Source organism: Ruditapes philippinarum, unplaced genomic scaffold, assembly GCF_026571515.1.
Source record: "Ruditapes philippinarum isolate M1 unplaced genomic scaffold, ASM2657151v2 ctg2643_1_1_1_1, whole genome shotgun sequence".
Taxonomy (NCBI): Eukaryota; Metazoa; Mollusca; class Bivalvia; order Venerida; family Veneridae; genus Ruditapes; species Ruditapes philippinarum.
This window is the reverse complement of record NW_026859373.1, coordinates 303,852-356,167: the sequence shown is the minus strand read 5'-3', so window position 1 is coordinate 356,167 and position 52,316 is coordinate 303,852. Positions and strand designations below refer to the sequence as shown.

The following is a 52,316-nucleotide window of genomic DNA, read 5'->3' as shown; positions in this document are numbered from 1 at the left end:
AGCCAGACAGAGTAAACCTCCCCTGTCGAAAAAAGGGAAATCACTCTAACCTTAAAAAATTAATCCAGATAGAGTAACCTCCCCTGAAAACAAAGGGAAATCACTCTAACTTTTCATTTTTAGTCAGATAGAGTAACCTCCCCTGAAAACAAAGGGAAATCACTCTTACCTTAAATTATTAATCCCGATAGAGTAACCTCCCCTGAAAACAAAGGGAAATCACTCTAAATTTTCATTTTTTAGTCAGATAGAGTAACCTCCCCTGAAAAAACAAAGGGAAATCACTCTTACCTTAAATTATTAATCCCGATAGAGTAACCTCCCCTGAAAACAAAGGGAAATCACTCTAACCTTTCATTTTTAAGTCAGACAGAGTAACCTCCCCTGTCGAAAAAAGGGAAATCACTCTATACCTTAAATTATTAATCCCAATAGAGTTACCTCCCCTGAAAACAAAGGGAAATCACTCTTACCTTAAATTATTAATCCCGATGGAGTAACCTCCCCTGAAAACAAAGGGAAATCACTCTAACATTTCTTTTTTAAGTCAGCCAGTGTAACCTCCCCTGTCGAAAAAAGGGAAATCACTCTAACCTTAAATAATTTATCCCGATAGAGTAACCTCCCCTGAAAACAAAGGGAAATCACTCTAGCTTTTCATTTTTTAGTCAGATAGAGTAACCTCCCCTGAAAAAAGGGAAATCACTCTGACTTTTTTAATTTTTAAGTCAGATAGAGTAACCTCCCCTTAAGAAAACAAAGGGAAATCACTCTCACCTTAAATTATTAATCCCGAAAGAGTAACCTCCCCTGAAAACAAAGGGAAATCAATCTAGCTTTTCATTTTTTAGTCAGATAGAGTAACCTCCCCTGAAAAAAGGGAAATCACTCTGACTTTTTTAATTTTTAAGTTAGACAGAGTAACCTCCCCTTAAGAAAACAAAGGGAAATCACTCTTACCTTAAATTATTAATCCCGATAGAGTAACCTCCCCTGAAAACAAAAGGAAATCACTCTAACTTTTCATTTTTAAGTCAGACAGAGTAACCTCCCCTGTACAAAAAAGGAAATCACTCTAACCTTTCATTTTTTAGTCAAAAAGAGTAACCTCCCCTGAAGAAAACAAAGGAAAGTCACTCCTACCTACCAATAAGTCAGACAGAGTAATCTCCCCTGAAGAAAACAAAGGGAAATCATTCTAACCTTTCATTTTTATAGACTGGTCCCCTGCGAACTTCTTGGATGGGAACCATAATAGGACCCTGTACAAAAAAGGGAAATCATTTCATTATTAAGTCAGATAGAGTGACTACTATAAACAAGAATCATACGAGTTGAACGAATATTTGACGGCTATCTACCCTTTACTTTACTACTATTGTTTACTCAAACTGGATACAAAACCTATTCTAAATGAGTTGGATTTAAGATTATTAAAAACATATGCTTATAAAATTAATAAAATATGTTTTGCAGTATTTTCCACCATATTTCTACTGCGTTACTTACGCAATGGGGGTTATTTTTGCATATTTGACCTCTTTTATTTTGCGGATTTACATGGGTTGAAAGTGCTGCATCCAACGTGAAAATTATTTTCTTTGTTCATTCGATAATATATTACTTTTTTAAAAAAAAATCAAAATTTTCATGAAAATTTACATGCTGCTTTAAATTAAATGACATGAAAATGCTTTATCGTTTGTATTGGGATATCTATTAAAGATACAGTTGTATATTATCAATACGTTTCTTTTTTCTATTTTGTCGTTTAAGCTATCAAAACATTCTAGATCATTTGTGTGCGGTTAAAAAACGGACATCTTGCCTATAGTAATTAATAAATATATATCATTATAGCCAAACATGTACTTTTTAGTAAGTTGTTATAAGATGGAAATTTGGATATTGTCAGTAACGCGCGACGAAAAATAGAGATTTTCTTCAAACTGAATATTTCGTAAGTAATTTGTTAGTTTTCTACGTAAGTTAACGTTGAATCTCTAGAACCAACTAGTACTCTTCAACCTCGATATGCTTCTGTCACACAATGAATTGCTTCGTATTATAAGCAAGGCTATATAGTTTACATTAGGTAATTGAGGCAATGCAACAACGTTAGTGACGTGCGTATTGTTGCAAAAGCAAGTAGCCATTTATTACAGTTATATGTAAGACTGTGGGTGGCTATATTAAAACTTAACAGAACCGAAAATTAACACATCACTCAATGATGGCTATTCCCGGAATAGCCTTGTCCTTTAAAAACGACTTATTGAATCAGCAAAAGTATTCTAATTTTTATTTATTTTAGTGTTTATTTCTAAGATAAACAATATAAGATGAAAGCAAATTTCATCACACGTTCATTTATTCTTAATGGATCCATATATTTTGTTTATTTGAAATTTTTTTATTTCTCAGCAGTATTAATTATAATATTATTTTTATTTCCTAACAGACATATACATGCAACAATTCCATTTGGTACGAACTCTGAAAAGAAAAATTTCTCAAGAAATGCTATTCTCCCCATTAGGCATGCCGTTAATTACCAATGATCACCTTTAATGTAAAATTCAAAACCTTAACCTAAAGTCATTAACATTGAGACGACAAAACGGTTGAGCAATCGCATCCATACCATTGCAACATCATCGTTATTCTTCTTATTATTAATATTATAATTATTTTTATTGCTAATTTTCTTCTTCTTTTTTTTTCTTTTGCATTTAGTAAGAAAACTCAAAACTGATGCTTACACTAAAGACCATGAATTTGTGCAAATTATGCTGAGGAATTCGGATGGTTTAGTTTTCGGCATCGATTTCAATCACTTAATATGTAAATACTTAAACTTAACGTCACATGTTATAATGTAAGAACCTAATAACAGAAAGTCATAGGTTTAAACTACTGCGATTTGAACGATATCCATAAAATTTTTAGAAATTATTGTTTGACGTTGAAAATGAAAATTGTGCAACCCAATTCTTTAAAATAGCAAATGTTTATTTATTCATTAATTCAAGCAATTAATGTTCCTGCAAAGGATGAATGCAGATTTAATATCCAAATAGGCATATTCCGTAGGGATTCCGTAATATTCCCTAGATTTTGATCTTAACCTATTAAATGACTTGTCAGGAGGAGGAGCCAAATATATAGGTCATTGCAAAAATACTGTGACGTATAGCGTAAAAATAAAGAGCTAAAGCGCAAAATACTGCGTCGGTGTGCGTTGCCGTGTTTTTTTTAAATCGCTGTTACGTACAAGCTATTTGCGTTATCAAATTAGATATGGATTCATTGTGATATATAACAATAAGTGATAGTTTGAAAATTCTTCAATCGACAGCCCCAGTCCGGTTTATTTTTGTCTCATAATATTTAAAGAAACCTGATATTGCAATATCTTTGAAACTCCGGTATGAAATGCACTTACATGTATTTAAGAAGATTAATATCAAATAAGAATAAATTAATACTGATTAAATTGTTTATATCCACAGTTTAAAATGTTTTGTAGATGTAAAAGTATTGATTTTTATGCCTATTCCATATTGAATATTGCAAATTGTTTATATTCTCACAGGTCAATTACAGACAATTGCCATCTCAAATATTAAAATGCAACAGGATTCAACGAAGATAATATTTATAAGCAAAAGATGTTTCCTTGACAACCTTTTACCACGGTTTTATCTTTATTACTCGCTTTAAAAAAAAAGGGGGGGGGGGGGCTTTGTCATGTTTAGGCTTTTTTTTCACTCCATGTCTAGCTGTTGTGCTCTCTCTATTTTGTTCGTTGTCTTACTGAGTGCCTTTGCGGTAGTACATTCGATTGGTGACAATGAGTAATTATCGTATTATTTTGATTCAAAAACATGTATTTCATACCTGTTCCGTTTGGACAATCTTGATTTTTTATTTGTTTGGGTCGTCAAATGCTGTTAATTGCAAATGCCGAAAGTAGTCCGCTTTTTTGAAGCGGTTACTTCCCTTTATATGTACACGTGAATAGATACTCGTATAGACCACAGTTTCAGGAAAATTTCACTTTTTTGTCAATTTAAGAGAAAGAACAAATCGCCGATCCTTAAAACGACTATTCCGTGCAGACATTTCGCTTGGGTTAGAAATTTATTTGAACACGGATTTATATTACGTAATATAAATCCGTGATTTGAAAGACCATGCATGGGCTGATATTGCTGTCAAAAAAACCCTCCAAACTAATGGGCAAAACGTATTCGCAATCAGACAAATAGTCTTAAAAGAGAATCATGCCATCGACCATTTCTATCGATGCTTCGTAAAGCACGAGTTTTGATTGATACGAAGGATGACGGAAAGAGCCGAGAAGTTGCGATTGGTCCCAGACGGACAAATACTGAAATATATACAGATATTTCCACTATTACCAGATGACAAAACGTAATGTTAGTTTGGATGCTAATAATTATACAAAAAATGTTTGTTCTTGAATTTTAACCCCAGATAGATTCGTGGTTATCAAAGGAAATTTTATTTTTTCATAATTGTTATTAGATTTCGCGACCTATTTTGTCACTTAATTCAGTGCAGTATTTGACCCCCAAGCGTCTGTGTCAGTGATTATATATTTTCATCATGACACATTTTATAATATTCATCATTATGAAAGAGCTGTTTACAGGGTGTGTATCACATTGGGGTGACTGAACTTTTGATAGAGTGTTTAATAACTTTTTTAATACAGGGCATATCACTATCAGAGGTTCTGACCCCCCCCCCCATACATTTTTGATGATCAAGTGAGAGATTTTACTTCAAAAAGAGTGAGATTTTAGAATTTGCAATAAATTTGCAAAGAAGGAAGTTCTGACATCAAAAATAGGGAGATTTCTTTAATTTGTGAAAATACCCCTTATTTTAAGAAAAATCTTTGAAAATATGGCTGTTCCTAAAAAGAATCTCGTCAACTTAAGATTGTTTATATTTGATATCCATTTTGTTGACAAAGAGGGACATGTCTTTGACATTGTAGTTTGAAAAAAGTGTTACATTACAATTATGATATAAATTTACCACTTTTCATGGTCCCTGTCTTTATTCCCATAAAGTTATATAAAGCACTAAACAAGGGTGGCAGTGTCGTCAGATAAAATGTCAAAACTTTTGTTTCAGGCTGTGAGAAAAGTCTAGCTGTCTGTTTGGCACATGTTTGCTTATTTGCCAGTTTTTTGAATATTTGAATTTCCATAGACCAATTCACCATATATTTTTTATTAAAGTAGCTTCCTTTTAATGTAAAATGTTGCTTTCAGCGATAATGTAAAATGTTGCCAAAGTTTTCAAGTGTGCATAGTACTTCAGTGCCTTTTTACAATTTATGTAAATACCGGTTGCTACACAACTGCTGTAAAGTAAGGATAAATTCACAGCAATCATCGGTGATTCTTTGTTCATCAAAATCAGAACTAAACAGACTCTTTCACAGTAATATTTGTAAGCCAGTGTGGAGTTTAGGAAAATGGGATATGGCCCATATAGACACACACCTTGAAGATAGGCAAGCTAATTTTGGAGACCATAGTTTAAAGAGAAGAATACTAAATTGCTCAATATTGAAGCATAGTGATAATATCAAATCAAGAACCAAATTTGAAAATGACAATGTTACATGTAAGGTGCATACAGTATTATGCCAGCATGAAGATTATGAAAATATTACCGGCCTACCTAGAAAAAACTGCAATAGATTAAGGTCATCATTTTCTGATTCAAGTACAGTGACATCAAAATATTTATTGACTGTGTTTAAAAAGATGACAGAATTTCAGCTGGGCAAATTTTCATTTACTTCTAGAAGCTCATGTGGGCATAAATGTAGAAGAAATCACGCAGGAATAATTTTAACAAATAAAACACTTCTGAATGCAAAGAAAGGACAATGTCTGAGATTAAAGAGCCTATTCCATACATCAGCCAGGTTTAGTAATCAGCAAACTCAAGGAAAAAGTGTACGGGAACAACCACCGTGGAGAATTATGTTTTTTGGCACAGATGACATGGCTTTATACACCCTGAAGGAATTACACTTGAATATGTAAGTGAACGGCACTGAGGTTTGTATTTGTAAAATATGCGTACAAGAAAATGTCTGCAGCCAAGATGAAGTGGTTATTGGTAAAGGTCAGTTATGTGATTGAATTACTTTCCTAAGAGTCACTTTACATTTAGATACAAAAAACTGTCCAGTTAGCTCAATAGGTAGAGTGTTTGACTGTGAATCGGGCGACCCAGGTTTGATACCCTGTCAGTGCAGGTCACTTAATGTCATTGTATTTGATCATGGAATCTTTTCTACGGTCATGATGCACTGTGCCTCTGCTAAGCAAGTGGAATTTTCACACATGAAGCAGTCAGTGAGGTAACTTACAAGATGTTGGTGGTTCTACTGATGTGTCCAAAATCTTAGGTCATAGGTCATGACTAATTTGGAAATGTTGCTGAACGCTGATTTTAACCCTTGAAATAGAAGATATGACTGAATAATTTTGTTTTTGTACATTCTTTATTCTGGTTTACTACTATAAACTTAAGAACAAAGGTCACCCAAGGAATATATACATGGTCTTTATCGACAAGTGGTCTTTATTTGGAGGTTATTTTGTTCTTTTTAATTGAAGGAGGGTTGTCAAAGAGTTGTCTTTATGTACAGGGTGATCTTTATTGAGAGGTGGTCTTTAACACAGTTTTGACTGTATTTTTTCTGTACATTTTACTTGTAATATTGAAACAATAATTAGTAATTGGTCATGTAGTAAGTTTTTGAAATGATTAGCAGGACACCAAGAATAAAAAAATGGTTTTGAGAAATAAAATTAGAAACATTTCTGGGGCTTAACAGGCCTTTAAGTAGTCAGCTATATAAATTTTATGTAAAAAAATATGTTTGGGTGACAAATCTTTTATCATAGCAAAATTATTAACAGATATGTGACTGTTACTGTGAGATGCTGAGAACAAAATATAGTTTTGCTTTTATATACAATATATTAGTCATTAAATTTCCCAACAAATATTCATCTATTACTATACATACAAATGTATATACTTCAGGACTGATTCTGGAACTTTGGTAGAGTCTCTGGAGGTAGTCACAGGAAAAGATTATGTAAGTTGTACTCATAGGGAAATTCTTTTGTAAAATATTTGGCTGATTATAAGTCTGTCAAAATTATTTTTCTATAATAATCGAACTGAAGGCAGAGGAGGACTAAGAGAAACCACATATTTTATAATATTTATATAATATTATAACAGATAACTGATAATGCAGCTTTTTGCAGCCCTTAAGTTTTGCTACAAGTAGAGAGTCAGGTTAGCCTGTTTATCCCTTGCTGTCTGACATAGCTCTATACTGCTTGTATGTGAATTTTTTATATTTTGTATTGAAATCTCTTAAACTTTGGATAGACTGTTTCAATCCTTGGCAAATCAGTGACACAAATAACAGCTCTTTAGACATTTTTCACATCTATATTGTAATAATTGTTTAATAAAAATCTGTCTAGCAAATTATATTGCCTGTAGGGTTACTTTACTTAGACATTTAGTGTTTTTTACATGATTGGGATAACATGTATTCACTAAAATATTTAGCCAAAGATTGGAAACAGTGTTACCAATAATCTTGACCATTTATGATTGCTCCCCAATGTTAACATTTTGATATTGAAATTTCCTGTCCATAAAGTGGATTGATTCAAATTTAAAGTAGAAACCTTTTAGAAATGTGGTAGATACTGCAAAATTAATAAATTAGCACATATAACATGTAAGTTCTAACTTGAATTTTGAGTTCTTTTACTTTTCTTAAAATCATAAAACACATTTCTCAAGTTTTATTTTCTTGAAATGTTTTGGCTCATCTTGGGGTTATGCAGCTTTAACTGGAAAACTGAAATTCGGGCACATATCTGTAAAGTTTAGATGAAAACTGCCCCTAAATATGTATTCTTTGGATGCCCTGGTGAGTTTGAAAGTAATAAAACTTTATTTCAGCGTGAAGTTGCTGCTTTTGCGGAGAAAGAAAACTTGAAGATACATGATTGGCCGCTTGCTGTGGAGACGGGGAAGTACGATGTTGGAGTTCTTGCATCATTTGGTCATCTTATCCCCGATGATGTCATACACATGTTTCCATAGTAACTATGTCCATTTCTTATATTCTTTATTATAAAAAGTAGGTTACCTTGGGTTTTGTTTGACCTCAAGTCATGTATTGTGGTGGATGATATCCTGAAGGTCAAAATAAGTTTAGAACTAATTTACATTTCAAACTTTGACATAATCTTTGATCATTTTTATTGAAAATTTCAAAATAAGCACTTAATTTTAAATAATTCAAAATAAGCACTTAAAAGTGAACAGTGTAGACTCATAATGATCAGGCGGCATGGAAATCTAATCTTGGTCTAATCATGGGTGAGTTCAGCTGCGGCTTGAGGACTAAGAGGGAAAACCTTGATTTTGAAAAAAGCTTTTAGCTGATTTGATTCTCCCTTGAGTCTGTTTCAAGAATTTGACCATTACAAGTATAATTTGACAGGTATATGTACAGTAAGGTTTCCGCAAGGACATTATTATAAATTTTCTATTATTACTCTTCAAAATAACTCATATGTCTTGAATAGAATTTTATTTTGCATTAAATGTAAATGAATTATTTTTCAATTGTATTTCAGTGGAATTCTAAACATGCATCCAAGTTTGTTACCAAGGTGGCGAGGGGCCTCTCCGGTGGCCCATACAATTCTGAATAATGATGCAGTCACTGGTGTCTCGATCATGGATATACGTCCCAAACAGTAAATATACAGTTTATATGCAGTTCATAGCAGTTTTTATATATTTTAGGCAGATTTGTATTTATGCTTAGCACATTTTCCAATATCAACTGTTTGTCAATTGCCATTAAAGCAGTCAATCTTTTGAAATATAAAGTCAATTCAGCTCAACTTGACAATGAAAAAATGAGCATAATGTCACTTTAATGTCATGATATTGGGAAGTACATGGCACGGTCATTTTTGCTGGTACGAATATTTGTATAATATGTGTGGTATGAATGGTATCTTATATCTCATCAAAAACTTAAAAGATAAATATATAGATATTATAAAGACAGACTTAAATCTATTTTTAGAACAAGATTGTATATTAAGAAATGATTTGAATAATGTTCACGCTGGTTTATCATATACCTTAGAGACATGTTTCATATATAAACTGGGTAGTGCATACCCGAAACTAGTAGGTTATTACATACATGCTATAACGTCAGGGACTGTCCCAGAAATTAGGTTTCTGTCCCAGAAGTGTCCCGAAGATGATTTATGTCTCTGTAAAAATAAAAATCTTAAAAAATCTTATTTGCAGCCAGAAGTTTAAAATAAGTTTTCTTTTTACCATAAATCCTTTCAATGTAATAATTAAGTTCGCATAAACAATAGATAACACACAGATCCAAATGAAATTTCTGTAAAGATCCGTTAGGATTTACCTATAACGCTTAGTTTATAAAAAGAGTGGGGCAGTCTTTTTAAATTTAAGGCAGATTTATAATTTTATTCTAAACATTTTCCAATATCAACTGTTGGTCAAACACCATTTTGACAGTCAATCTTTTGAAAAATAAGTCAATTCAGCTCAACTTGACTATGAAAATATGAGCATAATGTCACTTTTATACAAATTTTGAACTTGTTCGGACGTTGTCGTGTGTTCCTCTCGTATTAGTTTCTGTACTTTAAATTGAAGATAAATGAATTCTATTTACAGTTTTGATATTGGACCTATTCTACTACAAAGAATGTGTAAAGTCCCTCAGAGGTGCACGACTCATGAATTGACAGAAGTTTTAGGAAATTTTGGAGCAAGTATGGTAAGTGAATAATGCCCCCCCCCCCCCCCCCCCCCCCCCCCCCCCCCCCCCCCCCCCCCCCCCCCCCCCCCCCCCCCCCCCCGTCTCCTCAAAAATAAGAAAGTTCATTTATAGACCAATATTTTCTATGTTTTGCACGTAGATAGATACCTTAGACTGTTGAAAAAAAGGATTTTACACTTTGAGTACTTAAGGCTTTTATTTTTTGACTGATGTCTTTTATATTTGATAGGCACATACAAGTGCATTGGGTGGTATCACAAAATTGTCCATTTGGTTGAAAGGTTGTCTGGAAAAATATTAAAATCAAATACTGGTACTGTAGTTTATAAACCTATAATGTATGAGTATACACATACATGTATATAATTCTATCTCTGCTTTCAGATGTTGGAGTGTTTAAAAGATTTACCAACTTTAGAAAGATTTGAGCATGAACAGGATGAAGCTGGTATAACATATGGTAAGAAAGCTTTGATTTGATTGGTTGAATGATATTTCTACATAAAAGAGGTTGCTTCTGATTGGTTAAATGATATAAGATAAAAGTGCTTGATTCTGGTTTGGTGGAGGTTATTTCATAAAAAAAGCTTGATGCTGATTGGTTAAATGGTATAAAATATAAATGCTTGATTCTAATTGGTTAAATGATATTAAATAAAAGAGCTTCATGATTCTAATTTGTTGAATGATACAAGAAAGAAAAAACCTCAATGCAGATTAGATGAATAATATTAGGTAAAAAACATGATTCTGATTTGTTTGATATAAGACAAAAAAGCTGGATGAAGATCAAACAAAGGATATAAGGTAAATAGAGGATATTGAATAAAAAACAAACAAAATATTATTTTCAAAAGGTTTGACACAAATATATTTTAAATATTTCAGCACATAAGATAAAGTACAAGAATGCTAATATAGACTGGGAGAACAATACAGCAGAACAGATCGACTGTCAATACAGAGCCCTAGCAGAATCGGTTGGTATATTCCATTTTCACATGAAAATATCACTATATCTTCAAAATTAATAATCATTTGTGATTTTTAGCTTGTCTGTTACAAAGAAAAGGTCAAGCCATCATGATTTCTGTGGCAGCAGATTTGTTGTCTCATGGTGCAAAAACTTTAATGTGGCTTATTATTCAAAGATCTTAAATGGTATGAGCATGAAACTTGAAAAAACTTGCATATTATAAAAAGGTGTAGTGTATGTGAAAGCTATATTTTTGGAGTTTCGTCACTTTTTAACTCAGAATTTTTGCCAAAATTGCTTATTAACTAGAAAAATATTAAAACTATGAAAGGTAACAACATGAAACTTGAAATACTTCATTATCATGACATGACACAGTTGATGGACAAGGGACATTATTCTGAAAGCTAAATGCTTGGAGTTATTTCCCTTTTTAACATAGATTTATAGAAAAAAATATTGTATATCCTTTTATTGATTTACAGATTCCTTTAAAAACAGAATATGATGGCCAAATAGTGAAACTGTTGAATGTAGTTGACCCAAGTTTATTTAAAGGTAAGTTACATCTCATGTGATAGTAATGAGTGGGTGGTTGGGGTCCTATTGGGATATGGCTGCTGTCTGGTATGCAGGTGCTAGGATTGCAATTATGAGGGGTGTTGTGTAAACACTAAATAATCAAAAGATTGCACTGGTTCTTCAATAACGTTGTTTTATTATCGATTACCGGAAGTCAACTCATATAATGACGTCAATACAATAACATATAAAAAGGCGCGTCACGCTAAACGTGACGCTAATATTGGCGCAATTAACTCAGTACATACATATGTACGTAACACTCCGGGGGCCACACTGCTTGTTCAAGATCATATTAATTGTACAAACTGAATTCAATGAAATGAAGTATTGTAACTTAGAAACTTTGACATCAGATATATCTAGTGAATTAAATTACAAGTTCGACCGATCAATTAAATTCATAAACTGTCTCTGATAGTAAACCACTATTGCAATTAGTTTCAAATCATTGTTATAATACTCTTATTGCAATTAACCGGTAAAGTTTCACTGATTATATATAACGCATTGCAAATGTCACTTTATGTTTTAAAGGCATGCGCAAAAAATTGGTGCCGGCAAATGCATGTGAATCACGTGTACAATGTTACTTATGTTCTAGTGGGTACAGCTTGGCAATAGGTCGTGTAGTAATTCCTCGTCTGGATGTAACACGGGCTGCTCAAATATGTCCATCACCTCCAGTTACTACATCTTCTATAATTCCTAATGACCAGCGATTCCTTGGTAAATATTCATCATGTATTTGAACCACGTCACCAACATTGATATTGTCACCATGGTTACCAGATTTTCTGTGAAACTCTAGCAACGATGTGAGGTATTCGTGTTTCCATCTTGACCAAAAATGATCAAGCGTTGCAGTCTTAAATCTGAACAATTTACCGGCCGATTCTTGGGTTAATTCCTTTGTTATGGGATCTCTGTTGTCTGGATAAATAGGGGAGGTAATCCTTCGTCCGTATGGTAGATGAGATGGGTCTTTGAGATCTGTGTACATGAATGTATAGATAAGTGTGCGGTCATTTATAACACATATTTTCTCCAACTCTTTTCTCACACGATGGTGGGGCATAGTTCTGGGTCTACTTATATGCTCGTTTCGTGATATAATGTTGTGGTCATCTTTCTGCGGTAAATTGTCAACATAATTTTCTTTACTGTACGTAATGCTATTTTTCTTTCCTGCTTACTGGAATCAGATTTTGTTAAAAAAGTTGCTGTAGGAATGAAGTCTTGAGGGCTATTCAGCAAATTTCCAGCGTCTAAAATATTGATTTCATTCAGTATACAGTGCATCAATTCACGCAAAGACCACGACTTTATCCCGTGCGCACGTGTAATGTTTGTTCTGACCTCTGGCGGTAGTTTTTGAAGGATAACAGGTGTAAGTAGTGAACCGTATGTAGTCTCATTCTGATTCAGTGAAGCTAATGCTCTGATATATGTCTCTGTTGTATCATAGAATTTTCTAACACTTTGTACAGTGTACATGGGTGCTGGAACTTCAAGTAATGCTTTCATGTAAGTTTGTATAATTCTGTCTTTTTGACCATATCTCTCATGTAAAAACGAAATAGCCTGTTCATAATTGACATTCGTTAAGGCAAATCAAGCTATTGTTTGCAAAGCTTCATTTTTAAGCAATTGAATTTCTGTACTCCGCTAAGTGAAAGATTTGTGTGTATAGCAGACTCGTAAGAATCCAAGAATGAACACCAATCAAGGACATTTCCGGCGAACTTCGGCAAATCTAACTTTGGTAATTTGTGATATACTGAGCTTTGAGATAAGGACGGTAAGAAATGTATCTGGGAAGTATTCTCGCTGATACCTGGCGCACAAATCTCGGATGTTTCGCTTGATATGGACGCTTGAAATGGCTGAGCATTAGGGTTTAGAGCTGGGGAATTGTAGTTAAAATTTGAAATTGATACTTTCCTAAAATCATGTTTCTTCTGTATCTTGGTCTTTAACATGTATATATACTCATCATGCTCAAGAATTTCTGTTTCTATTTGTTCTTCTTCGTCTTGAAAAGAATCAAGGATCTTTTCGTGAATCTCCGTGATCGTCTGCTGTTTCTGTTTGAGGGAATCAATGATCGTCACAAGTTCCTCGTAATCGGCTGCCTCCCGCTGAATTATCTCGAATTTGTTCAGGAGTCGTGTAACTGCGCCTTTGTGACCCTTCTGTATAGAACGTAATTTTGTTGCCATAGTGTTATCCAGTTCGCGGGACCAAAATGTTGTGTAAACACTAAATAATCAAAAGATTGCACTGGTTCTTCAATAACGTTGTTTTATTATCAATTACGGGAAGTCAACTCATATCATGACGTCAATACAATAACATATAAAAAGGCGCGTCACGCTAAACGTGACGCTAATATTGGCGCAATAACTCTGTACATACATATGTACGTAACAAGGGGCATTTAGATTTACCCGCAGCTGTCTGTGCATCCGTCCGTTCATTCTCTTGTTGCGTTGCATGTACCTCTAAAAGTGCTTGAGCGAGAGACAACAAACTTTACAGGAGTGTTGACCAGCATGTGAAGTTGTGCATCTTGAGTTTCACATGTAGGTTTATCTAGTTATTCAACATTTTTGTTTTTTTTTAACATGTCTTCCATGTTGAGATCTCAAAATGATCTTGCACAGATGGTTATTACAGTTATTTTGGTGGGTTGTGTGTTTTTTCCATATGATAGTGGTATTTTTATCCTAAGAATGTCTTGTATTTCAGATATAAGGAGTAAGGATGTTAAAGGTGTCAAAGGAGACATCATGGATGCTGAACCAGGCACTGTTGGGTATCATAAACCAATGAAATGTATTGTTGTCAAGTGCAAGGTTAGAATTTAAAATTAATTTAATTTTATTTACCAAAAGTTTAAAGTCAATTTCACAAAAGATTAAAGCATCCTTCAGCGTGCTTCTTGGATAAAAATTTCAGGGGAGCATATAATCAAAAGTGTGTCATGTTATCATTTTGTCCTGCATTAGCTTGACTACTTAAACAATAGGGAGAGCTATTGTTCGCACCCTGACATTGTTGTCACACTTCGGTTTAAGTTTTTGTGTGGAGGTTGGTGTCTTGAAAACTACTGAAGAGAATGGGCAGAAACTTCACACACTTTTTTGAGAGCATAATAGGAGGTCGCTGCCTAAGGCCAATAACTTAGATTTTGTCAGAATTTATTAAGGCCCTTTTTGAACATGCAAATTCTTACTATCAAGCACTGAGAATAGTGGAGCAAGATGTTCTTTCAACAGCTCTTGTTTTTTATTTTTCTCTTATCAATACTCTATACGTGTTTACTATTTTATGTCATTCTTTGTTTCTTTTTAGCGTGGACTCATCGGGTTTCAGAATATTGTACTAAAGAAAACCCTTAGAGCCACAGATTTCCGCAATGGTTACATTAATAAGAACGAGTTCACCAAGTACACAAAGTTCAGGAGTTTAGATAATGATCTTAATAAATATATTAAAGTGAAAAAACTTTCTTTGAAGGCTAAAGGTTGATAGGAAATAATAAGTCAGTTTTACATTGACCTATTTTTTGCCACTTACACATGTAGACCATATTGACATATGTTTAAGTATAATTTATTCTTCTCAGAAATGTATAATGTTAATTTATTGCATGTGAATGTTTTTTGAAGCAGTAAAACATAAGTCCACTTACCAGTATCTTGTACATTTTGTCCAACTAAAGACCAGTGTGTGGGTAATATGCCATTTTTTAGGTGTCTTGTTTCCACAAATCATTTGTGTTATTTTCAAAATTAATTTGTCTTACTTTCAAAATTAATATGTCTTATTTTCAAAATTAATATTTCTTATTTCCACAATTCAGGCACTTTGTTTTGCCTAATTTTATTTTGTTTTTGTTTGCCTGAGAATGAACTGGGGAAATTAGGAAAGGTTGAAAATTTAACACAAATCAGATTGTTTTTGTTTTTGACCTTTTAGCCCTTCAATAATTTATTATTTTGTGCATTGTTTTGTTTATTTAACTCATGTTGATATTATCCTGTGTTTAGATGATTTTGTATCAACTTCTATGCAATAACAAGAGCACCTCATGCAGTGTTAACACTTGTCATTTAATGGCAACCAATTTTGACAAAAATTCTAAGTTATAAAGGGTCATAACTCTTAAAAATAACGTTCAGAAGTATGCCCCTTGTATGCCAACTGCACTTTGTCATAAGCAAGTACTCATGTTGATAACTTTAAAATAATGACTTTGAATAATGGGCTACATTAAAGTTTTTACATGAAAGCAAAACAGGGGTCACAATAGCTTGACTTTTTCTTTGATACAGACAAGCTAAAACTGTCCAATTTTGTATGCAGAAGCCTGAAGGGTGAGTTGCATTGACAGATGGATCAATAGTTGTTACTCGTAATTATTTTGTCATCAAAAGAAAAGTGTTTTGCCACACACAACTGAAGGCGGGCTTGAGAGAAAGCAGAGCTCTTTTCATTGTTGGGGGCCGTCTCGTAAGTTTTATATTCTGTAAGATGATTTGATGTAGTGTTATACATTATCTATATATTATCCTGTGATACAACAGATTGATTGGCATTGATTTAGCACTAGTGTTATTTAAACAGAATTTGAATTAAATTTTTTTTACAAAACAAAAAATGAAGTTTTAGTTTATAGTTTAACCCACATTAAAAATACATGAATCCTCTCTAGTCTAGTAAAATTGTAAAAGTGAGACTTTTATTTTATGTCATTGTGTTTTGTAATTTCTCATTACCACCAGCACATCTGTTTAAACTAGCATTACTTGCCATTGTCTGAAGAATTACTATCATTTTTTTGGGTTGATATTGATACTCTTGTCTAATTATGAAGTTAAGCCATTTATAAATAACAAAAATATACCCAGTTACAGAAAACAAGACATGCCCACAGGCAGAATTTTGAGCCTGCTAGTCTTAATTCAAACTTTAACCTAAAGGCTTCAGATGAAGGAGAAAGATGTAAACATAGATGAGATGTGTGCAACACGTCATCTTTATACCCAAGGCAAAATCATGACATTGCATCATCTTAGGTGACCTTGACTTTTGGCCCAGTGAGCTGGTTGATGTGCATGACACATAGTCTCAAGATGAACATTTGTGCAAAAAAAACCCGATGTTATTTGAAAATTCCTCCATGCACAAAGAAGTTATGGCATGGACAAGTTCAGATGCACCCACACACAAACACCTGTTTTGAGAGAGCTCAACAAATATTCCATTGAGCATAATACTTCAAAGCATAAGCCAAAAAAAATTTTAATATTTTTATTTAACTTCTTGTTACCTCGACAACTCAATTTTATCATGGAGGACATTTGTGCTGAGTTATATCATAGCTGGGTAATGAGTAGGACTCACCACCCCATACTTTGTTACTTGACCTTTGTCCCCTAAGTGTGACCTTGACCTGTGCCAGACACCTGAATTTTTGACGTAACACTTTGCCTTACTATGGAGAATATTTGATTATAAAGTTTGCACACAAGTTATTGCTACTGACTTTCATCAAATTTTATAAGGATCTTTAAAAAATTTTTTTATTGGAGTCTATTAAAAGAAAGAAAGCATCAACGATAAGACTTTTTCTCTTTTATTTTCAGTTCCCATCATATATAGAATTTTCAGAATAAATTAACAACAGTCAAAACACTTATAAATATAATCATCAATTGAAATATAACAAATATTTTCGTTCTTTCATTGAAAACAAACTCAAAATTAAAATAAACTAATACAGTAAACTTCACTTATAGCGAACACGGTTATAGCGAACTTCCGGTTATAAGGAACAATTTATTTTGGCCCGAATTTTGCCCTTCTTTATTTAATATAAAAATATACGGTTATAGCGAACACGGTTATAAGGAATTATCGCTTATAAGGAACTCATTTCTTAGTCCCAATTTAGTTAAAAGTGCATAAAATTACACTTTTATAACGAACTCTAAATATCGTCTATTCGTAAATATATCCCGCATTTTCAACTTTCGTTTTCATTGGCACGGAATAAAACTCGCGGAATGTACCGTTTATTGTTGTATGTAATTAAATATATCTATGAAAATGAATTTGTAAAGAAGTATGTAATAGTTTTCTATTTAGGATATTTTTGCTTGAGTTCTTGTCACAAAGATAAAACGGTAATTCCTTTTATTCTATAATTTCTTTTCTTTAATAGTTTGCTCGAGTAAAATAATTATCGGTTTTCAACATAATCACGCATGCTTGCCAACATAATCCATAGAAAACTACAAAGTATGCTTTATTGAAATGAAAAGAAATCTATATAAGTCACCCTTAAAATATAATAGAAGATATTCAATATAAAAGGAAGAAAAATGGAAAATCTTGTTTATTCTCATTCATTGAAAGAAAACGAGAAGCACAGTACAGTACTGTGAGTTAAGAAACAAAATAAGAGGTTTTATGAAAAATTGAGAAAGGGAGTAAAACTAAAATTTAAATAGCAAAGGATTTTCAAATTCCAAAATGTACGCTCTCGGGTATTGTGTCTAAAAAAGAAATAAATGATAAATTATTCTTAATCAAATGCTCTTTAAAATGGCGGACGATGTTTAACAATCAGTTCGTTATATGTAAATATGTTCGCTATAAAAACTCCTGATACAAGGAACTAATTCGTTATATGCTTACAAAGAACTCCGGATATAAGGAACATATTTTGAATGTCCCAATGAGTTCGTTATAAGCGGAGTTTACTGTATACATAAAATTTTGGTATCACCAATACATAATTTCCATTGTCATTCCGACAAAGCTAACAGCTTTAAGAAACAAGAGGGCCATGATGGCCCTGAGGTCACTCACCTGTATATAGCCCCCCCACCCCCGCCCAATTTTTACCCAAGGGCTTTTATTTGTTTATTTGAACAGACTTGGTAGACACCCATAAGAAGATGTTTCATGCAGAACATCTAAGTTCTAGCTCATTGGGTTTTTTAAAAGAAGATTTTTTAAGTTTTTACTATACACATATAGTTAAAAACAATGACACCCCTCGGGCAGGGCCAGTTTTGACCCCTGGGCTTTTATTTGAACAAACTTTGTAGATATTAACTTAAAGATGTTTCATGCTTAATATCTAAACTCTAGTTATTAGGGTTTTTTCAAAGAAGATTTTTAAGTTTTTGCTATGTATATAAGGAAAATCAATGACCCCTGGGGCGGGGCCAGTTTTGACCTCAGGGCTTTTATTTGAACATACTTGGTAGACACCCATTAGAACATGTCTCATGCTAAATATCTTAGCTCTAGCTCTTTGGGTTCTTTAAAAGAAGATTTTTTAAGTTTTTACTTTATGCATATAAGGAAAATCAATGACCCCCTGGGGCGGGGCCAATTTTGACCCCAGGGCTTTTATTTGAACAAACTTGGTAGACATTCACTAGAAGATGTTTCATGCCAAATATCTAAGCTCTAGCTCTTACGGTTCTTTAAAAGAAGATTTTTTGAGTTTTTACTATATGCATATATAGGGAAAATCAATGACCCCCTGGGGCAGGGCCAATTTTGACCCAAGGCCTTTTATTTGAACAAACTTGGTAAACATTCACTAGAAGATGTTTCATGCCAAATGTCTTAGCTCTAGCTCTTTGGGTTCTTTAAATGAAGATTTTTTAAGTTTTTACTTTATGCAATTAGGGAAAATCAATGACCCCCTGGGGCGGGGCCAATTTTGACCCCAGGGCTTTTATTTAAACAAACTTGGTAGACATTCACTAGAAGATGTTTCATGCCAAATATCTAAGCTCTAGCTCTTACAGTTCTTTAAAAGAAGATTTTTTAAGTTTTTACTATATGCTTATATAGGGAAAATCAATGACCCCCTGGGGCGGGGCCAATTTTGACCCCAGGGCTTTTATTTGAACAAACTTGGTAGACATTTACTAGAAGATGTTTTATGCCAAATATCTAAGCTCTAGCTCTTACGGTTCTTTAAAAGAAGATTTTTTAAGTTTTTACTATATGCATATAGGGAAAAATCAATGACCCCCCGGGGCGGGGCCAATTTTGACCCCAGGGCTTTTATTTGAACAAACTTGGTAGACACTCACTAGAAGATGTTCCATGCCAAATATCTTAGCTCTAGCTCTTACAGTTCTTTAAAAGAAGATTTTTTAAGTTTTTACTATATGCATATAGGGAAAATCAATGACCCCCCCGGGGCGGGGCCAATTTTGACCCCAGGGCTTTTATTTGAACAAACTTGGTAGACACTCATTAGAAGATGTTTCATGCCAAATATCTAAGCTCTAGCTCTTAGGGTTGTTTAAAAGAAGATATTTAAAGATTTTTCTTTCGGTTGCCATGGCAACCAGAGTTCTGCATGGAATTAAATTCTTTGAACAATTTTTAAAGGTGACCACCAAAGGAACATTCCTGTGAAGTTTGGATGAAATTGGCTCAGTGGTTTATGAGGAGATGTCATTTAAAGCAAAAGTTTACGGACGGACGACGGACGGACGGACGGACGCCGGACGAAAAGCGATCACAAAAGCTCACCCTGTCACTTTGTGACAGGTGAGCTAAAAAAAGGTAGGAAAATCTATTTTTAGCTTTGATAACCTTGACCCAGTTGCTGTGCTACCAATTAGTAGTCATTGTAAGAAGGCAACTGATTATACATCTAAGATAAAGCCATGAAATGAAAGCACTTAGAGAATTGGTGAATTGGCAAAAATACCACCCATTTGTAGAGCTGAATGGTAGGTGCCAACTCACTACGCCATTCATACGAGCCAAAATGCAGGGATGTCATTGAAGGGCAAAATGATAAATCTGCTGCAATATGCTATATGTAGCAAAAGTTTTTGTTGTGAGCAAATAGTTGCCGCTTTGTCCACCTGCCCATCAGCTCATGATGGCCCGTAATCCAATGTTTTCACTGAATATTGAAATACCACAGTTAATATATTGATGGAATGTAGTGTGTTTCAGGGATTCACGTTGATTAAGGTAAGCTATAAATAGTAAACATTTTGAATAAAACTCGTTTCTGTTGTTAAAAATAAGTTGGAATATATATAGAGGATATTCAAGTTTCTCTATAAATACATGATTTACTTTCATCAAGTGGTATGAAAATAAATATTTCATGAGTGGTGGTAGCCACGAGTGAAAAATGGTAATATCTATGCCACAAGATGAAAATAAATCATGTATTTTTAGAAAAAACTTGAATTTTCTGTTTATCATATACATTGCTCTTTTTGAAGTTAAAATTTGAAAGAATTTCCCTTAAATTTTGCGTATCGGCAGAATTTTATAGAAAGAAGTCCGGCAAGATACCAGTGAAAATATGGAAAATATGCTCCACTGCAGTGAAAAGTAAATTTTTACAGTGAAAATATGGAAAATGAAAATACGCATTTTATTTAATTAATATTTCTCAATATTTCATTAAAAAGTATATAATAAATAAGTCACATCAGCAGTAAAGTTTATCTAGAAGTTTATTATTATTTGTTAAAAACTTCTTGAGCAGAATAAGCCTACCAAAATAAAAAAGAATAAGTTGAAGTGAAGTCTTGCATTTGTTTAACAAATCATTGAATTAAAGAGAAACTAAGTTTGTTTTATTTATTTACCAAAGAACTAATTGAAAATTAACTGTGTTTCATTAAATGTCACAAAGAATTAAAGAGGTTTCATTTATATTGTATAACAAAAGAAATAAAATTAAAGAGAAACTAAATGTGTTTCATTTAATTCACAAAGAATGAAATTAAAGAGAAACTAAATGCGTTTCATTTATTCAACAAAGCATTAGATTTTAAACAGAAATCAATGAATTTCCTTTTAACAAATACATAAATAAGAGAAACTAAATGTGTTTCACTACTTTTAGAAATAAATAAATAGGAGATAAAAATAAAATTGATATAGAAATAAATTTGAGTAATTGATTTAACATAGAAAGAAATAAAAGAATTCTGTGAATTTGACATAGAAATAAATTGAATAGACTTGATCAGTGCATTTCAGAAATTGACCAAGTTTTTGATACATATATATTTTATACTTTTATATTTTCTACCAAAATTCATTAAATTTTAATATATTTTATTATTTCTACCAAAAATTTATTAAATATTTACTATTTCAACCAAAATTCATTGAAGTTTCAAATATTTTCTTATTTCAAACCCGATTCATTTTTAATAAATTTTAATATACCATTATATAATTTCAAACAATATTTCATTATTTCAACCAGACAATAAATTTGTTCACTTCATTTTATGACTATATAATTTTTACACTAAAAATTTTATTTTGTCAGCAAAACAAACTTAAGGGGAAAAAGATATTACATATCTAAAGCATTACTACAAATTTATCCCACAAAAAAATATAACAATGCAAATATCCCTTAACAACGAGACACTTTAATACTTACAAAAATGGATTTCAACAAAAATATAGATACACAACAAAAACTACAGTAACTAATGATGGAATCAAAAGCATAGCATAATTATGGCCATATCATTGGCGGAAAAACAAAAGAACAAAACAAAATATATATTATCTAATTATGAAAATGATAATAAATAATCAAAGTATTTTATACACACATCACAAGATAAACAAAACAAATATATTAATTACAATAAAATTAATGGAAATAAATATATATATGAGCCGCGTCACAACAAAACCAACAGTGGGTTTGCGACCAGCATGGATCCAGACCAGCCTGCGCATCCACGCAGTCTGATCAGGATCCATGCTGTTCGCTATCAGTTACTCTACCTGTAATAGGGTTGGTAAGAGAACAGCATGGATCCTGATCAGACTGCGCGGATGCGCAGGCTGGTCTGGATCCATGCTGGTCGCAAACCCATTATGTTGGTTTTGTCGTGACGCGGCTCATATTTACTTCGAACAAACACATCTGTGGTAATTTTACTTCATGGAATTAAAGCCGAAAGCTTTACACGATAAATAACTATAACATAAAAATATAAACATTACATTTAAACCATAACTTGCTGAAACACAGTTTACAAAACTAAAATTGATGGCATTTTGTTAAAATTAAATGGTGCATGAACAAAATGTAAAAGATTGCTGATTTACAAAGAAACAACCCAAAATTGGGATAAAATTAACAAGTAAAGCAACAGGTCAAAATAATGATCTACTTTAGGATCAAAATCATGATTTACTTTCGGATCAAAATCAATCAATTTTTGGATCGACTGTAAAATACCCATATTATGTACAATCATGTTAAGCATGCTATTTCAAGTCCAATTTAATAATTTAATCTATGAGGATAAACAATTGGAAATACTTGAGTTTTTAAATCTGACCCTAATCTTGATCCTTAAATCTTAGTGAACACAATGCCAGAATGATTGTGACCCATGGCTATTGTGACCCAGGATGGGTTAGCTATTGTGACCCAGGATGGGTAAGCTATTGTGACCCAGTATGGGTTAGCTATTGTCACCAGTAAAAAACCAACCCAGTCTGTACTATGCTCTGACTATCTTAACATTTACATTTTGATTTACCCAACAGTGATAATGGACAGTTCCAAAAAATGGTAGCAGGACCAGTCCATTTAAGAAATTCAGCAAGTTAAAGGTTAAAGTAATTCCTTTATCCCAGACTATGTCTGTTTAAATAGGACATAAAATTTACAACAATAGGATAAATCATTTCAGCAATATGCCCAAATAAAACAATAAAAACATAAAACAATATAAGACAATACAATATGGTTATTTAAAAAATCAAGTTAAACCATGATGGGAGTTTTGAGGACAGAACATCAGAGGTGGGTTTTTCTTAAAGGGACTTACCCCCACACACAGAATATACTTTTGAAAATCTCTGGGAGAAAGGCAATCTTTTATAATCATCTAGATTCATCTACTAGTTAAAATCTGCTCTGTAATTTGTATTTTTTGATGCCATTTTGTTTCTTAAAAAAACAACAAAAAACGACAACAACAAATACCCATGGTGTGTGGGTTAGCAACTTTAAAGGATTGTGACATCGAATCATTCGATCACCTTATTGCAGTAACAGTCTAACTCCAATCAGATATTAATAGGATTAACCCATTACTGCACTAAGGTGACGCATTTTGATGAATGACCATAGTGGTATGTTGCTTAACATCTAATTTATCGTTCATCAAAGTTTTATCAAATTGTATTCCGGCCAAAGGCTAAAAATGCCATGTTTGGCTAATATCAGTAGAATAATTGTTTGTTTCTTGAAGTTTAGGAAAAATGGGCCCATTGTGGACAAATCCACTTTAAAGTAAATTGGTCTATAATGGAAGATTTTTAATACCATAAATAATTATGTTGATAGTATTTTGTATCTTAATTGGAAAGAAACCAAGAAAGAATTATCTCTGGATGTTTGGAAGTGTTATACACATTATCTGATATAACATATAAATATATAGCAGATAATAAAGTGTTCTAGAACAAAATAATTATTATTTATATATACATGTATCTTCATACTATATTACTTCAGAACTCGATCAGCATTTGATATTCAGAAATATTTCAAAGAACTACACAAAAGATACATTTTTACTTTCTTTTCAATATTTAAAACACTTAGGAAAATGTACCCATTGCAGATCAATCCACTTTAACGTACATAGTAAAAGATATGAAAGTAGTACAAAAATACACAAGCAATCATTTCACTGTTCTGCTCTTTTCTAAACATTGGAAAAATATTCTACTTTTCTTAAAGTATCAATTTTATCTTGTTTTATGTAATTGGCCAGTCAGTCCATGCAAAAATAAAAAAATACATTGAAAACTTATACATTTATTTAAAAAAGTGAAAAAGATTTGACGAGGTATTTTCTAGGTCATTTTGAATATTGAAATTTTGCAATAGCTGTTTACTTGATATATGCCACTTTTAGTGATGAATGGGTGCAAGTTAAAAATATCTGGAAACTTGAAAACCCTGAATTTAGCATTATTTCAATTATTATGTAGAAAAATAGTGCCTTCAGGAGTAGAAAATACCTGAACTTCAGGCACTTGCCCGAAAACTTGTACCCATGATAATGAAATATGTAGAAAAAAATATTGCATATTTGTGACTTTAGTTAGAAAAATACATATTTAAATGCCCAGACTCATAGTTAAATGAGGCAAAAAGATATTTTACAAAAACCCGACTTACTATACGACTTAAACCCTCAACATTTTTAAGTAAACTATGTTAAAAGCAGACATTAAATTTGCTAAAGAATAAGAAAGGGCATTCTCAACTTTCATCAACATCAAAAAATAAATAAAAAGATTGGCCAAATGGAGGACCAAATGTTTGAACTTTTACTGGTGACCACAACCTTAAAATGAACATTAAGTGGTGACAAGATAACACACATACTTTCATAGATTATCTAAAGGATTTGCATTAAATGTCAGTCTGAAAACTATGAACAGAATTCTCTTTGGCCAAATCACTTTAATGATATGTTATAGAAGAAATACTGAAAATTAGCCTGGAAAGAATCTTATATAAGTCAATTACTTGGCCAGGCTAATACCATGTGACTAAAATACTAATATAAATCTAAAAGGCAAGAACAATACTCTATGCCTCAAAATATATAAAGGCCAAAACAATACCATATGACTAAAATATTGTAACAGCCTAATATATATTAGCCCATGACTAAAATATTGCAAGAGCCCAATATATTAAAGGCCAGAACAATACCATATGGCTCAAATATAATGGCCCAATATAGAAAGGCAAGAACAATATTGGATGCCACCCAAAATATATTAAATCAGAACAATACCATAAGGCTAAAATATTTTAAAGGCCCGGGGCAATTTAATTTGATTCAAATAATATAAAAGCCCAATAATCATTCAGTCAGGAAAATATTGAAAGACCAAAATATTCTATATAAAGGCCAAATATTCATCAAAATATTTAGAATATAAAAATAGATTGATGCATCACTTTAGTGCAGTAACAGGTTAAGTCCTTCTAAATTCAATAGGAGTTAACCAGTTACTGCACTAAGGTGATGAATTATATGTCTGTACAAGAGCACTTTCTTGTAAACATACAAAATTACTATTAAACTTAATTGAGCCGCATCATGACAAAGCCAACATAATTGGTTTGCGACCAGCCTGGATCCAGACCAGCCTGCAATCCACGCAGTCTGATCAGGATCCATGCTGTTTGCTTACAAGTAGAGAAACAGATAGCGAACAGCATGGATCGTGATCAGACTGCGCAGGCTGGTCTGGATCCATGCTGGTCGCAAACACATTATGTTGGTTTTGTCATGGTGCGGCTCAAATTATGTTGTTACAATGCTATACTTATAATAATATCACATGATCTCACTTTGTATCAATGTAACATATAATCTAAATTATTAAATAATTTTGTTATTTTTGCCATAATTTTTGGCCAATTTATGGCAATAAAATTTTTATCAGAGATAAAGAATCTTACATTTGTTGTCATTTCCAAACACGCCTGCATTACACTTGTCTGAGGCTTGCTATGTATTTAATTATATAACTTATCCCCCTCTCCTTTCATACAAGACTTTAAAAAAAAGCAACCAATGCCCCTTGTTTCACAAATGAACCATGTCAAAATAAAGAGGTATGCCAAGTTTCGTGTTAAAAACTTTTTAAATATTCGGCCATATTAAAGATTTTGAATGGCAGCAATAATGCAGCAATCATAAAAGCTCGACTTTTTCTTCGAAACAGACCAGCTAAGAAGTGACAGCTAATGTAAGATCCTATATTTAAATACATACATATAACACATAATATACATATCTTAAACTTGTTCATCAATTTTTATATTATTCGCAGTGAAGAAATCATCAAGAATCTTAATTACGACGCTTGACGCACTACAGAATGTGTCAATATCTGTCATCAGACTGGTGATATAACATTGCTCGTCAACGTCTGTATCGTTGGGATTTAACAATGACAGGAATGTACTACGGTATGGTAAAGCTTTTACTGCTACCTGAAATTATAAATAGATAATTTTATTTAAATAAATTCCGTTGTAAGGTTTTCACATATTACATGCCCTGGCCACAGTGGCGAGCGAGGTAAGAACTTTGAAGAAATTTACTTTGACCAGTGAAAAATTGACACCAAGGAAAGCCTTTCTTATCAGAATCATTAATTTACATTAATTATATTATTAATTAAATATTAATTAATAATAGAAAAATTGTAAGTATACAAATTCTATTCAAATGTGCTTTAAATTAGCCCCGGAAATGTATGCAAATTACAGAAAATTATATAAAACAACGCCAACACACTTACTGCAAATACTCCCCTAACCACCCATCCATGAAAAGGTTTGAGGGAGTCAGCATATGCCTTTGAGGCAGCCGCGCCCAGATCCTCCTCCCCTTTCTTGATCTCGTCCAGAAACCCAGAAATAAACTCCAAACTTCTGTATGTACAAACATATTAAAATAATAGTAGTTATATAAATGACATTGTCAACAGTAGGAAATCTTTAAATTTAGATAGATTTTTTAATTACACTATATATATTCATATTGTACCCACCTAGTGTGTGTAGAGTTAAAAAGATAACATATCTACTTTATGTGAAGTCAAATCATATCTTTAATATTATCAAAGCTACTGTTAAGCGATTGCAAATATTTATACATGTAATTAATAAATTTGAGCAGAGTGCACACTACCATCATCTATCACATAAACCATGGCACAGGAGTGTAATAAACCCATTAAAAAAAAACAATATTACACTAGTGTAACAACACTTCGATGTGATGCCATTTACGTTATATACAAAGATAGCGTTAAAACACGTTAATGTTCGCATCACACTATACACTTTCTAGAAAATTACACTCATGTAGATTCTATACTAAATTTATTGGACTTGTTGAATAAAAAAACATTTTGCTCGCCAGAGACTCGTATAATATGATTTTATCCAACTCGTTCAATAAATTAGTATTAAATCTACACTCTTTCAAACTATTATATAGCTGCTAAGTATATGTTAGTGTTCATCTGTGCTGTTCTACAGAAAGTTTCTAATTTCTGTAGAACAGCTACAGATGAAAACTAACAAACTTACTGTCAAGCTTTATTTGGCCTCATTATTATTCACTTAATTACGTCACTATGCGATTCTATGAAGCACTGTGAAAAATTGAAGGCGACTATGAAGGGAATTCGACATAGTATCAACTTTTGCTGTTCTATGAAAATTAAAACACAACTTTTAAGAAATAAAGCGTTTTCATTGGATGACAAATAAAGTTGAACACTAAAAACTAAAAGAGTTTACGAGCACAAACCTTTTCATCCAGAGTAAGGCCATGGTAGCTGACGAGGCCAAATGTTGCTGGTTTTTACTAATCTCATGTTGTATTATGCTTTGTAACGTAGTAAACTCTTCTGGATGTACGGAAAACTTTGTTCGCACTTTCTGTAAAATTTCATAACAATACATTATAATATAAACTGTTTATCTTTTGTTTGTTAAGTTTGGTTTTTACGCCAATTTTAAAACAATACTTAGTCCTATCTTAGCTGTCAGTCCACCTAACATGCTTTCCATGATAATTAATTGTTAATTACAATCGTTAAGAAACCAGCTACTAATCCTGAATTTCTGAATCAATGGCTAGAGTTAAATGACCATTCAACTCAATTATCGCAGTCAATATCAGAGCTTATTGTCACAGAAAAATTACGCCTAACGTAATGGTCAAACCAATCTGTTAACCACTTGGCTATGCACTCCCACTTTGCTCAGTGCCGGAAAGTATTGTCAGTATTGAAAAGTTTTTAAAAGTTATATAAATTAATGTAGCCATTACCCTTATGTTCCCCTGGAAATCCATTTTAACTGGAGCAAATGCGGTGGAATTCAATTTATCTGAAATAAAAGGTAACAATTATTAAAAGATTTAGACATCAAAGAAGAATACTGTTAGATTAAGGGCAAAAATTGACATAATTATATAGGCCATCAAACTTGTATCTAAATAAATGCAATATATATAAAAACATCTCTTGTTCACAATCCCAAAAATTGATTAAGGTTTCAGGAGGCATAGTTCATAAGTTAAAAAAACAACTTTAAAACAACATGACTCCAGGTTCATGCTAATTTTTTTTTTTTTCTTCTTCTTTTTTTAAATGCTTTAAGACGTAAAATATTGTCAACTGAACAAAGAAAGTACAAAATCTACAAAAATATTCCATAATAATTTAAATTGCAAAAATGAATTTTAGGATAATCTGCCCTTCTGAAAAGATGACATACATTGTATTTTGCTTGTGAGCATGTATATCAAGTTTGAAGTGGATAAATTTAATATTTTCTGAGGAAATGGATCTTAACAAGGAAGTTAATAAGGGCTAAAATACTTAATTTTTCTTTAAATTTATCTTCCCTTTAAAAATGGGGTCCTTCTTTGAAAATAAAGATGTATGCTAAGTTTGAAGTGAATAGCTTTTATACTTTCTATGAAAATGGACCTTAATGAAAAGGTTGACCAACATCAGTCCCAATGCCAACAAGTGGGTCATGACAATATGTCAATTGCTCCACTTTTTTTTCTTCAAAATGATGAACGGAAAAAAAAGTTACATATGTCATGGGAGGGGGGGGGGGGGCTGGGGGAAGTCAAAATTTTTAATCAGAATCTTACCGAATATAGGTAAAAGGTTTTTACAAGAGTCAAGGAAAGGTTCCACTGGTATACCTGCATCCTCGGCAATCTTTAGATCCATAAAACTGAAATATTAGAATATTTAATCATTTACTACATCTAAACAACAATTTACCTCATATCATAAGTTCTTGCACTATTTCTTTCAGTGACATTCATGCAGTAGCATCATTTCAACTTTAAAGCAGAATGCCTCCAGATTCATGCTATTTTTCATGAAGTGAACGGCGCTTTGAACCAAACTTTGAAAGAGGGGCCATATTAATATACAAAAACTTTAGTTACAGTATGCAGTAGACATAGGGTGATAATTACTTGCAAAACCAGTCAGTAATCGCATTCAACATGTAAATTATCACTTGAATCTTTTTTTACTTTTCTTAAAATCTTAGTACATATTTTGGTTTATCTGGAGGCATATAGCTTTAACTTATTGAGTATTTGGGACAATAAAAACAGACTTGTGCCACATGTATACAGCCATGTTAGCCTACAATGCTGTATTATTTTACTTGACTGTACAGATCCAATATTTCTTAACTCTCTAATGGACTGTTTCAAATCCTAACCTGGACATTTTCATTTTAAAAAGAAGGTATTAAAAAGAAGGAAAAGAATAAACAACTTTCAAAGAGAAGTAAAATTACTTGAAATCAAAATGTTTGGTTATTGCTGTCAACAAAAATAAAGAAAGCACACACCATTTAAGATAATACAAGGTTTTGAATAAAATGGTAACTGCATACACTACTTTTTTGAGATAATCGTAAAAGACATACCTTGTTCCCATAACCGAGAAAAATGTGGACACTCTTGGTTCTACAGGATCCAAAAACACATCACCTTCACTTGAAACTTCATCATTTGAATAATAACCAGTCTCTGAATTTGTTCTCACAGATACTGTACCAGTCTGTTCTAATTTTAGACCAGCTGGACTGGTTACTGCACTGTTGTTCAAATTTGCACCAGAAATCATTGCACCATTCTCACTTATATTGTGAAGTTTTTGACCAGAAGTTCTTAAACCAGTCAAATTAGATTGCACTTTTCCCTCACTGTCTGAGCTATGATTAACTCTACCAGTCTGACTATATAATGCACTATTTGGTATACTGTCCACTGGACTGTGAATTTTAACGCCGGTTACATCAGAAAGAGAGGTATCAGATGATGTCCGATTTCGTGAACTTTGTCTCGATACCGGAGTTGCATCAACACTTGATACTGATGGCGATCTTGAATGACTATGAACTGATGTTCTGAAAAATAAATGAGACATTATGTGAACAAGCAATTATCATAGTATTGCAAGCAATCCATAAGTCCCCTACCGGTAAGAGCCCAAGCAACATTCTGAAGGGCCATTGGCCATTCACTTAGGTTCCTATTTTAAGTAAATTTGTTGAAAAAGTTCTTTAAAAGTGATCACAGGAAACAGTTTTTATGTACAGACAGACGGACTGAAGGACACTCTAAAGTTATTTTTTAAACATCCCTGTTATCAAAATATAACATTTTTAAAATCCTATCATGATTGAAGAAGTTGGAGTAAAAATTACCAATTTCTCAAAAAAAAAGTCTAAGTTCAAAAGGGGCATAATTCTGGAAATAGTCTTGGTAGAGTATTGAACACTCACAAATGTTGAGTGACAATAAGAAACATTTATATGAAGTTTGAAGTAGATACATTCAGAAAAAGAAGTTATTAAAAAAAACAATGTTTTTTTTTTTCATGAAAATTTTAAATTCAAGGGGGATAATTCTGATAAATATTGTGCTAGAGTTGTAAACCTTGTCACATATGATGTGGTTGATGACAAGCAACTTATATTTAAAGTTTGAAGAAAATACCTTAAGAAATAAAGAACTTATAGTGAAAAAACTTAAAAACTTGAATCAGAAATCTTGAAATTCAGTCTATTTGTTGCCATAGCAACCAGAATTTTCAACATAGGAAGATAAAAAAGGATGTGCATAATTTCCATACTGCCATCTACCCATATGTCAAGTTTCATAAACATATTTTCAGTACTTTTTGTGTTATCACTGGATCCAGGTTATGTGTAAAATTTGCCATATTTTCAGTCTATTTGTTGCCATAGCAACCAGAATTTTCAACATAGGAAGAAAAGAAAAAGACGTGCATAATCTCCATACTGCCATCTATCCATATATCAAGTTTCATAAAAATATTTGCAGTACTTTTTGCGTTATCGCGGGATCTAGGTTATGTGTAAAAATTGCCATATTTTCAGTCTATTTGTTGCCATAGCAACCAGAATTTTCAACATAGGAAGAAAAGAAAAAGACGTGCATAATCTCCATACTGCCATCTATCCATATATCAAGTTTCATTAAAATATTTTCAGTACTTTTTGCGTTATCGCGGGATCCAGTTTTGTGGACGGACGGACTGACGGACGGACAGACGGACTGACGGACGGACAGACGGACAGACGGACGGAGGGTAAACCTAAAGTCCCCTCCGGTAAACCGGTAGGGGACTAATAAAAGCCTTCAGTGACTTATATACAAGGGAGTTTAAACTGTAGTTAACAATAATGAAATATATAGTTTTGCATATTCTTTATGCTTGTATGCAAGCATTTTTGTTGCATATATCTCAATTTGGACAAAACCATTCATCAGTATTTGGGAAAATAAGTACTGACGGAATAGTAAACAGTGTTGATGGTGCCAGGTGATCTTGCTATGCACTAGTCACATGGGTAGAGCAGCCTAAAGGTCACTAATTCAATTCAATTAATACTGAAAACCCTTCAACAGACAATGGTCAGTTCTTAATTCAAACTAGAAATGTGTCCATAGGACACGGATGCCCCCACACGCCACTGTTCTGTCAATCTTATGACTCTAGGACAAATATTTTTTGGACAAAAAATCAACAAAGGGCCATAATTCTGTTAAATTTGGTCGCAGCAAAATTCTTTCCTTTAATAACATCTACACCTTAAGGTTGTTCATCCCAGTAAGTTTAAGCAAAATCTGCCATCCGGTTTAAGAGGAGTTGCGTTCACAAAATTTCTACATAGTATCTAGTGAAAAAATCAACAAAGGGCCATAATTCTGTTAAATTTGGTCGCAGCAAAAATTCCTTCCTTTACTACCATCTACACATTAAGGTTGTTCATCCCTGTAAGTTTAAGCAAAATCTGCCAACCGGTTTAAGAGGAGTTGCGTTCACAAAATTTCTACATAGTATCTAGTGAAAAAATCAACAAAGGGCCATAATGCTATTAAATTTGGTCGCAGCGAAAATTCCTTCCTTTACTACCATCTACACCTTAAGGTTGTTCATCCCTGTAAGTTTAAGCAAAATCTGCCATCCGGTTTAAGAGGAGTTGCGTTCACAAAATTTCTACATAGTATCTAGTGAAAAAATCAACAAAGGGCCATAATTCTGTTAAATTTTGTCGCAGCAAAAATTCCTTCCTTTACTGCCATCTACACATTAAGTTTGTTCATCCCTGTAAGTTTAAGCAAAATCTGCCAACCGGTTTAAGAGGAGTTGCGTTCACAAAATTTCTACATAGTATCTAGTGAAAAAATCAACAAAGGGCCATAATTCTGTTAAATTTGGTCGCATCGAAAATTCCTTCCTTTACTACCATCTACACATTAAGGTTGTTCATCCCTGTAAGTTTAAGCAAAATCTGCCATCCGGTTTTAAGTGGAGTTGCGTTCACAAGATTTCGGGACGTACGGACAGACGGACTGACTGACGGATTGACGGACGGACAAGTGCAACGCTATATGCTCCCACATTGTGGGGGCATAAAAATGAACTCTAGAAATTCTAGAAACAGGGCAAATCTGTTACACAAGTTGACCAGGGTAAAGATAATTGAGAAAATTCAAATAATGAAATTATAACTAGAGAAAATGTACAAGGCTTACCTTTCATTGGAATTCTGTCTATGAAGGTGTCTGTTCTATAAATATAAAAAATAAAAATTTGTTCTGTAAAAAATGTTTCAGGCAAACATTCTTTTATTTTAATAATGTTAAAATGCTACGAATATTGAGATTTTACATGCCTAGAAAAATTAAATAGTTAAGCATCTAATAAAAATAAATCTAGTAAATTAATTTTTTTTCATATAATTTTAATATACCAGAATATATTGTAATATTGGTATATGACTGGCTTTCTACATTATCATATTTACCTTTTTATTTGGTAGTTTTAAAGGGGATGGTGGGAGCGCAGCATCGGTGATCGGGGTGTTAGGAGAACGAGAGCCCTCGTACGGTAAAGACGCTTGTATGAGCTGCATGCATTCTTCCATCGTACGTATAAATGTGTCACATGTCGGACTTAACAAAGATGCTGCTTGGTCCAATTTCTGCATGTGAATAAATTGAAATAAAATTACCACACACTATGATTAAACCTATAGAAAATGCTCTCCGATGTTACTTTGGCACAGCTTAGCCCTCAAACTGTTGAAACTAGAAATATTAGCCTTTACTACTAGAACAGAGCCAGGGCAGCGTACATGTGTGTGCAATCTGGCAAGCTCTAAACTGTTTGCTTACCAACTTCATATTTTCATTGAGGTTTTTGAACAGCACAGGACTGGAAAATATTTTTTTGAGATTAATCTACCACTTGATTCAGACCTATCACTTGTGTGCACAATTCAAGATCATTCGATCACTTTATTTTCTAGAATGATTTAACTAATTGTGAGATTATAACCCAAAATTGAAAAATTTATAAACGCTTTTCACTTCAATATATGAAATCTCATAATCGTTTAAATAATAAGCACTTCTATTCATGATAATTGGGCAAAGCAATGGGTTAACGTACCTCTTCATCAATACTCTCTTTCTGTGTTGCCACCATTTTCACCGAGTGAATTTGTTGAACCAGTAGATCACAATACAGACGTAATTCAGACCTCTTGGTTTTTAATAAATCATGTGTTATAGTTTCTGCAAAATAAACATGAATTAAAACTGTACAACTTTTTTTTTATAAACACTTTTTTCCATTTTAAGTATTCAAGCTGCATGCCTCCAGATGAGCCAAAATATTCAAGAAAATCAAAACTGAGAAAATTGTACTGGGATTTAAAGAAAAGTAAACAAATCAAGATAAAAGCAATAATTTCCATGTTATTTGCGAAAAATGACCGATTTTGCAGTACTTTTCACCATATTTCTAACGCAGTGAGGACTATTTTTGCATATTTTGACATCTATTTAGTTATTTACATGGATTGTAAGTGCCATTTGCAATGTGTAAATTATTTTCTAAGTTCCATTCGAAATATCTTACTTTTTAATACATTTTCAAAATTTTCATGAAAATAAGCAAACACAGGCGTGCTGCTTTCATACTATAAATTGCTTTTCGCTTGCAAACAAGACATCACTGTCCAAACCATATATTCAAGGATGTGGTGGGTGAGTAGTTAAGATGGTTCAAACGAATTGGCTCTCACTGCTTTCGGTTTAAATGCCAACAGAGACTTTGGATTCTTTCATGTGAGGAAGCTATCCAGCTAACTTCGGTGGTTCTAATCAGGTGCCAATTTGTGCCTGAAATAATTCGCAGAAGGGCACCTGAGTAGAACCACCGATATATGTCTGATATAATGCACAGAGGGGTACATGAGGACTCCCTCCACCAGGAAACTGGAAAGTCCCAATATTTATAACACACTGTTACCACCTAATACCAATAGTAATCTAACGCCCAAATGGTCACAATCTCTTATTTACATTTATTTTTTTTTTATTTGGGGGTGGTGGGAGAGTGGCAGGAAGTCTCACAAATATGGCAACTTTACCCAGCATTACAGGTGCTTCTATGTGCATTATTTCAGGGGCAAGGGGGCAACTTAGTGGTACCGCTGATCTGCTTGATGATTTCTCACATGAAACATTTCAATGTCCCTGTTGAGATTTGAACACAGTGGTCATGGGCACATGATTTGAATTAAAAGAACCTAAACCATGTGCCCATGAATGTTTCATAATGTCTTTTAGTCAAAATTATCTAACGATTTAGTTGTTTATAACTTTAAGGAACTTTAAGAGAACAAACATCTTTGAAATACACGCTTACCTGGATCATCACTAAATTTGCCTTTAGTTGCCTTTGCACTTCCAAGGGCCACCAACCATTCCTGTCTGTCTTGGGCATTTGATGCCTTTACATAGAAATGTTGTTCTCCAGGTATTATCAAGTCTAGTCGAGTATTGTCCGATGCATGTACTGTAACCAAATAACAGATATATTACGATTGATCATCACAGGTATTTACAAAACAAGAGTTGTCATTAGGACAGAGTGCTCAACTTTTCTCAATGCTTGACAGTAAAACAAGAGCTTAAATAATGTAAAATTTTCTGAGCTCAAAAGGGCCATAACTCTCTTAAAATCCATGTTAGAGTTATGAATCTTGGAAAGTTATCTCCTATTATACTCTCAAATAAGTGTGTGACGTTTCAACCCATTCCTTTCAGCAGTTTTAGAGATACTTACATGCACATAAACCTAACCAAAGTGTGACACCGATGCCAGGGTGAATTCACTAGATCTACCTATTCTCCAAAAGATTAACTAAAAATGTTTACTAAATAACTTGACAGTTTTTTACTGGATGTAGATCTCATACAAAATGTATCTTGACTATTTTTTTACAATCATAGTAAAGGAAGTACTTGTACATGTTAAAACTTTAACAACTGCTGAATCTCATTTATTCAGATGATGCCTTAATTAATGCTAATCCTACTGAAATAGCAATTTGAATATTTCATTATAGAGCAATTTAGTTAAATAACAAAGAATGAGCCTGTCCATAATTTTTTCATAAAACAGAGCAGGGTATTTCAAATATGGGACTGGTGTTGATTTTTAGAGTGATGTTTACCTAATATTTTAGACAGACATTTTGACCTAACCTTTACATCAAGAAATAATTATTTTTATACCTGATATATCACAGATGGACATCTTGACCGACCCTTTACATCAAGAATTAATGATTTTAGGAGAAAATTTACCTGATATATCAGCCAGATATCTTGACCTACCTTTTACATCAAGAATTAATGATTTTAGGTGAAAATTTACCCGATATATCAGCCAGACATCTTGACCTACCTTTTACATCAAGAATTAATGATTTTAGGTGAAAATTTACCCTATATATCAGCCAGACATCTTGACCGACCCTTTTACATCAAGAATTAATGATTTTAGGTGAAAATTTACCCGATATATCAGCCAGACATCTTGACCTACCCTTTAAATCAAGAATTAATGATTTTAGGTGAAAATTTACCCTATATATCAGCCAGACATCTTGACCGACCCTTTTACATCAAGAATTAATGATTTTAGGTGAAAATTTACCCGATATATCAGCCAGACATCTTGACCTACCCTTTAAATCAAGAATTAATGATTTTAGGTGAAAATTTACCCTATATATCAGCCAGACATCTTGACCTACCTTTTACATCAAGAATTAATGATTTTAGGTGAAAATTTACCCGATATATCAGCCAGACATCTTGACCTACCTTTTACATCAAGAATTAATGATTTTAGGTGAAAATTTACCCGATATATCAGCCAGACATCTTGACCTACCTTTTACATCAAGAATTAATGATTTTAGGTGAAAATTTACCCGATATATCAGCCAGACATCTTGACCTACCTTTTACATCAAGAATTAATGATTTTAGGTGAAAATTTACCCGATATATCAGCCAGACATCTTGACCTACCTTTTACATCAAGAATTAATGATTTTAGGTGAAAATTTACCCGATATATCAGCCAGACATCTTGACCTACCCTCTACATCAAGAATTAATGACTTCGGGGAAAAATTTACCCGATATATCAGCCAGACATCTTGACCTACCCTCTACATCAAGAATTAATGACTTCGGGGAAAAATTTACCTGATATATCACAGACGGACATCTTGACCGACCCTTTACACCCAGAATTAACATCATCTTGTGACTTGTAATATGAAAGGATTCCATTATCTAACACAAACCACCTTTCTTGCCATCCTGAAAATCAAATGAAACACATATATTACTATGGTATTTTGAATTCTTTTTTTTAAATAATTGTCACAGTTCAGAACTGTTCACTTTTTAGGGGAGAAGATGTGTAAGCCGTAAGATAGCTCAGTTGGTAGAGCTGCTGAAAGGTATTCCGAGGGTCCCAGTTTCGAGTCCTTGTCAACCTGCAATTTTTCTCACCCTGTGACATTTGGCGCTCAACATGGGTCTGTGACTGCATATAGCTCAGAATTTAATAAGCATTGCCTTGTAACACTGAGAAATTTGGGGATGAATTTCAATATATTGGAGGAGTATGTAACCGTTCAGAACTGTTCCCTATTTATGGGAGAAGATGTGTAAGCGGCCAGATAACTCAGTCGGTAGAGGCTCAGAAAAGTACTCTGAGGGTCCCGATTTCTGTCAAGCTGCAATTTTCTGTTTTTAAAGTGTCATTCAGTTTTTCAGGCACCGAGTCAATTTTTATTTGGAACACCTCAACAATTCAACCTTAGCCGAAAAAAATTGTGAATGCTCTGTTAACAAAATACCTCGTCAATTATCCTTCAATTACATTAAAAATGCGGCCCTTAGTCTACACAATTGTACTATGCGATGAGAAATTGTGATATTTTGTGTACCCTAGAAGCACGATTCACACCAAGAACAAAAACATCTCAAAATCTAGTATTGGCCGTCAATATATTTTGACTATGCCGCCCTATGACAAATGACACTGAAAATTAAACTGATAGGTATAGAAGTTTTATTTGGTTTCCATTTACATATAACCATGTAGTTTATTGTCGCGCAAGGCGAAGCCCAGTGCAGCATTTACTTCCTTGCATTACTTTTGCATATGGTAATTCATCTACAATAACAAACAAGAAATGTAAATTCATTAGAAAAGATGACAGCAAGAAACTTGAAAACCTTGTCTACACTGTTGCTACATTTACACCAATGCAAGATGCTTCTCTCAACAGACTATATGTATTAGAGAAATTTTAAGAGTACAATCAGCTTAACTTTCTTCACAAGGACTTTACTTCCTTGTCACTTGTGGTACGGGTAGGTGACAGGTTGTGTCATGTACCAGTTTTAGCCAATAAATTAAAGATTGTAGTGCTTGCCATAAATTAACAATCATTCCATATCGTGGAACAAATGTGAATCAGATATGCAAAAGATAAAAATATGGATAAAATGTTTCATAGACCTCACATACCGCTAAAATAATTTGTCCATTTCCATAACGTGCCTGCCATGTACATTTTTCGTGAAACGTCAACAAACTGGTAGTGAATAGTTAAGAAAGTTTCAGTAATCATCGTTTTTAAATTTTAAGACAAAAAAGCAAATTACTCCAATAATTTTATAAAAATATAGTATTTTTTGATAAATGTATATGTTAAAGAGCATTAATGAGAAGTATTTCAGGTTTTTATCAATTCCAATTCAAGTTGATGCATGTACAAAACTATTCATTCCTATGTAATACCTAAGAACTGGCCTAAAGAAAATTAAACACCAAAATGTATAAAAGACCATCGATTTTATTAGCTGTGTAAGGAAGACACTGGTTGTGTGCACGTCAATTTATACAAGAAAAAAGAATATAGTTTTAAATAAATAAATAAATAAATATAGAAATATAGAAATAAATAAATAAATAAATAAATAAATAAAAGTAAAGAGAATAAATAAAATAAATAAATAAATAAATAAATAAATAAATAAATAAATAAATAAATAAATAAATAAATAAATAAAAATAAATAAATAAATAAATAAATAAATAAATAAATAAAATAACTCAATGAATAAATGATAGGAAGGAAGGCAGAAAGAAAAGGGAATAGGGAGGAAGGATGGAAGAAAGAAAGAAAGAATGAAGGAAGGAATATATGAAGGTATGAAGGAAGGAAGGAATGACAAACGAACAAACAAAGTTGTAATATAGACATGACATGCATTCTCATATTTTTTTTTTCTTATCCTTTCAACTCAATCTTACTCAAGGGAACAGCTAATATGATTGATAAGGAAGCTGAATTTTACAATGTATTGCATTGACAAACGATTGCACAATAAAAAGAAGACAAATATGTGCAATGCAAAGTTTATATTTATAATTAACTAATTATGAAATATTCTTCTTTATGTATGGCATTTTTAAAAATGTTTTATGAAATCATGATTATGTTATATGGAACTCATTTATTTATTTATTTATTTGCATGACGACATGACATGAAAGTATATTACAATTTAGTGTAAAAAATGTATTATTGTGTTTATGCATGTTTCATCTAGGTAAATATTATTATACACTTTACATAACAGAATGGATTATATTGATTGACATTACAACAGTACAACAAAAAAAATAGCGTTGTTTTTTTAAACAATCTTATTCATATTTCTTTTTTTCTCTTATTGGATTGCAAATGTTAAATATGAGTTAAAAACAATATTTAAAGTTAGCCTTTTTACATTAAATGTTACATATAATACGTTTTGATAAATATAAACAAAACAGTATTTAATATAATACATATAAAAGTTTAAAGCAAATTATGTGAAATAGAATTTTGTGATAAGCTATTCGTTATGAAATGATAAGAATTAGGTTATCAAAGTAATCAAACGCAACAACTTAACGTGTCATAATTTTTAATGTTTAGATTAAAAATTTTGAATTGATATTTTAATTTTAAAACTTTCTGACTTAGAACAATGTAATTTTAACTGGCGAATTTATTTTTGTGCTTGTGTCTGTGCAAAGTAAAAGTAGATAGCATTGTTGTTAAATTTGTACATGTATTTATCTAAATTATAAATAGGTCTAAGCAAAGTGTTTATCTTTCACATTAAATTTTATGTCACAGGTTGAGAAAATGTGCAGCCTGACTGGGACTCGAACCAGGGACCATTGGTCTATCGTTCCAAGGCTTAACCAACTGAGCTATCCAGCAGCTTACACATCTTCTCCCCTAAATAGTGATCAATTTTGAAACGTGACGTTCTTTCCCATTTTATTGACATTATTCCTCGAATTTCTCAGATTTACAGAGAGCTATGTAAAATTATAAACTATATATATTCAGTCAAACTCCCTGGCATGTTCAGCTTGCCCGGGACTCGAACCCGGGATCCTCAGACTATCAGCTTTTCATATATCCCATAAAGGGGACAATAGCTTCTTTAAATCTATTTTTACCTTTTTATTTCTACTTTTATTTTATTTTGGTTCTAATTAATTAATTAAGTAATTAACTTAGACCATGAATTTATCTAGGCCAACTCAGATCAGCATCTGTTACACAAACATTTCAACATCTTAAGTTTTATTATTATGATACTTGTACATGTTTTAGTTACACCCATATTTTCATGACTGAGTACATATCAGATGCTGCTACTGATATGTGCTCAAGCATCATACTGGAAATTAGGTTAACTATATTTAAATAAAATAAAATTGAATCATTTACTTTAATTTATTTTAAAAATTTAAATTTTTAAAAAATTCTAATCCTTTTTTTGATTTTAGGGTTGTGTACATAAATAGAACTCTTGTATGATGTAATTTTATGTGATGTTTGATTGTAATGTATATTTGCTTTTAATCATTTAATGCTTTCTTACCCATATTTATATGTGCTGATAAATCTTAACTGTTTTACAGAGTCTTTCATAAATGTACATTGATCTTCTTAATACTTTTATATATTTTCTTTTATACAGATTGTTTGTTTGAATTGTTATAGGATAATAAGTTTTGTCGGAAAATAGCTTATATAGCTAATGTTTATATGTTTTTATGAAACCGACTTTAAATAAAGATTATCTTATCTTATCTTATCTTATCTTATCTTATCTTATCTTATCTTATCTTATCTTATCTTATCGTTCTGCTGCTCTACCGACTTAACTGTTCAGCAGCTTGCCCGTCTAATCAGTTCTGAACAGTAACATTTATATTGACTTTTCATAACCCTTCTCATTTATTGTCAAACCGCCCTTACACAATTCAAAAGGAAATTAAAATACCCTTGAACGTGCATTTTCGTGTAAAATATTTTTTCCAAACTGGTCAAACGATTTCCTATATCTGAGACTTTAAAGAATATAAAAAATATAGTCATGTGTCCATATTTAGTGTTGTTTTGATCTCATCCTTTTCGGACTTTTTTCATTTGTGTTTAATTTTCTTTAGGGTAATAAGAAATTCTTTTTCGACTCTTCAGTCGGAGGTAAAAACATATTTATTTACAAATCATTTCCGGGTTCATTCGTACACGTTTAAATTAGTTTACTACCATATTTTTCCTATTTAAACCTGTTTTTATTTGACTCTGCAGATTCAAACATACTAGATTTAAAATGGCTTCAATAGAAGACCTGCAGAAAAGAATAAGAGAGTTGGAGAAGGAATTAGAAGCAGAAAAACAGCTAAATAAATCTGGTGGGCGACAGAAAATTTCACAAATGAGCTCAGAAGTAGTAGATTCTAACCCATACAGGTAGGTATTGGTGAATGTCAAAGAAGCTACTGATTAAGGTGATTCTGCTTTGTCAGTCATGTTTGTTTTCACTATGTGGGTCCAAAGTGAAAGTAGGCCAAAATTCATATAACAACAAAGCTCACATTGTTATATGATGAGCCATTTGCAAGTACACTTCCAGTTCTATGTTTTAAAGACTATTTTAAACAAAAATAAAAATGATAACAATAAGAAAAATTACCTTGAATGTGCTACATTTCTGAAGACCAAAAACATTCTGTTGCAAAGTTTTATGCACATTTCATGAAAGGCAAAATCCTTTTTAAAGTCTGTTTTAGTGCCTACAAAAGCTACTTTTTGCAGAAAATACAAAAAACTTTAAAAAATATAAACCTTAGGAAAGTAGTTTATCTGACCTTGAAAAAACATGGCCACCATGACATGTGTAAAAAAGTAGTACCATGAAAATCAACATTTATCTATCTCTTGTGTACATGACAAACAGACACACTTCACTGTTACACATAAAAAAGGTTAGATTTTAAAGTTTGATTGTGTTTTCATTTTAATTGTAGTTCATAAGGCTATAAATGATGATTGTTTTCTTGCACTACTTTTTTACAAAAAAATAATGGAGGCCATGTGCTTAGAAGGACATGAGATATGGATTTATTTGGAGTTAAGTTTTGAAAGATTTTTGTATTTGCTGCAAAAAATAGCTTTTGTAGGCACTAAAACAGACTTAAAAAAGGATTTTGCCATTCATGAAATTTGCATAAAACTTTGCAACAAAATGTTTTTGGTCTTCAGAAATGTAGCACATTCAAGGTAAATATTCTTATTGTTATCATTTTTATTTTTGTTTATAATTGTCCTTAAAATATAAACCTGGAAGTGTACTTTCAAATGGTTCATCATTTTAAAATAAGAGCTTTGTTGTTATATGAATTTTGGCCTACTTTCACTTTGGACAGACTTTGTGAAAACAAACATGGCTGACAAAGCGGAATCACCTTAAGAAAACAAGAAATACGTCAGATTAAATGGAAATAATTTGAATATTTGCAGTCAATGTTTTTTCACCAATTAATCAATCCATCTTGATATGCAGTGTTTTTGTCCAGATGTCAACATCTGTGCTAGGTGATTGACATCATTGCGGGAGAAATGAATCTTCAGTTAAATTCATAATGCATGTTCAAGGTAAACTTACATGTCTGTTGCGAATAAAGAATAATAGTCAGCTTGGCCCGAAAATAACTTGATCCCATTGTCATCTCAGCCGCTATAAACTCGGCCCCAGATTCATCTCAGTCCGATATTTGGAAATTAGGCAAAGCCTATGGAGGGCCAAGTTGATTAAAATAATTGTTTTTATTTTTTTATTTTACATTTTCTGTTTTAAAAGTTATATTTCATGCTCCGCTTCGCGGACCCCAGTCTTTTACTTCTCTGTATAAACTCAGCCCCAGAGTCATGATTTGTCATCTCAGCCCAAGATAAACTTGATAACAGGCAACTTGGCCCATATTAAATACAGCTTGTCCATCTATAGACTACTTGTGTATATTTAAAAGGAATTCAAATAAAAAACAATTGAAATATTTATAGAATTCTATACCTATCAGTGAAATTTTCAGTGTCATATCTTGTTAAAAGTTCAAGGAAGTTAAGTATAAATGTTTAAGATATGCAATTTTTTTTTAGATTTGTACATTGAATTGAGTTATCAAATAAATCTGTCTGTAAAAAAAGAAGAAAAATATCTATTTAATTGTACAAGATGGAAAATTATGAAATATTATTTTCTAAGACTTGTACTTGAGCTATTTTATATAAATTTTGGAACACCTGAATATTTTTAGAACTTAAATTATTCATAGAGTTTCTATATAATAAACTCTGTTTAAATGTATATAAAAGATTAACATACATGTACTCTTTATCTTTTCAGTCGTTTAATGGCATTAAAGAGAATGGGTATTGTTGACAACTACGAGGTACATGTAATTGTATTTGTATTGAAGAAAAGTAATGATAATAGATTAAACTTTAACAAGCTGAGTTTGTGTACTGGTTATAGTCTGCTTTGAATTCTTATTTTGAGTTTGAGTGATTTAAAAATGGAGCAGCCAGAAGTATAGCGCCTGTCTAATCAAACCTCATAAATATACAGACTGGCCTGGCTTTATAGTGATGCCTCTGTCAAGCCAGTAATGCTCACAATCAACAATGTGCCATCTTTTTTTTTATATTGTTTTTGCCCGTCTTATGTCTGTGATTAAGCATTAATGAAGTCTTTGAGTTTCATGACAATGTCGAGTAAAATATATTTGAGAGAAAAAATAAAAGATGAATTTTTGAGTCAGCTCTTCATACTTTTTTTTTTAAAGTGCACATAAAGGAATAATATTGACATTATTTTCACAAGAACTAATTGATCATAATTGATGAAAAGTTTATTTATACAGATAATCATAATGTCTAATTATTTTTATTAAGAAAATTCGGGAGTATACAGTAGCTGTTGTTGGTGTGGGTGGGGTAGGAAGTGTGACAGCGGAAATGTTGACGAGGTGTGGTATAGGAAAGGTGAGCAAATTGTTGGTCTTGACTTTGTAATGATTGATTCTTTTGTTAGATAATTATGATAATTTTTCTTAGATAATTTTTAAACATAGTTAAAGAGACACATAACAATTTTTTCAAAATTCATCTACATATACATGTACTGAAATGGTGATTTCGTAATGGTGCTGGAAACACTGCCATGGCTGTTAATGTCAAGATATCTTTCTCTGTGTTGAACATAGGAAGTAGTTTGTTTTTTTTTGCTGTATTAGTGGTCAAAGCATCTGTAGCCAGGAGGTAAAGGTCGTTGACTTAAACAACTTGCCCTTTACAGCCGTAGGTTTCAATCCTGCTCGAGACTTTTGATTCTTTTTTCATGGGAGGAACCTATTCAGCTAGCTTACGGTACATCAGTGGTTTTACTAAGTTGCTTGTTTGTGTCTGAAATAATGCATAAAAGGGCTTGTTAGATCTTTCACCATCAGTAAAGCTGCCATATGACCTCCACTGTATTGATGTGATGTGTAACCACAAGATAAACAAATAGCAAAACAGTGTACAAAGCAATATTCTGTTAACCTACAAGTAAGCTATGTTGCCCAGTAAATTTAAGTTTCTAACTTTTCGTTTCAACGATGAGACAACATTTGTGATTGTTTATCATACCAGTAATTAGAAATACATGCATATGATTATATAAAATGAATGATTGTATTATTCTTTTGATAGTTACTACTATTTGATTACGACAAAGTAGAGTTAGCCAACATGAACCGTTTATTCTACCAGCCACATCAGGCAGGACTTAGTAAAGTAGAAGCTGCAGAAAAAACATTAAAGTAAGTTTGCTTTAGCGGGTAAATAGTGATAGTGGTCTGAAGTTGTTTTGAGGGTTTTCTGCAATGGACCTCTCTCCACATTTTAAACTGGGTGTACTGTCTGAAATATATTTAAATATGATGTTATCATGTTTAGCTTACAAGTGTATGATAAATAATATAATATGTAAAAATGGCATATCCCATTGGTGATGTGTGAGGTTCATTACAGCAGTGTCTATTCTAGGATTTGAAAAACAGGGGGGGAGGGGTACTATCGAAAAGTGAGAATTTATTACATTTATTACATTTACTGATTTTTTCTCCATCTTTCTCTATTTAAAATATTCACCCTGCCTCTGAAAAAATAGGGGGGAATTCTCAAAAAAAAGGTGTGAATCCCCCAAACCCCCCTCCTAGAATAGACACTGTTACAGTAGATAAAAACCAAGAGAGATAAGCATGTATGTGCAAATGAATAAAAGAATCATAGATTTCGTACATTTTTACAGTAAATATACATTTTATTTGATTCTATTACTTAGACATGAGAATTCCTTTTTCTTAAATTATGAGGAGACTATATTTAATGATGCACATATTGTGAATAATTATGCTTATTGTATATGTGATGAACTGTTTTATTTATGTTACAGGGAGATTAATCCTGATGTAGAGTTTGAAATTTACAACTACAATATTACAACTATAGATAACTTTACACATTTTGTTGACAGAATCACGTAAGTTTTTTGTTTTTGTTGTTTTCTTCTTTTTTGTTTTACCATATGATAAAGCCTATAGCTTGGTAAGAAAAACACTAGACTCAAGTACTACAGGTACTAAGAATCATTTTTATATGCCCGAAAGAATTTTGGGCATATTATGTTATACCCCCTGGCATATATCTGTCTGTCTGTTTGTCTATCCGTACGAACCCAGAGGTACTTTTGTGACTTGGAGAACAATGGGTAACAGTAAATTCTCTTTGATCCTATTCATTTCGTTTTTACTTGTGTGTCTTTTTTTAAGCCTTGTGTGACTAAAAGTGGCCAAAAAGATCTAAGGAAAAGTCACACGTACCATTTTGTGAGTACGTCCGTCTGTCCGTCCGTCTGTTAGCAATTTGGTTTCCGGGGCATAACTTAAGTTCCATTTGGCCCACAATATTTAAACTTCATAGGATGATTGTCCATATTGGGTAGAAGACTCCTATTGATTTTGGGGTCACAAGGTCAAGGTCACTATTTCTTTAAAACTGAAAACAGTTTCCAGAATATAACTGAATTTCTATTTGGCCCATAGTGTTCAAACTTCATAGGATGATTGTCCATATTGGGTAGAACACCCCTATTGATTTTGGGGTCACAAGATTAAAGTTCAAGGTCGCTATTACCTCAAAACTGAAAACAGTTTCCAGAGCATAACTTAAGTTCCATTTGGCCCACAATATTCAAACTTTATAGGAGGATTGCTATTTGAAGGAGGTAATACTTTATTTAATTTATGAAATGTCTTACAAATGCTTCAACCTTACTAAAAAAAACACTTTCGGGCATATAATGCTCCGCCTAGCGGTGCTCTTGTTTAATTCCTACTTTAGTACTTATACAATGTACGTAAGACTTACTCATTTAGTACAATGTACATATTTTCTCAATAGTGCTTAAAGCTGCATGCCTCCAGATGAGCCAGAATATTTTAAGATATCAAACTTGAGATAGATATATTAAAATTTTAAGGAAAGTAAAAAGATTCAAGACTCAAGTAATAATAATAATCGAATATTCTTTATTATTTCAGTTAACATGTGAAAAATTACAAAGTTAGGGAAAAACTGTATAATATATTGGCAGACGTTTATATTTTGACTTGAACACATTATCCTTTGTTAAAGGTTCTCACAATTTAGTTCAGTAAAACCTGATATAAGATATGTGATATAAGATATGTGCATATTTCAGTAAAGGTGGTCTAAAGGAAGGTGAACATGTGGACTTGGTGCTGAGTTGTGTAGACAATTTTGAAGCAAGAATGGCCATCAATGCTGTAAGTAGTCTTAATACATGTATTTTGTCAAACTCTTCACAGTGATAACCTGCCTTGGCAGAATTGTAATCACTGCCTTCACAGACGTCCTATGATGATGAAAGTCACATGACGTAACCTCGAATGTAAATATCAACCGTTACTTAGAAAACTAACATCATTTTTTTATTTCTGTTTATTTTTAACTTTACGTACCTGTTTTGGTTATAGTTGATCAAGAAATTATAAAAATTATCAAAAGTACACAAAATAATGAAAAACAAATTCAAAAGCTAAAAAATATAAAATATCAAAATATTGATAAAAATGTTTGTGATGGCAGAGATCTCTGTAGTGGTAAGGGGAGATCACTGCATAGGAGATTGTTATCTTGTAAGTTAATTATATGAGCTGTGTCTTAGAAACTCTGGTTTTACTTTGTGAAAATATTTTATGTGCCCCCACTATAGAGTGACATTTAGATTTACCCTTGTTCTTGTGTCTGTCTGTTCTCATGTTGTGTTGCATGTAGCTCTAAAAGTCAAGAAAATTTACAGAAATGTTGATCGGCATGTGAAGTTGTACACTTGGGGTTTCGCTTGTGGATTCATTCTGTTTTGTCAGAGTTATTGCCCCTGACTTTATAAAAATGTCCAATTTTTCTATGGACACAGTTCTAGTTTTATTCATATTTTATGTTATTGCAGGCTTGTAATGAAGTAGGACAGACATGGATCGAGTCTGGAGTCAGTGAGAATGCAGTATCTGGTCATATACAGTTTGTGATACCTGGAGAAACGGCCTGTTTTGCTGTAAGATATTTTATGTAAAAAGATATAAAAACAGCAGGTTGTTGTAGCAAAATGCATGGCACAAGTACTGATTTGTAGTAATGTCATATTGTATGACCGGAATATCTAGCTCGAGGGTAGCTGTTTATTTGAAGTACATGACTTTTCTTAAATGGGGGAAGTAAGAAAGGTTTTTCTAGCACTGGTGTAAATAGTGGATTATTCTGTCTGATATGCAAGAATAATATTAAAAAGGCAAAGCCTCAAGCCAGCCAGCTCTTTGACAGAAATTATAGCACATTATAATTTAAAGCCATCGGTGACTACACATTTTATGTTTTCAATACACACATTCACTCAACATCATATTTTACATTTTCCGTTTTAAAACTGCCATTCGATATTTTATGTAATACTTCTGTTTAGTTTGGTTCCCTGTCCTATTATGGTTCCCATAGAAATGTGCAGGAGACCAGTCTGTGCATCCGTTTTCAATCAGAATTCCTTGGCTTTTATCGTCATCCATTAATTCAAAAAGTTGCAATTAATCAATTTCCCATAATTTTGCAGTACTTTCCGCAAATGTTTTTAAAACCATCACGATCTAGCAGGTACTCGCATTACCGTAAAGCTTGCTTCGTGAGCAGGCCATTTGGGCATGCTCTTCGTGCTCGCTATTAATTACAAAGCATTCAAATAAAAACCATGCATTATGGACCTACAACTCAAGAAATATATATATATTTCTGGAATTTATTTTCCTATGTATTTAGGAACAGAAAAGATGAAAGTAAATAAAACTGAGGGGAGAAGTAATTTTCCTGACCTCAGTTGTATTATTGAGTCAACATTTATTTCCTTATTTTGTGCATTAGCTTGTAATACAGTACAACCTCTCCAGAGAAGACAAAGATTTTAGTTGCTGCTGAAAGGTATTGTGTAAGAAAGATTAAATTTATTGTGAAATCTTACTTTTCGGAAGAACTGATTTGTTGTTTAGAGGTTATTGCTCTCCAAAAAGCTTGTCTGCAAAGGTTGTACTGTAATGCACTCCAATACACTCGGGTAGATAAGGAGATAGTATGAAGTATGTTTGAATATAATTTTTATTGTGTATATATTTCAGTGTGCTCCACCATTGGTTGTAGCAACCAAGACAGATGAGAAGACTTTGAAGAGAGAAGGTGTGTGTGCTGCTAGTCTTCCCACCACAATGGCAGTTGTTGCTGGATTCCTTGTACAGAACACTCTAAAGTAAGTCACTGTAGCTAGTCTTCTTGTACAGAACACTCTTTAAGTTAGCCGCTGTACAAAGTTCCATTTTACAGAACACCCCTGTAGTAAGTTTTCTTAGTACAGAACACTCTGAAGTAAGTCACTGTAGATCTATTCTTGAAATGACTTAAATTTTCTTTATACAATTTAAATGGAAGATGACAAATATTTACAGAAAATTTCTGTAAGTTAAGACATAATCTTGTAAATTTTATTTCCAGATATTTACAAAAATTTGGGTGATGTAAACACACTGTGATCATCTTGTTATTTCCAGATATTTACTGAAATTTGGCAATATAAAGACATTATCTTGTTATTTCCAGATATTTACTAAAATTTGGTGATGTAAACACACTGTGATCATCTTGTTATTTCCAGATATTTACTGAAATTTGGCAATATAAAGACATTATCTTGTTATTTCCAGATATTTACTAAAATTTGGAGATGTAAACACACTGTGATCATCTTGTTATTTCCAGATATTTACTGAAATTTGGCAATATAAAGACATTATCTTGTTATTTCCAGATATTTACTGAAATTTGGCAATATAAAGACATTATCTTGTTATTTCCAGATATTTACAAAAATTTTGTGATGTAAACACACTGTGATCATCTTGTTATTTCCAGATATTTACTAAAATTTGGAGATGTAACACACTATTTAGGCTACAATGCATTACAAGATTTCTTTCCTACAATGTCAATGAAACCGAACGAGCAGTGTGATGACAACCATTGTAAGAGACAACAGGCTGAATACAAGGTTTGTTGATTGATGTGTGTCTTATTTACATCACATTCTCTACAAATGTTAAGTTGTGTCATATAACTATATTTAAATGGAAAGGAAGCTATGACATCATACAGTTAAAATCTGTATCAAGGAATTACAATCACGCAAGTTCACATTTTTGCAAGATTTTCACGAGGCCACATTACACATGAGAAATTTTACCAATGCAGATTTATGTGTACCCTGCCATGTTATCTTAACAATGTAAAGGTAATCAAAAAAGAAGTTTCAAAAATGTATAAAAAAGTAATAAAGATTACGAAAATGTAAATAATTCTCTGTAATGGATGAAGATATATAAAAAAATTTGGAAATTAATCAACTCAAAAGGGCGGGTGAATCTCGCGCAAAGGATTGTGAGTCAGGATTTGAAAATTTTCTATTTTTAGAGCTTCTTATCCCTCTGTTATAAAAGTGTCTGGTTGTAGAGGTATAAGTGTCTGCTTTTAGTCATGTGCCCAACCGTGTCTGCTTTGCCTGCTGAAAATAGAATGATGGAAATAAACTTTTATTTAATATGATATCAATAAAAATTCCATTCTATAATTTTGATCGAAATAGTATTATACAAAATATAATGAAGATTTATTTGAACAAGTAAGAGTGGTTGAAATAAACTTATTTTTGGCTGGTTTTTTTTTTTTATCAGTCTTGAACCAGTGGCTTCTATTTAAAATTCACATGATACTGTTGTTATTACCGATTTTGTGTGTTTGTGTATTTATAGGAAAGAGAGGCAGCAAAACCAAAAGTTGTGGTAGAAGAAACAAAAGAAGAGGTAGTTGTACACGAGGACAATCCATTTGGTAACTATATCTTAAGAGATTTAACTTTTGCAATACTAGATTTAATTACTTTTCCATCTAAATTTGTATAATAAACTCTTGCATTGAATTTAGGAATCATCAGTTGTTCAACTCAGTCTGAAATATTACGTGGAAAGGCACCTGAGGTGTTCCTCCACCAGTAAAGCTGGAAAATTGCCATATGACCTATACTGTGTTGGTGGAATGTAAAATCAAACCAAAAAAAAAAGATAGCTGCCAGAGTCTTTGGATTTTTTTGCAGGAAGTTTTCTAGCTTGCTTATGAAAGTTTGATTCTTCTACTTAAAAGTCATCAAAACAAAAGTCCAGAAACTGATTATAATGTACTTTCAATGAAAGTTAAATTCTTTTTTTACAAGTGCAGAACTATTAATGTATAATCAGTTCTCTGTTAGAAATACATATACTACATGTACTATAAGTGTAAAATAAATTCTATGGCATAAACTGTTAATCTAAAATAAATTCTATTTTATTAACAGAGAAATTGTTCTTTAAATTCTATCAAACAAATGCAGAAAGTTTTAATGTACATTGAATATTATTTTACAAATGCAGAAACTATTTATATACATTTAATCTATTTTACAAATACAGAAATTGAGTTTGTGTCATTAAATTTTATTATACAAATGCAGAAATTTTACAAATGCAGAAACTGTAAATGTACACAAAATAGTATCTTAAAAATGCAGAAACTGTTTATATAAAGTTCGTCTATTTTACTAATACAGAAATTGAGCTGGTATCGGAGACAACTTTGGAAGAATCTCAAGCATCAGAAGGGGCACAACCTCAGCTGGCTGAAGGTCTAAAGGTCGCATACACGGTACCAGCACCGGAACAAGGGGACCAGGCAAACAATACGGTGGAGAGTGAGGGACAGAGTTTAGAGGATCTAATGAATCAGATGAAATCTTTATGATACCTTGCCTGACTTTTTAGCACTTTAGGTTCAATAAAATATTCTAACTCCCTCCATTTTGGAACAGCCTGTGAAGTTAATATATTTTGCTACAGCAGTAAAGACAAAGGGGAATAAATCATGAAATAAGAGCATTATGGTTGAATTAGAGGGTTAAAAAAAAAAGAATAATTTTTCTAGTCTTACCAATCAGGCATTAACGAGTCAGTATTGCTCTTCGAACATTACCCTCCCTGCCCCTTTTTTCAGGTTCAGAATAATCAAATTAAGGAATTTCAAAGAATTTTGGAACAGTCCATAAGTATTTGAAGGGATTTCATAAAATTTAAGAACATCCTATTTGTCCTTCAAGGGATTTCAGTATAAATTTTTTTTTTAAAAAATTGAACAGTCAAGAG

At 32.5% G+C, this 52,316-nt stretch overlaps 3 protein-coding genes across 6 annotated transcripts; 2 read left to right on the top strand and 1 right to left on the bottom strand.

Moving 5' to 3' along the window:
* The first annotated feature begins 1,836 nt into the window (after positions 1 to 1,836).
* LOC132756280 (methionyl-tRNA formyltransferase, mitochondrial-like) lies at positions 1,837 to 16,147 on the top strand. 3 transcript variants are annotated; one of them, XM_060747303.1, is made up of 11 exons: positions 1,837 to 1,960; positions 5,310 to 6,091; positions 7,108 to 7,162; positions 8,053 to 8,195; positions 8,736 to 8,858; positions 9,832 to 9,934; positions 10,322 to 10,397; positions 10,826 to 10,917; positions 11,399 to 11,471; positions 14,247 to 14,353; positions 14,853 to 16,147. In XM_060747303.1, exons 2-11 carry the CDS (start codon positions 5,322 to 5,324, stop codon positions 15,027 to 15,029), a joined length of 1,719 nt encoding a protein of 572 aa, XP_060603286.1. In that variant the 5' UTR covers positions 1,837 to 1,960; positions 5,310 to 5,321; the 3' UTR covers positions 15,030 to 16,147. The 3 variants fall into 3 exon arrangements, with proteins under 3 accessions (XP_060603286.1, XP_060603288.1, XP_060603287.1); XM_060747305.1 differs by lacking the exon at positions 1,837 to 1,960 and adding an exon at positions 4,311 to 4,442; XM_060747304.1 differs by lacking the exon at positions 1,837 to 1,960 and adding an exon at positions 4,325 to 4,437.
* A 10,138-nt stretch (positions 16,148 to 26,285) lies between these two features.
* LOC132756278 (pleckstrin homology domain-containing family A member 8-like) lies at positions 26,286 to 38,749 on the bottom strand. 2 transcript variants are annotated; one of them, XM_060747302.1, is made up of 12 exons: positions 38,303 to 38,434; positions 37,259 to 37,375; positions 35,403 to 35,552; positions 34,140 to 34,264; positions 33,493 to 33,669; positions 33,221 to 33,255; positions 30,079 to 30,561; positions 29,279 to 29,364; positions 28,442 to 28,500; positions 27,917 to 28,047; positions 26,898 to 27,030; positions 26,286 to 26,586 (listed from the first exon to the last, which is right to left on the bottom strand). In XM_060747302.1, the coding sequence occupies exons 2-12, from the start codon at positions 37,278 to 37,280 to the stop codon at positions 26,389 to 26,391; spliced, it is 1,599 nt and encodes a 532-aa protein (XP_060603285.1). In that variant the 5' UTR covers positions 37,281 to 37,375; positions 38,303 to 38,434; the 3' UTR covers positions 26,286 to 26,388. The 2 variants fall into 2 exon arrangements, with proteins under 2 accessions (XP_060603285.1, XP_060603284.1); XM_060747301.1 differs by lacking the exon at positions 38,303 to 38,434 and adding an exon at positions 38,598 to 38,749 and having other exon boundaries at positions 26,287 to 26,586.
* A 2,886-nt stretch (positions 38,750 to 41,635) lies between these two features.
* Positions 41,636 to 52,063, top strand: LOC132756277 (ubiquitin-like modifier-activating enzyme 5). The gene is made up of 11 exons (XM_060747300.1): positions 41,636 to 41,898; positions 43,835 to 43,880; positions 44,383 to 44,472; positions 45,181 to 45,290; positions 45,926 to 46,012; positions 47,234 to 47,318; positions 48,005 to 48,109; positions 49,215 to 49,342; positions 50,002 to 50,137; positions 50,895 to 50,973; positions 51,728 to 52,063. Exons 1-11 carry the CDS (start codon positions 41,759 to 41,761, stop codon positions 51,916 to 51,918), a joined length of 1,197 nt encoding a protein of 398 aa, XP_060603283.1. The 5' UTR covers positions 41,636 to 41,758; the 3' UTR covers positions 51,919 to 52,063.
* The last annotated feature ends 253 nt before the right edge of the window (positions 52,064 to 52,316 follow it).

What these genes read in the sequence shown, in the direction of transcription:
- LOC132756277 (XM_060747300.1), top strand. Translation starts at nt 41,759, where the DNA reads ATGGCTTCAATAGAAGACCTGCAGAAAAGAATAAGAGAGTTGGAGAAG. An exon ending in CGAGGTGTGGTATAGGAAAG is followed by an intron (nt 44,473 to 45,180) that starts GTGAGCAAATTG and finishes TTCTTTTGATAG; the next exon opens with TTACTACTATTTGATTACGA. An exon ending in CAAGAATGGCCATCAATGCT is followed by an intron (nt 47,319 to 48,004) that starts GTAAGTAGTCTT and finishes ATGTTATTGCAG; the next exon opens with GCTTGTAATGAAGTAGGACA.
- LOC132756280 (XM_060747303.1), top strand. Translation starts at nt 5,322, where the DNA reads ATGTTGCCAAAGTTTTCAAGTGTGCATAGTACTTCAGTGCCTTTTTAC. An exon ending in ATGGATATACGTCCCAAACA is followed by an intron (nt 8,859 to 9,831) that starts GTAAATATACAG and finishes TTCTATTTACAG; the next exon opens with TTTTGATATTGGACCTATTC. An exon ending in GTATTGTTGTCAAGTGCAAG is followed by an intron (nt 14,354 to 14,852) that starts GTTAGAATTTAA and finishes GTTTCTTTTTAG; the next exon opens with CGTGGACTCATCGGGTTTCA.
- LOC132756278 (XM_060747301.1), bottom strand. Translation starts at nt 38,700, where the DNA reads ATGATTACTGAAACTTTCTTAACTATTCACTACCAGTTTGTTGACGTT. An exon ending in ATTTCCAGGGGAACATAAGG is followed by an intron (nt 28,048 to 28,441) that starts GTAATGGCTACA and finishes GAAATTTTACAG; the next exon opens with AAAGTGCGAACAAAGTTTTC. An exon ending in TGGTTAGGGGAGTATTTGCA is followed by an intron (nt 26,587 to 26,897) that starts GTAAGTGTGTTG and finishes TTATAATTTCAG; the next exon opens with GTAGCAGTAAAAGCTTTACC.